The sequence below is a fragment of the Punica granatum genome, chromosome 3 (assembly GCF_007655135.1).
Source record: "Punica granatum isolate Tunisia-2019 chromosome 3, ASM765513v2, whole genome shotgun sequence".
NCBI lineage: Eukaryota > Viridiplantae > Streptophyta > Magnoliopsida > Myrtales > Lythraceae > Punica > Punica granatum.
In genome coordinates, this window is record NC_045129.1 from 29,979,113 (window position 1) to 30,050,875 (window position 71,763).

At 36.4% G+C, this 71,763-nt stretch overlaps 6 protein-coding genes across 13 annotated transcripts in view; 3 read left to right on the top strand and 3 right to left on the bottom strand.

Moving 5' to 3' along the window:
- Window positions 1-24,829: 24,829 nt before the first annotated feature.
- On the top strand, window positions 24,830-28,096 carry LOC116201530 (protein NRT1/ PTR FAMILY 2.3-like). The gene is made up of 4 exons (XM_031532793.1): window positions 24,830-24,961; window positions 25,367-25,584; window positions 25,936-26,474; window positions 27,093-28,096. The coding sequence occupies exons 1-4, from the start codon at window positions 24,910-24,912 to the stop codon at window positions 27,916-27,918; spliced, it is 1,635 nt and encodes a 544-aa protein (XP_031388653.1). The 5' UTR covers window positions 24,830-24,909; the 3' UTR covers window positions 27,919-28,096.
- A 60-nt stretch (window positions 28,097-28,156) lies between these two features.
- On the bottom strand, window positions 28,157-34,550 carry LOC116201529. 2 transcript variants are annotated; one of them, XM_031532792.1, is made up of 12 exons: window positions 34,232-34,550; window positions 33,420-33,623; window positions 33,070-33,338; window positions 32,845-32,930; window positions 32,544-32,707; window positions 32,207-32,340; window positions 31,823-32,068; window positions 29,441-31,698; window positions 29,177-29,285; window positions 28,856-28,936; window positions 28,371-28,472; window positions 28,200-28,233 (listed from the first exon to the last, which is right to left on the bottom strand). In XM_031532792.1, the coding sequence occupies exons 1-11, from the start codon at window positions 34,374-34,376 to the stop codon at window positions 28,380-28,382; spliced, it is 3,789 nt and encodes a 1,262-aa protein (XP_031388652.1). In that variant the 5' UTR covers window positions 34,377-34,550; the 3' UTR covers window positions 28,200-28,233; window positions 28,371-28,379. The 2 variants fall into 2 exon arrangements, with proteins under 2 accessions (XP_031388651.1, XP_031388652.1); XM_031532791.1 differs by having other exon boundaries at window positions 28,157-28,472.
- A 3,686-nt stretch (window positions 34,551-38,236) lies between these two features.
- On the top strand, window positions 38,237-38,709 carry LOC116200516 (protein ETHYLENE INSENSITIVE 3-like). Its single transcript, XM_031531363.1, has 2 exons — window positions 38,237-38,367; window positions 38,487-38,709. Exons 1-2 carry the CDS (start codon window positions 38,237-38,239, stop codon window positions 38,707-38,709), a joined length of 354 nt encoding a protein of 117 aa, XP_031387223.1.
- A 4,280-nt stretch (window positions 38,710-42,989) lies between these two features.
- On the bottom strand, window positions 42,990-46,847 carry LOC116201876 (DDB1- and CUL4-associated factor 8). Of its 3 annotated transcripts, XM_031533318.1 has the most exons (6): window positions 46,587-46,847; window positions 45,111-45,396; window positions 44,650-44,793; window positions 44,364-44,564; window positions 43,878-44,228; window positions 42,990-43,424 (listed from the first exon to the last, which is right to left on the bottom strand). In XM_031533318.1, exons 1-6 carry the CDS (start codon window positions 46,787-46,789, stop codon window positions 43,173-43,175), a joined length of 1,437 nt encoding a protein of 478 aa, XP_031389178.1. In that variant the 5' UTR covers window positions 46,790-46,847; the 3' UTR covers window positions 42,990-43,172. The 3 variants fall into 3 exon arrangements, with proteins under 3 accessions (XP_031389178.1, XP_031389176.1, XP_031389177.1); XM_031533316.1 differs by having other exon boundaries at window positions 43,878-44,564; XM_031533317.1 differs by having other exon boundaries at window positions 43,878-44,564; window positions 45,111-45,362; window positions 46,587-46,840.
- A 16,544-nt stretch (window positions 46,848-63,391) lies between these two features.
- Window positions 63,392-65,355, top strand: LOC116201903 (dof zinc finger protein DOF1.7-like). Its single transcript, XM_031533357.1, has 2 exons — window positions 63,392-63,650; window positions 64,216-65,355. Exons 1-2 carry the CDS (start codon window positions 63,624-63,626, stop codon window positions 65,026-65,028), a joined length of 840 nt encoding a protein of 279 aa, XP_031389217.1. The 5' UTR covers window positions 63,392-63,623; the 3' UTR covers window positions 65,029-65,355.
- Window positions 65,356-66,714: 1,359 nt separating this feature from the next.
- Window positions 66,715-71,763, bottom strand: part of LOC116201148 (interactor of constitutive active ROPs 3) — a 6,199-nt gene continuing 1,150 nt past the window's right edge. Inside the window, exons 1-6 of one of the 5 annotated variants that reach the window (XM_031532275.1) lie at window positions 71,351-71,399; window positions 71,077-71,271; window positions 70,542-70,643; window positions 69,517-69,685; window positions 67,455-69,043; window positions 66,715-67,009 (exon numbers count right to left, since the gene is read on the bottom strand). In XM_031532275.1, the coding sequence (XP_031388135.1) occupies window positions 67,469-69,043; window positions 69,517-69,685; window positions 70,542-70,561 (1,764 nt within the window). In that variant the 5' untranslated portion in view covers window positions 70,562-70,643; window positions 71,077-71,271; window positions 71,351-71,399 and the 3' untranslated portion in view covers window positions 66,715-67,009; window positions 67,455-67,468. Of the gene's footprint in view, window positions 67,010-67,454; window positions 69,044-69,516; window positions 69,686-70,453; window positions 70,498-70,541; window positions 70,644-71,076; window positions 71,272-71,350; window positions 71,400-71,763 lie in introns of those variants that run through there. The other 4 variants (XM_031532276.1, XM_031532274.1, XM_031532273.1 and 1 more) reach the window with 4 other exon arrangements.

Below are 71,763 nucleotides of genomic sequence, written 5' to 3' on the forward strand. Positions count from 1 at the left end.
CCGCCGGCCCGGAACTGCCCCAAATCACGGTTTTCCGCGATTTTCTCCAAATCGGCTGAAATCTCAACGGAAACGGGGAAAAAATTGCAATTAAATAAACAGAAATGAAATTGGGATAGGGAGGAACAAGACCCATTGAACGAAATCAAAAATTTGGCTCTCGTTTTGGGGAATTTGGAGATCGAAGAATTCGGGGAACCGTCGCCGGAATACCGCAAAAACTCCCCGATTCCGACCACTTAAACTCCGGTGAGGCCCAGGTCGACCACGGCGGAGTATCGGCGGCGCTCAGAGCTACCTCCCGCGTCCATTTCGGCCGTCGTCGCGGCGTCCAAGGGCGAGAACCGCCGCCCCCAGCTTCGTCGCCGCCGCTGCCCCCAATCCCGGCCGCCCTTTGGCTAACGGGCCTCGGCCCAATTCGTTTTTTTTCGCAGGCCCAACCCAAGCCCAGCCAGGCCCAACGCCCAGTCCAGCCCAGCTTCTCTTCCGGGCGGTTTCTCCTTCGGGCGGGCGATTCGATCCGACCCGATTGTCCGGTGATTTTTTTTATTTACAGAGAAGCCCCTCAACTTTCCGGATTAGGTAAATTCTCGACTTAGTGGCATGATTAGGGCTCATTTCCTGAATATTATTGCTTGCTTGATGGATATAATGTGAATTGAGTGTTCTTGGGTCGCGTGGGTGATCGGATTTGCCCCGAACCCTAAAATTTATTTTCAACCATGTCCCGGTCATTTTACTATTTTCCAATCAGTCCTTGGATTTTTCAGAATTTCTCAAGTGTCCCAAAAGAACTTTTCAAATCGTTTCAGTTTAGTCCCGGGACCATTTTTCACACTTTTCAGATCTTCCCCGAATTTCAAAAATTCTTTTCAATCAAGTCCCAGTCATTTTACTATTTTCCAATCAGTCCTGAAATTCCCAGAATTTTTCAAGCATCCCAAGGAACTTTCCGAGTTGTTTCAGTTTAGTCCTTGGGCTAGTTTTTTTATTTTTCAGATCAGTCCCGATTTTCAAATTCATTTCAAATAAGCCCTAGGACACTTTCAGTAATTTTTTACACAGTCCCCATTTTTTATAATTTTCATATCAGTCCCTAATTTATTTAGAATTTTCAGATCAGTCCCCAATTTTTTTAGAATTTTCAAATCAGACCCTGCTCTTTTAACATCGTTCAATTCAGTCCCCTGGACATTTTCTAAAATATCCGGCCCTTTTCTACTTAGATTACCCACCGACAATGTATGTGCCCCATTTAAATATTTCATTTTTATAATTATGTGACCATGTCGGAAATTAGAGTTTATCGGATGGTCAACTAATGGCTATCTCGACGACTCGAAATTCGTAGACCAAAACATTCGGCAAATTTCTAATTAACCTAAAATTCTACATACGGGGTAATCGGGACGTTAAATTTGGCTAAATTAAATCACTTGACTCTTTTAAATAAATTGCACGAACTGATTAATAATCTGTAATCGTACCGACAGTTCAAGAACTGTTAGTCATGCCCTTTTCAAAACTCACAATTTCAAAAGCACCGAGATACGTACAATGTAATCTTGATTTTCATGCACACACATATTTACCGATTCAAGGGCATGATTACCGGTTCTTGTTCTGCCGTCACTTTAGTGCAGGTTTGTGTTTAGAACGGGTTAAAACATGGAAAAACAGATTAATTTCAAACTCGGCATAATCAACATGGGCAAATAGTCAAGTAGAGGATTAGGTTTTTGGTTTTAGGTGAAAACACTCTTAATCTAAATATTGACATGATACAAAATAATCTAAAAATAACCCACACATTCGAGACTTGACTATGGACATAATGTTTGTCAAGTCCGTTAAATGATGCCGAATGCTACATACCCTATCTATCATCCTGTTTGTTTGTTTTAAGATAGGATTTGTATGCCAACATATCCCAGTTAATAATCAGTTAATTCACGTAAATTCGGCGATAACAAAAAACCCCATTGTTTGTTTATTTGAGCTTGCTTGTTACATTTTTGCACTTGTTTGTTATGCGGATCGAGTCCGATCATTTAGGACTCGATTCACACTGGGTCCAACGCCCATAACCTTCAATCACAGGGCCCAATGCCCCCATACACTAAGTGTGCATTTAATTTAATTTTCGGTCTTTTCCAAACCATACGGTGAGCACGAGTGGAATAATGGCCGAACGCGAACCGACTGGGATTCAATTGCTGTAATTTGTATTTTATTTATTTGAGAGGACAATGTAAGGATTTATGTTGTACGTTTATTCTTATGAGAATCCCGGTCGGAGAGCGGACGGTCGGAGTGTTTATTCGAATTTACGGTGTCAAAACGCGTAAGATGAGCGAAACTTAATCATGCGGTAAATAAATAAAATGGCAAGCCTAGCAAGTTAAAGTACCGAAAGGGCGTGTGGGATATAGGCCCACACGTATAGAACCCCCGAATTCGGAATTTTCGGTTCCGTACAGACCATTGCCTTAACATACTAGGTGTATCCCATACCCCTAGACCCGAGTAACTTGCCGGCCCTCGACCTTCGGGTCGTAAAATGGCAAGTGGCGACTCCTTCTCACGTGCGTCCGTCGCGCGTCCCCGGGAAAGTGGACACTCCCAAGTCGCGTTGCATAGGCGCGCGCATGCTTGCCCCGACGAGACGAAATTCGGGTGCGCACAGTGACGACACTGGTTGGGGGAGGAGATAGGAAGGATGACGCCGGGGGGCCACGTCGGGTTTGATGGGGGGGGAGGAGATAGGAAGGATGTCGGGTTCGATGGAGGTTCATCGGGTTGACCTAATTTTAGTTGCAGATGGCAGGAGGGAGGGGTTAGGTAGCAACGACGCTGTTCGGTTGGGGGAGGGGAGAGGCAGCAAGACGGCGTCGTTTCGCCAAGGGTTTCTTTCTTCTTGTTTTTTTTTTAAACTTGAGGCAGCAAGACAACGTCGTACGTGCTAATGTGCACTGTCAATCGGCGCCGTTTGGCTGCTAGATGCCACATAAGCATTCATGTCATTTTCCCGTAACGACACTAACATAATTTTGACGGAAGTACTAAAATGTTATGGATTATGGTCTTTCAATGATCATTTTATTTCAAAATATCTTTAAAGTAGTAATTTGTTAGTTTTGAAATCTTTCAATAACCATTTTGATAGTTCTCTCAAAACTTTTTGTACAATTATCTACAAAAAGTTTTTGTACAAAATCCAAAACTCTTGTACAAGAAGAGTTTTTATTTTGTATTTGGGCAGTTGACTGAATATTTAGTGATTGGTCTCAAGAATTTTCCTTCTTCGTAATAAATTTTCTTTACCAAGTCCATGCAACACGTGGGCTCAACAACATACTATATATCTATGCAATTCTTTACTATTATATAAAGTAAAAGTCTCTTTTTCCATCTCACTTTCAAGTACTCAAAATACCCTTTTTCACATAAATTTTAATTTTTGTGAGCCACTAAATTAAGGTTATTATGATAATTAGACAACAAATATCTACCCAACCCTCCCTCCCTCCCTACCTACTATCCTCATCCCCCTTTTGTCTCTTCTTACGGTCAGCCATAAAAGAACCACCTTTTTTTATCATAATTTTTTTTATTGAAACTTTGAGATTTTTAAAAATATCATTACTAATAGTTATATTGTTATCTTAAAAATGTGAAATATCGAAGAATTTGAAAAGTACATTTAGCGCCGCACACAGCGTAGGCACGAATTTTAGTATAATTATAATTGCTGGGAAGATTATAATTGCATGCTATTTGTCCAAAATTTTGAAATGGGAGCTTTTCATTCATCGAATTTTTGTGTGCCAAATGTTTCGTAATTTTCACTAAAAATATTGTTATTATTATTATTACTCCTAGATTTTTAGGCTAGTGTAATGCTTGGATTCATAAACAAAATCTATGAAAAAGAATTGAATTTATAAATATTAAATAAGAAATCAAAATCAATAATAATTATGAATTATAATTCTTTTTTATGACTAAGTTATCATATCAATATTTTCAGTGAATTCAGGAAAACTATAAATTCTAAAAAGATTTTAAAAAAATACATAATCAAACCGTATCATACTTTCTCTAAAGCATAAATTATATAAATAAAAGTAGCTTAATTTGGAGAGAAATAACACGATTTACTTTGTTACTTGAAATCTTGATTCATCATGAACTTGATAATATATTCCATTTTGTAGGCTCTAACGGATATATGTCAATTGAACCATACTTAGAAAAGAGAAGTTAAATTAGAATTATAAATTAATTACAAGAAATTACTTATCTTGAATATTCTCTTCATTTTCACAAATGCTATTACTATTTCTTTTGCAGAAATATATACTATTGCTAATTATTTAATTTTTATTTACATAATTATAATTTTTAGCAGTTGCTGCTACTACTACTATTACTATTTTGTAAAACAAATATTTTTGTAATTTCCTCCAAAATGATCATCATTATTATCATCATCATTATCATCATCAATATCATCAACAACGGCTTCCTTTACTTCTATCTATCCGTCTCCCTATCACTCTCTTTGCTTTCTCCTATCAAAACTTGCATCAAGGAAGTTACCCATCTCTTAGGCTAGAGTAAAGCTCCATTCTTTGCATTAAGGTTTGTCCTTCGCCACCCATCTCATCCCATCCCATTATGGAATATCTATATATGTTATATTTAAAAACATGATTCTGAAAATGTAATGTTAGAAATTAAAAGTTGAAAATTTTTGAAATTTTTAAATCAAAACTTCATTACATTTAGTCATTTTAAGTTAGGAAAAACTTAAAAAGATTTTTCGAAAATGATCTAAGTTTAACTTTTTAATTTAGGTTAAATAATTTTAATTTTAAGTTACTGTTAAATTAATACATATGAATGACTAAGGACATATCTCACGCAAGGCACATGCTTATAGGCTAGTATGTATATGTATGTATAAATAGTAAATTGACTCCTATAGTAATAAATGAATTATCGCTAATGAAACCAATATATTTAAATATAATTTGTTAAAAAACTAATGGCCCGTTTGCTTCATGGGAATTGGAGAGAATCACAATTCCCATTCCGGGCCGATTCCCATTCTCGCGTTCCTCTGTGCAAATGAGGTCGGAATGGAGATTCCGAAAGAATAGCAATTTTGTACAAGCAAAGGATTGGGACTCCTCCCAATTTAGGAAGATTTGCAATTCTTTGCCTTGAAGAATTGGATCTTTGTTTTATTTGTCGCCACTCGGTCGCCACCGTCTATCGCCGTTGCCGCATGATCTCCATCCCCGACCATCAGACTTACCTCTTCCGGCTAGTCTTGACACGGCGAGGTTCGATCTGGCCTCTTAGTGGCCAAATCTCATTGGAAAAGGTGAGTTTCGATCGATGGGAGGTCGATCGAAACCCTAACCTCGCGACCCTCACCAGGGTGAGGCTCAACTAGAGCCTTGGGGGCTCGCCCTGTGATCTCGATAGTAGCGCGACCACGGGACGAGGTCCCCATGCCTATGAGCAAGGCTCTTTGAGATCTCTAAAGCTTGTCGTGAACCCACCCGTGGTGCTCCTCCCTCCGCTATGCCTCCTGCCTCCGTTGAGGCCTCCACCCGTGGTTCGGACCCTTGGTCTGGGTTCGCGAGGACTCGATGAACCTACCAGTGGTGCTCATGAGCCTCGTGGATCCCGAACCTATGGGATCTACACAGCTTGCAGACATAGTGCAAACTTGCAGACGCAGTAGTGAACTAATTAAAAAAATCTTTTTATTTAATATTTTTATTTTTTATAAATAGAGGGCATTTTAGTATTTTCATAATTTAACTGGTTCATTGCGTGCTAATTTCAAGGCTCAACCAAACAAGTTTTTGAATCAAATTTCAACTCTCTTCATTCAAATTTCCTCCTTTTTTCAATTCTAATCACCTCAATTCCATTCTAGCGAACCAAACGCCACGTAAGAGAGTTGGTTTAATCAATTGAAACGCGTTTATGAAAACCCAATTATCTTTCTTGGCATCCTAGAAAAAACACAACTTCAAAAATAAATAAAGAAGCATATTCATAAATAAGTACTTAATTCAGTATTAAACTAATCATCCAATTGATTATTGTGTGAAACTTGAAATTAATCATTGATAATATTTTATTGTGTTAAGAAGCATATATGTTTTCTGGAAATCAAGATAATTATAAAAAGAAATGATATATAAATGTCTTAAAACAGACATACACAACACAAATGATATGACACTATACAAAAATAATTGAGTATGTCAGCACCCTATTTTGGTCTACCGGCTACAACAAAGTCTTGAACCAACTGGGTCATAATATGAGTTTCAACCGAAGATAATCAAACAAAATCAATTTAGTATTCATGGCAAGATTGACAGGGCCAACCAGGTGACTCAAGAAGCATGATGACAATGGAAGGTCTCAGGGCCTCCTAGAAAGTTTACGGAAGGAAAACAAATCATGCCCAAACAAACAGTACAGCGCACACACATGCCAACCGGTGATTGAATCAATTAATGTTGCTCCGGTCGCTCGAATCGGGCAAAATCGGTTCCCAAGCTCCCAGTGCATCAAGTCATGATAAACCAATATCAGACTTGTCGGGATCACCCTTCTGCACATATCAACAGTACCTTGTCATTTGTGTTACGAAATTTGAATGTGCAATTGATTGGGATCCAAACTCTTCCAACATCCCTTGAATCCATGCGGGACCTACAGCCACTTCTCCATTTTTTATTTATTTGCAAACTAGCTCCATTCTCTTTCTTTATTTGCAATCTAGCCCTTTTTCTTTTATTATTTGCAAACTAGCACATTATTTTTATTATTTACCAACCAGCCCTATTCTTTACAAATTTGCCTCATTCTCTTATTTTTCACGAATTAGCCCCATTCTTTCCTAATCTACCACATTTCCATCCATATTTCCCATTAACTTACTTCCAAGTCCCCTTTTTCCTATTTTATTTTACATTTGGCTACTTTTTCTCCTTTTATTCTACTTTAACTTATTTTCCATTCTTGATCTCATTCTTCCATTCTTGAACTCTACTTCCAACTCAACTGTTTCCTTTTCAAGTTTGCCATTTAAACCCATTTTCTTTCCTTCATGACCCATCTTTCTCCTTTTACATATTTATTCCATTTTTTCTTCTTCCTTGAATGCTTGCCATCCAAAGCCTTCTTCCCCTCTTTCCCCACACTATATGATCGAATTCTTCTTCCATTTTCAGTAAAAATAGTCAAGTTTCCCCTCTTGATTTCTCCTCTTCATGGCCGAATCTTTCCCTTTTCAACCGGTTTTCAATGGTCTTCAATTTACATTCATTACTTTCCAATCAAAATAACCTTCCTAGCTTGCTTCTTTCCCATTCATTTCAGCAGAAAAAAAATCAATCAGAAAGAAGGAAAATTCGTCTACATACATTCAACAGAAAAAAAAGGAGGAAGTTCATTAATGATTTTCTCGTTTTGGCGCAATTTTCCGATTTTGGATCATCCTTCCTTTCTTGCCAATCTCCCTCATTCATTTCCCATTCATTTAAGCAGAAAAAATAAATCAAAATGAAGGAAAATTCGTCCACATGCATTCAGCAGGAGAAAGGAGGAAGTTCATTAACGGTTTTCCCATTTTGGCACAATTTTCTGATCTTGAATCATCCTTCCTTTCTTACCACTCTCCCTCATTCATTACACATTCATTATTCAGCAGAAAATATTCAAGAGAGGGCCAAGAATTCGGCCAAATGCAGCGAGAAGAAGGAAGTTCATTAACGGTTTTCCCGTTTCGGTGCAATTTTCCGATCTTGAACCATCCTTCCCTTCTTGCCTCTCTCCCTCATTCATTACTAATTTATTTCAGAAGTTTTCAGCAGGAATAGGAGGCAGAAACTCGGCCAGGTTCAGCAGAAAAAGAAAAAAGGACGTTCGTGGGAATTTGCCTAGTTTTTGGCATCGTTTTCCAATCTAAACCACTCTTTCTCTTCTTGATTTTCACCCTCAATTGATCCTCATTTAAAAAAAAAACGACAGTAATCTTTCGGAAGGGGGAGTGAGCAGAGAACATAGAGAATTCGGAGGAAAAGAAGGCTACGGAGGAGAGAACAAAAAAAAATTATTGTAAAAAAACGTCGTTTTTCGGGCAAAACATCCATCTACCCGCACCCAAACTTCGAAACAATACATACCCCACCTATTTTCGACCTCCTAAATTCATTTCCGAGCTTAGTTTTAGCATTCGAGACCTCCAACCCCGCGTTTCAGCAGATAACAGAAACAACACAGAATCGGGTTTCCATAGCCCTTCTCGGGTCCTAGACGTGCCGTTTCCTCTCATGATCATGGCGAGTCGTGCCTACACCTCCTAAGGGTTCCTCACGACCCTCACTCTCCCTCGTGACAAGGTGGTCGCGTGCCGAGAGCCGATCAACAGCGCACAACCTCCATTTTCCTCTTTCCTTCTCCCCGGGTTATCACAGTTTTTACCGGTTTTCTTTTGTCATTTTCGGGTTTTTTCAGGCCCTTGCACGCCCAAAGCTTGTCACGACCACCTTAAGCAGTCCCTTGGGAGTCGAGAGGGCCTGTGCCTACATCGTGCAACCACCTCGAACCATCCAAGTCATCACCTTTCTTCCCAGGAGTCGCTGCTGTTTTTTCTGGACAGTTTCTGTGCAACCGAGTCTTCCGACTCTCTTGCCACTTCTCCGACTCTTTCCTCGCATTCCGAGGCTAGGTATAACTTCTCTACAACTTTGAGAAGTAGGTCTCTTAGTTATCGAGGCTTGTGGGGTCATAAGGCGGACCCGATTCGACTTAATTTCCATGTTCTAACTTGCATGTAAATATCGACTTATTGTATGTGTGTTTACTGCTGGAGTGTTGGACGGGTGTCAAGAACTCATTTCACATGTTTTTCCTTAGATCCCGGGTTTGGCCCTTGAACAATTTCGTGAACCATCCGACTTCAAAATGAGCTGAAATTTTTACCATAGGTTCTTGATATTATTTTAAGTCCCTACACAAAATTTCATATTTTTCTGGGCACTGGATCTCCAGATAAAAAATGTTTACCCGTCATTTCGGTGTTTTCGGTCTAATTTTGATAGGTCTCGTGAACCATCCGACTTCAAAATGAGCTAAAATTTTTACCACAAGTTCTTGATGTTATTTTAAGGCCCTACACAAAATTTCATATTTCTCTGGGCGCTGCAACTCCGAATAAAAATTATTTACCGAACTTTTTATCAATTCGATAAATCAGATCGCAATGATTTTTGGGTCTAATGCAACCCTCTCAAAACTGAATCTAGATCCAAAACAGACCCCTTGACCTCGATTCAACTCTGTTTGTCATGTTTATTGCGTTTACGATTTACCTCGTTCTCCGTGCCGATGTCGTTTTATCGATTCCTTTAAATATCGTGTTTGCGTTTGTATTGTGTGTTTGTGTGCGTCTCCAAGAACATGGCGGCATCGGCTTTGTAAAATGTGTGTTATTATTGTGTTTGATGTCGTATGCATGCAAGAAACGGTCAAAACCGATATGGGAGACCATCCGTGACCTAAGTCGGGTCAAGGAGGTTTTCGACTTCCTCCTTGGAAGGTGGCCGAATGCCCCTTGACCTCCCTTGGGTCGAGGATGGCCTCCTCGATCGCTTTAAAACCGATTCTTGGAATTTATTGCAATTACATTTTTCGTTTAATCATTAGTTTCGCGTTAGTTTGTATGTTAGGCGCGTTAATTTCGAACAACCATCTCATTAATCCATAACAATTGAGGTTCAAGATCTCAATCACTAAACCACTCCACAAACGGGAAATGGGACGTATCATTTGGTTAATTAAATCATTCGGCTTAAATAAAATTGTATGAATCGGCTATCAATTTATAAACGCGTCGACGAATCATGAACCGACGGAATTGCCCTTTTAACATTCACAATTTCAAAACGCCAAGACGCGTAACATGAATAGAGTCGATGTCTAGGGTGGATTTGTGCACTTTAACTCGAGTTTGGGCCCGATTTGAGGCGGCTCAAGTCGAACCACACAAGTCTCCCTTAGACCCCTTCGTGTCACGCGATCTCAACTTTTCACTAACTCTTACACATTTCGCAAACCAAAGGGCATAACTGTTGTTTCGTGATTCGCCGACATTCTAGGCGTTAAGGAGGTCAAAACACCTTGATCTATGGGTAGGAAAGGGCAGCGCACCCCGTTCGGGTGCGAGTCTTATTCGCATGGCCCGTTTCATCCACTTTCGGTGTTTCTGTCATCTTACCGTAGATTCGGTAGTGAGCGTTGTTATTTCTGTCACAAAATGTGTAAAACCGAACTAAACATTCACTCGACTTATATGAACATTAGATAATGGCTAGGCGGAACTCTAGGTTCCAAATCTAGAGTCAAAACATAAGTTTGGCGTATTCAATGAAATCTCAGTGTCATTTGAAATCTCAATCACACACATAGTTGACTGAAGAATTGCATTCTAGCACATTCATCTGCATGCCTAGGGTAGTGAGATTGTTTTCCAAGTAACCCCAGTTAATAATTGACTAAGTCACGTAAATTCGGTCTAATACACAACTTGTCTGCACTTGTCTGTTTATCCGTTATTTGTCTGTTTTTATCTGTTTATATCAGTTTATATCAATTTTTTTATGTTTTCCACTTTTATTTGTTGATTTGTTGCGGTTCGGGTCCGAACTATTAGGATACGATTTACACGGGTCCAACACCCCTAACCGTCGATCACGGGATCCAATGCCCCCATACACCAAGTGCACATCTTAATTTAATTTTCAATTTTTTCCAAACTACACGGTGAGCACGAGTGGAATAATGACCGAACGCGAACCGATCGGGATTCAAACGTTGTAATTTTATTTTTATTTATTTGAGAGCGTGCGCACGCGTGCCCCGACGAGGTGAAATTCGGATGCGCACAGAGTATATATAGAATTTCAAAAATGTTATGGTCTTGTGAAAGAATTATGATAAAGCGCCATGAAATGAAGCTCATAAATAAATTGGAAAAAAAACCAGAAAATAAGAATTTTATAAACAAAGTTTTAGAAAAAGTGCAAAACTAATTTTAGTCTAATTACTAAACTTTTAATATATGTGACAATTTAAATATACGATACATATTAGTTGAGACAATTATTGTAAATTATTATTATCATCATCATTATTATTATACTCTGATATTCGACAAAAAGTATAAGATTGTTATTTTTGAAAATTAAATTTAACAATTGAAATGTATTATTATTAATAAAAAATTTGGAATTTTAAAATGTAAATAATCATTAAATGTAGAAATATACGGAGATATATAAAAATGAATCTACATAATGCACGGAATAAAATAATTAGTAATTTTATATAACAGGTCTAGAAAATGTGAAGACAGTCATGGGAGTACTAAAAATGCATGTACGCCACCCACGGTTTCCCAAAAGCTTTCTCTTAACCAACATTTTAGCCCACGCGTTGCGCGGCTTTTGGTTATTTTATTTTATGAATATTTTGTAGCAAAACTCATGAAATTTTATCCAAGGAATAGAAACTTTCTTTTCTTTCATGCATGCAGATTTATCAATTTGTTTACATATTTCCTGACAGGATTTTCTTTAATATTCTTTAATAACAAAACTGTCCATAGTAAAGTTTGGCAAATATTTCAAAGGCGGCGAAAAGGTTGTATTTTTTGGATATTAATCTTTAGCTAGTCGATAAATAATTCATATAAGGGCGAGAATCCTATTTAATCTATGCATTTGAAAAGATTATTAATCGGCAAGGATATACGCCATAAAACGCAGACATGCATATACGTGTCACGTGTGTATAAATAAATATGCCGTCAAGTCATCTTAAACGTGATCTAGTGCATGTGAAAATTACCTATAGTTACACCACAAGTGATGCCTTGCAATCTTTTACACATGTAGCTTGCTGCCTGGGAATAGGTGAAACAAAATAAAAAATATATAAGAGCTCTAATCTTAAAAAAAAAAAAAGATTAAAAGTTTACTGCCCCTTAGAATGATGAGCAGGCGGGTCAACACTTCTTTGTTTTTGGCCGAAGGATCAAATCGTCTCGAGTGAGCGAACTGAAATTAACAAAGTAGCTAATTAATAAAGAGCATCCAAAACTGACATTCATAATAAGGCTTAATATATATATATATTATATATTATGTATTATGTGAGTGAGTCCAATTTATACTTTCTCGGCAGATAACGGGGTAAGAACCCAAATAAATTAAAAGTTAAAATAGCGGGGCATATGGAGTCCCCAGTGAGATCGTCTAGCAATAAAGTATCTAGACAATTAGGAATCGATCTCAAAAAGTGAAAACCAAATGGCAAAGAGACAACTTCTCGCGCTAACCAATTGGCACTATAGTTGCCTTCCGTATAAGTGTGAACCATTAAGACTTCTCAATCCCTTGTCATCAAATAGCGAGACTCAGAAAGAAGAGGCTGAAACAGAGGTGCTCTGACGACCTATCAGGAGTTCCTTGATGACTGCAAAGTCGACTTCTAAAATAAGTTTCCGACACCCCATAGACCATGCAATCTGCAAACAAGAACATACTCCCCATAGCTCAACCATCGAAGACGAAGCAATCCCGATATTATGCATAAAACCCGCTATCCACGTACCATTAAAATCCTTGATAAGACCACCACCTCCTGCCGAACCCAAATTACCACGAGTTGCTCCTTCCGTATTTAGTTTGAACCAGCCCTCAGCTGGTCTATTCCATCAAATAAATTTCCAGGATTTCACCATAGAAGGAGAAACCTTGTGCTCCAAATCCCTAGATCTGCTAAAGCCATAAGCAGTGCGAAGTAGGGGTGATCGGTTCCGGGTACCCTGTATTTTTCACGATACCCGGACCCTACCCTGTAAGGGACATGTTCCAAAATTTTGGAACCGAACCCTACCATGTTGAATCATGGAACTGGAACCTACCTGGAACCTGTACTATACCACAGGTTCCGGGTACCCTATTGGAACCTGTAATTTTTTTTTCGCTAAATAAAATCGAAAATGTCACATATATAATCAGTAATCACGCCAAATAGAATATCAACATTGATTTAGATTAATCCACAACAAAAAATATATATGTCTCATTAATTCATCAATAAAATTAAACATCCATAATACGATCCCACACAACAAAATGCCTCTGTTCTGATTCATTAGAGGAGACAGTAAATTTACTCTTTCATCTTTTTTATTTTAATAAATAACCGGTTCCGGGTACCCTATAGGTAGGAATCGGAACCGGAATCGATTTTCACCGGTTCCTAATTTTAATATCCGGAACCTACCCTATTTTCAATACGAGCTACTCGGACCCTATCCTAACGGGTAGGTTCCGACCAGTTCCGGGTATATCCGGTACCCGTGCACACCCCTAGTGCGAAGGATGCAGTCATCTTCATGGAATGCTCTTCTAAAATTATTTTGGAACAACGCCTTATTCCTCCAATTCCAAACAACCAATAGCAAATATACCAGCCCATCTCGGCGAATCCCTAACCCGAAGGTTAGAGGAAAGCCGCTCTCGAAGGGGTTGAGTGAAAAAATTCAGCATATGCATAGATGACACTAAATGGTCCATATAGCTTTCATGAAAGAGCAATCTCTGAGTACATGGAGGACCAATTCCGAAGCAAGGTTCCATCTGTGACGCAGAGAGGACGCGACAATGTTGCGCCAAATGCGTTGCTCATTAGTACAAGAGGACGTAGAGAGGACGCGACAATGTTGCGCCGAATGCGTTGCTCATTAGTGAGCAACTAATCATGAGCCACCAACCAAAGAAAAACCTGAATCCTCTCAGGTCCATCCCAAGACCAGATAGATTTCCAAAGACGCTCTTATGCACTCCGTCTGGTCTTTGAGAAGTGCGAAAGCAGAAGCAACCGAGTACTCACCCGAGGTAGAGAGTCTCCAATATATGGTATCATGACCCATGTCGGGATAAGAGGACGAATAACAGCAATATGAAGAAGGGTCAAATTATTAATAAGAGGTGTAAAAGTGTCACAATGCCAGCTCCTCTTTTCAGTAACAAAGTCATATACGGGTCTCTCATGCAGAGCTTCAGGTACATCGCTAACTGCGCCTTTGGTAGAGGACCACATCCTGAAACCCAGCGATCTTCCTAGAATATTGCCAAGTTCCCCTCTCCAACTAGTCAACTGATGCCACTAGATAATTTATTCCAAGCTCATACTGCTTCCTTCCAAAGACAAGAATCTGTTGGTCGAACTTAGAATGCAAAATTAGGGCCTTCCTTCCTAGGATACTTATGTCGAAGAAACCAAACCCATAGATCATTAGGTCTCGTAAACAATCTCCATCCAATCGGACCATGGCCCCTTTGTGTTTGGGGGAGTCCCGAAACAAAGTCCATGGTGATCATTTCCCACTTCCATTCAGGAACCGAAAGAGGCTGCAATAGTCTGGACGAGTGTTGATGCTCTGCCTTAACCTACTATACCAGACACTTAGTAACAAATTCAGCCACATCATTTTTCATATTATTCCACCAATAACTTCTCCTCAAATTGTAATACATAATAGTGCTTCCCGAATGCATCACATAGGGTGAGCTAGAGGCTTGTGCAAGAATCTCCCTCTTTAATTCAATGTATACGCGGTAATTTTTTTATATGTAATTACAGATAATTAACGCATATAATGTATAAATAAATATAGATAAGAAATACAATCAAAAAAGTAAAATTATGATGACAATAAACAAATATATATTCTAAACATATAAAGTAAATAATATACTTATAAAGAGATTGTAATCATAAAATATATATGAGTACTTATAAAAAGAAGAGATATCGTGTAGATGTAGAAAAAAGCATAGTGAATATAAGTATGATGGATAAAATTAACTTTATCGAGCATTTATAGAGAATTCAGTACATTGAATTTGAAGAATATTACGTAATTTGAGTAGTCATTTTTTATTATCGAGAAAACTATTAATTTTTTCAAAATTTCTTTAATTATATGTTAGATGCAAATATTCTAGGCATATTTCTAGTATTCGTTGAATATAATCTAAACTATTATAAAAGGAGAAGGAATCATTTATCTAACTTTCAGTTTCCATTTTTACCATTGAAACTTTATGCTATAATTTTTAACTACCATATGGAGGACATGATTGTAATTTCATCACAATAACCACACAATTTCTCTCTTTTCTCTCTCTCTTTCTCTCTCTTCCCTATATCAATCAACGGTGGCTTTTTTATTTTATAAAAGATTTTAATCATTTTATTATTATTTTTTAAGATGAAGGGTCCTACGAATATAATTCAAATTAAGAGAATACGAAATAAACATGTCTAACAATTTGTATTTATGAGATCGATACTGAAAACTGGCAAACAAAAGATAGTTTCTTAGAAATTTGTTTTCAAATTATACGAGCGATACACGCGGGCCATCCTCTAGTACTAATATATGCCAAATGCATGAACTTCAATCAAGATAAATTGAATTTTCGTCAAATAGAGCAACTCAAGAGACGTCTTAATTCAAGCCACTAACGACCTTTAACCAAGAGTTAAGAGTTCTCAAATCGAATGCTCACATTCCGCACTTTAGCTTTTATATATTATAAATAGATAATTAGTTCTTCCTCTATTCTAATTTATTAAAACAATATGCATGAATGTTAATATTGATATGAACACATAAAATCACTATAAAAATAGAAATTCCACAGCAAAATGAGATTATATGTATTTTGCGAGAGTTCATATTCTTTTAGATATGTATTTTGCTATCTTTTAACTCATATGACTACTTAGAATCTTTATGAAAATCAGAAATATAACATATATCTCAAAGACAAGCACCTTAATTATTATAATTCAGTAGACTTGTTTACACCCATTTTCTGCTTTTCACGGGAGTATGAGATTGAAACGTGTTTTTGGATCGACATCACCCGGAGCATCAATATTGGGTCATGCATTTTTGTGAAGCCTGTGGAGTGACAAGTCCACATGCAGAGAACGTCCACGATTTGGTCGAGATAGAAAAGATATATGCCGGTCCATATCTTGAAGAATGGTTAGAATATGATGCGGCCATTACGTGAATCCATAATTTGGATATCGTGATCTGATTGATAGCGAGGCTCCGACAAGTTCGAACTCCAACTTCCCATACTCAATGAATCCGACCAAGATTCAGTATGGGAGGCGCATCAAAATGAAGGCTTTGATTTGATTCTGTTAGTTGGTTTCTTATTTCGATTTCATTATGTTAGGTAGGATTTAGTATCAATAGGAATAATTGGAGATATATTCTTCAAGAGCCCGTAGGATTTATTTATTAGTTTATTTTCAAGTAGATTTTATTTTGCATATATCCGATGATATCGTGTATCTTCTGTGTGCCTATAAATATCGAACTCGGTATTCATTGTAAACCTCCTCCTTCAATCAATAGCACTACTTTTTCTATCTTTTCTTTTCTCGTGATTTTCCTTTCTTGCACGTAGGAGTAGTCAGTTGGTCGGTCTTTAGAAAGCCATAGCTCGATCGGTTTTAGTAAACCGTCTTTAATCGATTTACTCGACTGTTACTGTCTCGGTCATCTAGGCCATAATCCACCACTGCGTTTCTCGACCGGCCTCCAAGCCATCTCATCACCTTCGATCTCCAAGCCATCTCATCACCAATCGATCTCAAACCCAACCACCGTTCAGTCCCATGGACCTTTTGGGCCATGATGGTAAGCACTAATTCAATAAGACAGGCTGGTGTTATGTCGGTGATATTTCCTCGGAACCGCACCTTGGCACGCTTGGAGCTTGGATATAAAATTGGTTCAATAACCCCCCTGGCCTCACTTTTGGGCCAGAAGATCCATTTGCTTATATCTCAATATGGGGCTGGGCTGTGGGTTCTTGGAATGCACGAGAATGAGTTTGTGGCATTTGTATTAGGGGTGAGTTGTTCCACATATATTGTTATTTATACGAGGTCCAGACTCTACCCTATAAAATACAGGTTCCTAAAATTTGGATGCAGTTATGTTAGGGAACTGGAACCTACTAGGAGAGTACCCCCCAACCCCCCCCCCCCCCCCTTACCGAAGTTTAAACATCTTACTTTATAAAAGAAGAAGAGAAAAAATATAGGTGAGGCAAGATTTTAAAATAATTTTCAACAATTGCCACATAATAATAAATTTTTGAAATACGAATAAATAAAATCGTATGGAATGAATTAATAGAATGGAGTTGAAAATTGAGTAAATAAAAGTGTATGAGTGGAATGAATTCGAAATTAAGAGACCGAAAATTAATAGAATGGAGATGAAAGTGTTAAGAAATTAAGTTTTATTTGGTCTTAATTAAAAATAATAATTTGAATAAACAAATACATGCTTAAAAAATGATAACATAGTATATGCACTTTTATATGTTCGGTTTCGATTCCGAGTGCTTGTGAATTAAAACCGGAATTTATTCTTACCGAATCCTAATTTTCATATCCGGAATCTATTTATTTTTTATTGATAGCTACCTGGCCAACTGGTTCCGGGTATACTCTATACCAGTGCAGAACCGTAATTTGCATGTGCTCTTCGAGTAACTGTCACTTGCTTTCGTGCATAATCAAGAAGTCATTGTTTTGATTCTCTTTACCAAACTTAACATATTTTCATATTTCTTTCCCCCATACCCTTTTGGATCCTTGAACCTCATCTCTTTTTTTTTTTTCCTTTTTATTACCCTTGAACCTCTTATACATACCTATATATATAATCTTTAGGGTTTTGGTTGCTAGTTAAGTGGACTACAGTGCTCATAAAATATTTATTTATATGTAATTCTTAGGCCTAGTGTTAGTGTATCACCACCAGTCCGGACAACACTTGACTAGGCAATAAAAAATGAATGATAAAATAAAAAAACAGGACCATGTGATGTAAAAAATAATGAATTACGTGTTTCTTTTATGCATATTTATTAATGGAAGGTTGACGGAAGGACCTATGTGATATATATTTAGGCGATCAAAAACGGCAATTATGTAAGAAAGAAAAAAAAAAGGTGGAGGACTCAATTGAGGTGCCTCCGAGATGAAATTATTGATCTACTCTAGAAAATTATTGATTTACTCTTGAAATTATTGAAATTATTGTGTGGGCCACAAAATAGTTTATCAATCACTATCTAGGAACCACCTCAAATATAAATGATATTTGACCCCTTACACTAATAAATATACTAGCTGGGGACTAGCAAATCAATATTATAATATATAAAAGTCGGGAAGTGATATAAAAAGGCATCATGACTCACTTTTTAAAATCCTCACGTCATGATTCATCCTTTTTTTTAAGTGCTAGGAGAATTTTTTTTTTAAATTACAGACTGCTTGAAGAATTTAATTCTTGATGGAATGTCCGCGTGTCACCATCACTTTACATTTTTCTACTTTCTATATATGTAGGATATCTAGAAAATATTTTCTACATTTTATGTATGTAGAATATTGTCTTGAAGAAATTATACATTTTATCCATCACAAATAAAATATTAAAAATAATTTATAAATGTTCTCAATAAACTAAATTATTTTTTATAAAAATAAAATAAATTCTATTATTTTTCATACGCCTGCACAACGCGGGCCTGCCTGCATCTACTTTTATATGTTGAAGAAAGAAAGAGATGAAGTACCATACGAAGTAGCCCTAAGGACAAAACCATGGACTGCTATTTGTAAGCTAAGTGGTGTAAGAAATAATGAATCACATAATCTATTAAATATTACTTGTTAATATAATTTGAGTATGAAATCAAATTTAAACCCCTAAAATTTAAACTATCGTAACTAGTTATAATCAAATATAATCTTCCCCAATTAGAAAATATTCTCTCTAACACTCCGATCAAGATGAGAACGAAGACTCCACGAAATGCTCATCTTGGATATCTTGATCTTCATAGTGCGATTTGCTTTTGATCCAGATGATGACTTCGCAGATATCCAATCTCCCATTTTATATCATTGCTAGGTCAAAGTGACCACAAATCCATTTCAGCCACGTATCCGCCATTATTGTCCATGTCAACGTTTTTAATGGAGGAATTGACGTTTTGATAGATGTGGTAACGGAGTGAAATTTTGTGAATTTACATGTCAAAAAATAAAAAATTTGTAGATTTGAAAATCTTAGGAAAGTTTATGATCTTTTTAGGCTAATAACTCAATTATGTCTATAGCATTGGCCGCTGAATCTGTCCACGGGTTCAGGTTTTTTTTTTTTTTTTTCATTTTCTATAGAAATAATTCGCTCAGGGCATTATCTTTTCATTTGATATTTTGTTTGTAAGTTTATTATTTGCTGAAAGCTACTAAAAGGAAAAATATATTTGTTGATATATTTTCATTCAGTTATTTATTGTTCACGTTGTTGCATGAGAATTTCTCTTCATTTATTTATTATATTTTATCTACTGCATAGCAAATTTTGTGATTACTATAAAGGATTTCCCATGTAATCGCTAGCGCAAATGCGCACGCATTCACCTAGATATATATATAGAGAGAGAAATGAGTATGACATAATTAGCTCAATTTTGAAAAGAAAAAAAAAATTGAGAAGATGGTTTAGTATAATGACATGCGCCATCATCTAAAACTAAGAAGTTTTCGAATTGGTCCTCATCAATGAGACTTCTGGTATCTCTGTATTTGACTTTCTCTCCCTTTATTAAATCCATGGATGTTCTGTGATTGGGGAAAACAAAGAAAATTTTCATGATAATTAATTAACTAGTCATCCGGTCCGCTCGTTGCACGAACATGTACTTTTAGTTAATTTTTTAAATAAAAATATTGTGAATAGTTTTGATACTTAACTATGTACAAAATGGAATTATAAAATTAAAAATTCATTTATATATAGAGGAGGTTCCACATTTCCAATGTCTAATGAGTAGTAGAGACCTGTTTTCTCTAAACTTGTGCAGGATGATGATCATTGATATATAATGTTCATATGTATTGAAATAAAACTAATTCTAGCAAAAAACAATAAAAAAAAAATAAAACTAACTTAAAGGTTTGGCGATCAAATGGGTGGCATGAGTAATTTTTAGCATCCAATGTTCTTTGTTATAATAATATTTATATAGATAAAATATTAGCAAATAGTAAAGATCTAACACGGAACTGAATGATCATAATAAACCAACAAATGGAACCTTAGAATTGAAAGTGCTATCAAACATCTCATTGCTTCATCCACTTCACTCGATAACTAGAACCATGGACTATTTCTTATGATAAAAAATATCATAGTACATATTAGAATTTAAGAACTTAAAACTACATATTGTTGTTATTTTATTTTATTTTATTTGATAACAATGACCCCCTAGATTTTTTGGTAAGAATGCTCCATTTTTTAAGTGTCCATCACATGATATTGAAAGTTTAATGAGTCTCCGCTAATCTATATTCCAGTCGAATCGGCTCAGTTCAGGGATTGATTTCTTAGTCAGCAATAAATTTAGGATTTTTAGGAATTTGAAGGTAAATATTAATTAGGAGTTTTGGAATTTGAAATAATTATATGGATATGAAGGAAAATGATATATGACTGCGAATCGATTCACCATTCCAGCGAGAAATTCTTAATTAATTTTTTTCATTGGGATGACAAAGTTCTTAATTAATTAATTATTTTTCTTTGGGTGAAATAAAAAAACGGGGAGTTTCAAACTTGTCATGCAATAGAGAGCTAGGGGCTTGATATATAGCACCATCTTATTCATCCTCGAATGACACATGACACAGTCTCGTTGAACATGTTTTTTCGTTTCGCTATTATATACTATATATATAGATTAGTATTGGTACAAGAAAAGGATAATTCTATCTAGGATAAATTTCACCTTACAGTATGATATTTTGAAAATTTTCACAACATAACACATATAGTATTAATTTCATCAAATCACACGATATTTTGAAATTTTTTCATGACATAGCAAGGCATCTATTTTTCATCAATTCCTTAACAGAGAGTTGACGTGGCCGATATTGTGGGCCCACCTTGCACAATTGGACTTTATATGAGCCCTGAAACTTTTCGTAGTAGTACGAAACTTTAAAAATTTTCACAATGTAGTACATACAATATTAATTTTTCACAGTATAGTATGAACCTTTAAAAATTTTCACAATGCAGCACATATAGTATTAAGGGAGGGCCCACAACGTTGGCCACGTCAACTCTCCATTAAGGAATTGACGAAAAATTGATGTCGTGTTATACCATGAAAAAATTTCAAAATATCGTGCAATTTGGTGAAATTAATACAATATGTAGTGAAAATTTTCAAAATATCGTATTGTACGATGAAATTAACCCTTCTATCTATGATCTACCGAAAAAATAATGTGCATGTCCACCGAAAAACAAAAAAGTACATTGTGCATTTATTATGGTATTTAATAGTTTTAATAAAAATATATACGATAAAAATATAAAATATGTTTATCTTGGGGAAGTTCACCTATTTTATATCTATTTTCTTTAAAAAAAATCTCATATATAAATGGTACTGAAACTTGACCCTGCCAAGTCAATCAACTTATTCAAGAAAATCTATGAAAAAAATAACTTTTTGTAAGTGAACTTCTACTTATCTCATAATCATAACAAATTCTTATTTATTTATCTATATATTTATTAAAGGTAGATATGTCTAATAAAGAAATTGACATGCACTAGTCTTTTATTCCGTGCGTTGCACGGGATTTGTATCATATAGAATAAATTTTGAAATGATAAACTTACTTCTTATGAAAAATAAAAATTTTGAACTATAAACTTCAAATTTTAAATAATAATCTCCAATAAATTAGATTTAAGTAAAATAATTTAGTGATAATTTTGTAAAATAATATTTTGTGATATTGTTACTATCAAATTTAAATTTTATTTTATTTGTGAGCATAATTGCGTAAAATTAATATCTCTAAATAATTTCATTTTAAAATTTCAAAAAATAATTTCAAAAAAATTATATTATCTAGTGAAAATTTTGCTAATAATTATGTTTAATATGTATTAAATATTTATTTTTCGCCAATGTAATGCGATATATATTACATATACGCTGCTTTATTTTTAGAATGCTAATTTTGTTTTGTGCGGTTGTTATAGTATTTTTCGAAATTAATGATTTCATGCACTAAATTTTTATTTCTTAATTACTTTAAACTGGAAATATTTAATTTGTATTACATATTTTCTTATCCCAATCTAATGCACATATATATTACATATATTCCATTTTAACTTTAGATATAGTAATTTTGTTTTGTACAATTTTTATGGTATTTTTAAAATTTATGATTTCATACGTTAATTTGTTATTTCTTATATTTGATTAATCAATTACTTTAAGCTAGAAATTATTTTATATCATTTTTAAATTTATTTATTTTCTGAATATATTATCTGTAAAAATTAATTTTAAAACAATTTTTATATTTAGATTAATGAAAGTATTTATTGACCACTCGAATTAGTTCTCAAGTAAATTTTACTTATATATATATATATCCCAAATTCTATCGTGCATAATTTTGATTTTTTCAACACCACACAAAACCAGTATGAGCCTTTAGATACATTCTCATTTAATATGTACCGTCCATTTTATATAATTTTCATCTCACAAACCTTCAATAATGTTACATGCTCGTGGTATTCTCGGGCAAGGTCTTGGCTTTCTCTGCGTACTCCTCAAACTCCTCCTATTAAAACCAACACGACGGAGATTACGATCACGAGGTAACATCTCAACTTCCTATCAAGTGCCCCAGCGATAAATCTAACAAACAAACTTTAACAGGATCTAACCACACACCTCCATATCTTTTATGCTATTCTCTTGGACCTTAGTCTTCCACCGATCCTATCATACACATCTAAGGAAACTTCTCGCTACTCACAATTCCGTCCGGAATCGGGACACGATCGACGGTAATATAATCGGCTCCAATCTTCAAATGAGGTATCTGATTTAAATGAACACGATTAACACATGAACACGATTATTTATTTTAATAATTTCTTTCGAATTATTCATTAAAATTGATAGTTAATATAATATGGTTCTAGAGATAGATTGATGAACATAAATTGTAGGTTGATAAAAAACTTCTCTCTGAATTTTTTTAAAATTCTCTTCCATTTGCATATAATACAATGTAACTTTAAATGGTTTGAAAATTATTTATCATATTGAAATAATTTATTGATCACATTGAAAATTATTATCTATGTAATATACTTATACTAATTAATTGGGTAGATACATACACTTCCAGTTATCCTGTAAAATTTTTAGAATTTATAATTAATTGTGTATATATTGAAATATATATAATTATGTTTATATGAATTTAGTAGTATTTTTTGTTTAAAGAATTTTTTTATCATATTGAATATTATCTATGTAAAATATGCTTATATAAATTAATTGAGTAGATACATACAATTCTACTTATTGTTTAAAATTACATATATTGAAATAGATGTAATTATTTTTATATAAATTAATTGTGAAAATATTTACATTAATTTAGCACATTTCATAACTTGACAATAATTATTACTTAATTTACGATTTTACCCCAATTTTTTATTAGGTTGTAGTCAAACTTTATATATATATATATATATAGAGAGAGAGAGAGAGAGAGATTATAATCAAGTTTACTCAACTTTATAATCAACTATAGATTATATTCATAGCTTGCAGTCTACTCCTGTTTATTATCTTATAGTCAACTTTTTATATGTATATATACATTCATAGAATTTGCCTAATTGTATAGGAAAGAAAAAAGTGAATTGGTTGAGAGTTCGTTGACATATTATCTTACGATGACTAAAGAAATTTATACAATGTCTAGGACATTTAATATTTATAGAAAATAACTTAGAACATTTTACTGTTCCAAATCTTAACCTATATATTAGCATAAGACGGAACTAAAAAAAAAAAAAAGCTCAAGTGAATGGACCAACGTGAACTGATTTACTGCTCTGGTCATTCAATGCCCATTCGACGTAGTCAAGGTCTTGGTTTTGAATCTTGTGAATAGAAAATTTTCATGATTGGGAGAGTTTTTCTCCATAGTATGGGTCTATCTAGTTCAAATTTGGATTAGTCGGGATCCATTAGATTTTTTAATATTAGGCGGTGCACATGGAAAATGGAGCATATATACTGTAATTGGTTTCAATTATACAGAGTTTGGAAAGTATAGAATTTGAAAGTACAAAAGATTCTATAGACAGATAACTTGTCCATGCATATCCCGTGGACAAAAAAGTAATCAGTCTCAACCAATAATACTCATGATCTCACCGAAAGAAACTTATTGATATCCTATGTTAATTAAGTCTATGATACATATGACCGAAAATGCATGCATGATACATGATTTTTTCAAGTAAAACTTACTTGAGTTATATAAGTAATTTACTTGAACTTTTTCAAAAAATAAAATAAAAATGTACGTATGTACCGTACATGTATTTTAGCTGTATGTATTATAGAATTTCACATGTTATGAGATGTTTCGCAATAAAGAATGCTGCAAAAAACTTTGAAAGACACTCACTGATCTTTCTTGACACCCTCCTTCGACTCTCGCTTCTCTCTCTATATAAAGAAACCGAAGGACTACAAACACAGACAGACATCATCTCCTCTTTATTATCTCATCTCTTGCTTGAGCGTTCGGGGCAATATAATCCACAAAATGTCAGCTCGTAGAGTCAATGGTGGTTGGATCACTTTTCCCTTCATCACAGGTCCCTCTCTATCTCTCTCACTCTTTTCGCGCACTCTATTTTTGGAAGAAATCGGGACAACTCTCGGTTTCTGAGATGACTCGGCTATTTTAGGTTGGAACTAAATCAGGTCCATAAGGATTACTTGCAATAACCCATAGAATCGGTTAAGTCTAGTTTGTTCAAGAAACACCCGAGTGTATGGCCAGATATCTTCAGATGAAAGCCTTCAGGCGTATCTCGCCGTGCCCTTTGTCTGCAGATAATGAAGAACTTGTTGAACTCTGATCACGAGTGGTGCAGTCTTATGTACTCAGAACAAGATCATTTTCCAGAAAACTGGGAAGTTTCGGTAGCTGCTCGGTGTCATCTCACGCTCAGCAGCATTAGCTTATGAACTTATAAGAGGAAATGCATTCATTGCAGGGACAGTGGCTTTGGTGGCTCTAGCTGGGAACGGGTGGACAGCGAACTTGATGGTGTATCTGATAGAGGAGTTCAATATGAAGAGCATAGCGGCCGCTCAGATATGGACCGCCTTCAGTGGCTCCAGCTCGCTCTTGCCCATCCTCGGTGCAATCGTAGCAGATTCTTATGCAGGCTGCTTCACAGTCATTGCAGCCTCTACTCTCATATCTCTTCTGGCACGACAATCTCTTCACCGCCATCTCAAGCTTCTCACATCATAACTCCTCTGATTCATATCTGTTTTTGTTCATTTCTTAACCGAACAAACTTGATTCACATTATAAGTCGAGATGATCCATTGGATAATAATTGAACCTGGAACCTCAGGCTATATAAATCGAGAATAACTGTTATTGCACTGAACATCTTCCTCAAATGACTATATGAACTTAGCTCTTGAAGATTTATTATTCCGATTCTTGCACAATGATACAGTTATGAAACGTCTTATGTTTAATCATACCATATATGATACTAGTCTCGATCGGTGTTTCCAATTGACTACTTTTTATTTGCTGTATTCACAGGGTTTAATTCTCATAACCGTCACGGCAATTCTAAACAAATTGAGACCTCAACAATGCAATTCAAATTTTTGCCCGAATTCATCAGGATCCCAATTAGCTGTCCTCTACACGGGTTTAGCAATGGCTGCTCTTGGGTCTGCAGGCACCCGGTTCACCTCCCTAACAATAGGAGCCAACCAATTTGATAAGCCTGAGGACCGGTCAAGGTTCTTCAACTGGTGCTTCGTGGCCCAGTACGTGGCATCAGTGATCGGTGCCACGGTCATGGTTTACATTCAAGACAACGTGAGCTGGGGACTAGGCTTCGGGCTCTGTGCCGGGGCGAATGCCATTGGGCTCTTGATCTTCCTATTAGGGAAGAGACTTTACAGGCCTGAAGATGGCCCGAGAGGGAGCCCGTACGGGGATTTAGCTCGGGTGGTTGTTGCTGCTGTGAAGAAGAGGAACATCCGACTTACACTCAACAACGAGGATTATTACTATGGACACCATGGCCAAGTTACAGAGACGGCGGGTCCGACGAGTAAAAAGAAGTTCCGGTACATAATTTGATTTACGGCACCAATGATTCCTTCTCTTCCCGTTCCATTAACAGACTAACAGTTGCAGATGGATCTTTGACTTATATGAATTTTGAAGCTCTTTCTTAGCTCTTGGATTGGGAATAGGCTTCCTATTCATCATTCAGAAGCCATTCAATGCAACAGCTAAATAAAACAGACACACATATATACATATATAATATGTGTGTGTGTGCGTATATAAAACAAAGAAGATAATGTTGAAAGCGAAATAAGCCCCTACTTTATCATATGATCGAGGCATGGGACTCTCTGGACCTTGAAGAAGACAATGCAGACAGCATTTTATTTGACTCTGCTGCTGTGTGCGTGGCCCGACTCAATATAAATGACTCAACATGACATGACACGATCCAAAAATTAGAATTTTGTGGTGAAAGCGAAGGACCCGGTTGCTAGGATCTACCCGATTTGCTGAGCAGAGAAGTCCAAGTGGATTTCAGTAACCAATGGTCTTCCATATAATAATTGATAGGTCATCTGGATTTAACACGGACCAGCAATCACTACAATTGTATCATCCATTCATGTTTCGGTGTACGTATTTCAGTGTAAGCTATGACTCTCTTAATGCAGGTTCTTGAACCGGGCGGCCCTCAAAACTGAAGGAGACATTAGACAGGACGGTTCGGTAGCAAAACCATGGAGGTTATGCACCATGCAACAGGTTGAAGATTTCAAGACCCTACTCAGAATTTTTCCTCTATGGTCAAGTGGAATATTACTAAGCACCACGATCGTAACCCAGGGCAGCCTAGTCATTCTCCAAGCCCTAGCCATGGACCGCCACCTCGGGCCACACTTCAAGATCCCAGCAGGCTCAATGTGGGTCTTATCTATGATCTCCCTATCCATCTCTCTCACCTTAAGTGATCGAGTGTTCAGCCCGATTTGGCGGAAGGCGGTTAACCGGTCCTTCACGGTGCTCCAATGGATCGGAGTGGGTCACATCTTGAACACACTGAGCCTAGTAGTTGCATCAGTAGTTGAAGCAAAAAGGCTTGGTGCAACTCACCATCACCAAAAGTTATCCTCGCTTTTGTTATTTCCACAGCTAATATTGGTCGGGGTTGGTCTCTCACTCCATCACCCTGGGCAAGCAGCATTTTTCTATCAGGAATTCCCGTTGTCTCTAAGAAGCACTGCAACTGCAATGGCCTCTGTGACAATTGGGATCGGGTATTATCTGAGCACATTGTTTTTGGATCTGTTCAGAAGGGTGACGGAGTGGTTACCGAACAACATAAATGACGGGAGGGCAGACAATGTGTATTGGACCTTAGTCGCGGTCGGGATGCTAAATTTTGTATACTATCTCATCTGTGCAGGATGTTACAAGTACCAGATCAGAAATTCCGAAGGCATAGGTGGAGCAAATGGCAATTCAGCTTCTAATAAATGAGTCTGCCTCGCAAGAGAGGAAAAACACTCGGAATGTACCGACGTACATGTTTCTCTTATGAAATCGCAATTATGCATCAAAGCCGATGTATTTCCATATCAAATCGCTGAAAATTTAACATGATATGAAGTCATTTGGTTTTCTAAACAGATTAACAAGCTTTCTTAAGACCTTTGTCAGTTAAGGCTTTCCAGAAAAGTTCGAAGCATGTTTAGCATGAAACTATTGAAGATAGAGATTTCCAAAAGAAAACGTGAATTATCAATTCAATTCTGCAAAGATTGAGATGAAGTGTCTCGTTGCTGAATGGATACTCTGCAACAAAATGTTACAGAGGAATTCATACACAAAAGAAAGAACGAAAGGAAACATGGGTCTTATGCGCTTTGATTGTACAGGGCTTTCATGGAAGTCAAAATGGTTAGTGAGAAAAGAATGATTAGAGATGATACCGGGCTTTGTTACTGAGAGCCAGGATCTGGAATGTTTGCAGTGGTATTAGTGAACTTGGTGCAGTCAAATGGCCCAATCCCTTGATTGTGCTTTTTCTTCACCTGAAAGCATCAAAGCTATGATAAGAATTGGAAACTACAAATTAATTAAACTATATCAAAATTGAACTGTTGATTGTTACTCAAGGGACTAGATCAAATGCTTTAGCTTAACCTGATAAAATCCAATCGAAGCACAATTGCTCATCCCCACTTCTAGGGTGATCCTGATTTTAGCCCTAACTCAGATTAACTGTATGTGATGTGCATCAAAATCTAAATGAGAATAAATGCATCTTGGATTTGACAGTGTTTTATTTGTTTCTCTAGGGTTTTTGAAGGATTCACTGGACTCTTGTCTTCTTATCAGCATTAACTCCATTCCTATGAACCATTTCACATTTAATAAAAAGTAGAAAAACTGCAGAGAGAAGAGAAGTATATACCGGTGACCAGGGACCCAGTTCAGGCACGGTTTTGTCGGGGGGCGAGTTCTGGACTGCCCCGCTCTTCATGGTAAGTATTTCCTGCAGAAACAGGGAATGAGATGAAGAGACGAGTTAGATGATTATTGTGTTAGAAAAGAACTGATTAAGCTGGGTGATGGAAATTTTGCACATTGTTGAGAGCATATGATATATCAGCTATAGAGCACAATTTATTGAAACCCCAATTGAAGAATCCGAATCACTGTCACAGAATGGTAATTCTCGAAAATGAAGGATTTAAACCTGTACAATACTGTACAGCTTATTAGATTGGGTTACCTCGCCAGCAGCTTCAAGTGCTGCTAGCCACTCATCAGAGAATGGAGGAACATTTGGTGGAGGTTTTATCAGCAGACCGTTCTGCTTCTGATTATTCTCACATCTTTCCCTGTAATAAGTGATTTGTCAAACGAAGTATTTTATCCATGAATTAAGGGAAAAGAAAAGGCATTCAAAATGTGTTTGAAATATTAGAAAACTGTAAACTGAAAGCGAGAACAGTAACTGAACAAAGATTTGTGAATCAATTAATCATATTCTTACTGTGGTAGTGTTCCATCACTGTGCTCGGTGGAGTGGATAGTACTTTCAGAATGATGCTGCAGCCGAGAGTTAGGATTAGAATGGTCCAGCAGAAGATCAACCTCCACATGTGATTTGCTACTCTTCAAATCATCGGGTCTGGTCAAAGGACACGTTTCCTTGCCATTAGCGATAGCCTGTGACCATAGAATTCCTTCTTCAATCACTCCTAGAGAGGCATCAACTTCCGGTGTAGTACTCAAATGACTTGGATTATTTTCATGAACCACAAAATCTGATAATAAATCCTCCAGGTTATCATTTTCAGCCTTCTCATCCACAACATCAAGAGCACTATAGTGATCAGGTTCTGCTCCAACGAACGAAATGCACTTCGTGTCTTTACTCTCACAACTACCATTATCCAAACTTTTCTCATAGGGTTTGTGGGAAGAATTATGATCCGCGGACACTCCTTTATCAAGAGGGAGGTCATCCTCAACTAAGCAGTGCTGAGGATGAGGATGCTCACCAGACTGCTCAACCAGATCGCTGGCAGCCACAGACTCGTTCTTTGCTGCAGAATCACTTAAGGAACTGTTATCTGAAGGATTCGGTTGCTCAACCTCCATTTGCAGGCTCATGACATTAGCGCCATTAACTCCTCTTTCCACTAGACCAGCATATTGACCCTCCAATGGAGTTCGAAAATTATCCGTTTCCATCAACCCAGAGTCAACAGTTTCTGGCCTAACAATGGTCATGTTCCTCTTATCAGAATCTCGCTCTTCCTTAGAATATCCAATCAAGGTCTCATCAAAGCATAGTTCATTAGTGCCAGAAGTTGGTGATGAAATATCTTGGTAAATGTTTTGATTGCCTTCCACATGTTCATGCTCAGTCAAATCTCCTATCTGAAGACCATCCTCATTTTTCACGGAGGAGGGAAGCAGGGAGATAGAATATTCGGCTGCCATTTTGGTCTTGCTGAATGTATCCAAGAGACAAGCATGTGAGCTATCAGAATCAGTTGCCATAGTTGCTCCAATTGATTGGCCTTCACTCACCCTCAGCAACAATTCTTCATCCAAATCATTAGCTCCCTCACAGAGCTGAATATCATTTCTCACATGTACATCATCAGTATATGAGTCCTGACTTCCAATTAGAGGTTGCATGGAGGCTGACAGGGAATGATGCACGTTTTGGCATCCCAATGTTTCTGGCTCTTTGGTAACATTCCCAGCTACATCCTTAGAGCTTGTTACAAACTTATTGCCCTCACTTGGACAACTGATGGTGAGGTTTTCATCTTGAAGAGGGTTTTCTGCATCATCAGCATGTGATATCCTGCTTCCATCTTGTGATCCAGCAGAATCATTATCTGCATTTTCTTTGCTTTTACCCACAGATGTACCACAAGATATTTCTGCTTCACATGCAGTATCCTCTTTACAATTTGCAGCAGAATCTGCATTTTCTGCACCACCACATGTCTGCAATTGATCGAATGATTCATTCTGGTTCACCCCAGTTGTGGTGTTCTGGTCGTCACTGAAAATGGCTTTTGCAGACTGATACCGTGAAAAGAAGCGACCATGAGTCTCATTTGACGAGATAGAATGCTCTTCCATATTAGCCATGGAGACATCTTCAGTTTGCAACACAATGCCATCGTGACAATACTTTTGAAAATCCACCCTTCTGCCCACATCTTCATCTTTTTCTTCAGAAGAAATATTACTGAGTTTGTTATCCTCTTCTATACTCAGTTGTCCACTAGGTTCTGTGCTCAGTGGCGATTTTTTCTCACTCAACTTCACTTCCCCATCGTCCGCCCTCCTGTCCACATCTTTATCTCTTGCTTCAAACGAAACATCACTGAGTTTGTTGTCCAAAGGAAGCTGCTTCTGCGGTTCACATGATTCTACCAATTTTGCAACTTTTTCACCAACATCTCGGTGAATATCATGCATATCTTGCTGGTTACTTGAGATCTCATCAGTCAGACCATTCTGTGGCTTGGGGTCTTTGCTCTTCATACTATATGATCCAACATTTAACTCTTGTTTTTCATGTGAAGTGCCGAGGCTGTTTGCAGCATGGAAGCCCTTACGTGGATTGCCACTGAGATGATCATTGACCAGTTGTTGTACTTGGTTATTGCCCTGTGGAGGCCAAATATCATGAGCATTCTTCAAGCTAGCACTTGTAGGACGAGGAATATTGCTAGGCTGAATGTACTTGTTGACCAAGTTCCGTGAAGCCGAAGCTTTTGGCTGCATCAAATTGTAAAGGGCGGACATGCAAAGCAAAGGAAAAGGCACAAATCAGATTGTCCTCAAACGTTTCCTGTTATTTTGCATCTACTTAGAATCACCGGACTTAGTTAAAGGAATATACCTGACCAAAAAATCCCATAGAAGGTGAAGGCATTCTTAGTCCCGATGGTTTAGCAGTTTGTATTGGCATATTAGGCATGTATCCATCGAGTTTTCGACAGTTTTCGGAAAGAGGAACTCCCATCTTACTGGATTCCACACTCTGGCCATTTGGGACATGACGAAATGGTGGATTTCCTTGAGCTTCTGACCCTACTGAAGTAGTTTTCACATGAGTGGATGAGCTGAATTTTACTGCAACTTTACCCTGTCCACATAAAAGAAAACATTCAAGCACGGGCAGGAAGTGACCCCTTGTTAGTAAAGGTCATGTAAATGGCAAATTCCAAGCAATGATGCAAATTCTGCAAATCAAATTTTATTTGATTAGAAATGGTGTACTCACCACATTTCTTTTGGCCTGTGGAAGAGTGGATTTAGAAGCTGAAGATTTCCTGCCAGGGCCAGAAATTGCACTACTTGCAACAGTTTTTGTACTGCTTGAAGGGCCTTGTACTTTAGCATTCATTTTGGCAACAGCTGCCATTTAAAAAAAACACAAGGTATATCAATATCCTCCTATTGCAAATGGTAGAAGATTTAAGGAGCACTCACACGGTAGTCAAAATCATGATAAAACCATCATCCATAGTAAGCCTCCAGTCAAAAGAACATAATACATAATCAAATGCCTTAAGCAAATAATAGATCTTCATGGTGGATAGAATAAATTATTATAATACCTGATCGTGTAGGCTGAGTATGCTTGAGGTGGCCACTGGTCATAGAACTCTTGGAAGTTGAATGCTTAGGACGAGACTCCTCCTTGGCAACTAGTGTTCCGGCGACTTTCAATTCTTTAGCTGCCCCTCTTGTTGTTGTGTTAATAGTTGCAGGTCTTTTTATTGTTCCAAAAAGTTAAGGAAAATCCTCCAGTTGATACAAACATGTATATAGCAAGAAGCTGAGTGCAGTAGACAGAACTCAGTGTATGAAATATTTTTTTTAATGAACTTATACATTAAGTCCTTAAATAAAGGATATGAAGATAAAGGCACAGCTCGTGGGCAACCACTGCGCTTGGATCCACTCCTATTAATATCTTGAGCTGACAGAACTGTCTGCTTGGCCTGAGTAGAGAATTTTTAAAAAATAAAATAACAACAACAACAATTAGGGACTTAATATGGACTGTACTTCAGAATTTTTGAACTGTAGACGTCTTATATACATTCAGGGCTCACTAAAAAAAAGGGGCTGGCAACTAACCGGAGTAGTTATTGGTCCATTAATTTTGGGCAAACCATTATGTCTTCGGGGTGAAGGACCAACCACTTTTTTACTTTCACTTGTCGCCTTCACGGGCAAGTCCTTGAATAATTTCTCTTCAAGGGCAAGTAAACCCTTCGAGTCAGTTTGTTGCTCTGAAATTCCTGGCAATGATTCCCTCCCTTCTTCATGGATGACTGGTAACTTCTCCCCACCGAGGATGTTCAAATGTCCACTAAGCATAGATAACTCCGCTGGGTCCAAAACTCCTGCAAATGAAAAACATAAATAATTTCGTCCCAGGAAACATTGTATGCTGCATAATAATCATGAGTTCTTGGAAATCAAACCTTCTTCAGTAAAAAAAGCTCTGTCCCAGGCTAAGCTCTTCCGCAAATTATAACCTCCACCTTTCTTTTTCCTCTTCATTTGCTGTGGCTCAATACTGAGTTTCGGCATCTCAGGTTTATTCAAATTAATGTTTTCTTTGTCAACACTCTCTCTACAAGATGAAGAACCTGATCTTTCACAATCCTCAACTCCCATCGAACCCGCTGCAAAATATAAAAAAGCCTGTCAATTAGATATAATACGTAAAAAGCAGGAAAATCATCTGTGGGTTTTTTTTCCTACCCAAGCTCAAAGTTCACTCCCGTCCCAACAGGAAAAGGGACCCCATCCAAACTGCACACCACTCACGAATTGAAACTACGGTAATATTAAAAGGACAAACTAGATTTTACATTTTAATTTTTGTTGAAATACAGGGAAAAACTCATGTATAAGATCAAGCACCTTTTGTGTAATTGGAAATGGAACTTAACGAAGGAATGTTAATGTCAGTGGCAAAAAGAAATGATCACTCAGCTGAACGGAATTCACAGATATGAATCGCATCTACATGATTGGAGATTAAATTGATTCAGCTATTCACTGGACAACCCAGTGCGAACCGCATATTCACCAAATCCCCAGAAATCGCCAATTCAACTCAATGTAATGCTGTCCAACAAAATCGGTACAAAGTTCAAAAATTTCGTTCATAAAGGAGCAACAGAACACGGGCGTAACGAGCAAATTGAAACCCTAGCCGAAGAGCAAAGCCAGCCCCAATTAGAGCAATGCAAGCAAAACAGAAGAGTAGAGGCCTGCGAGACCGTACAAGGAGAAGGCTTGGGTGGTCTGATGGGGCAGAGGGGGGAGAAGGAGGAGGAGGAGTAGACGCTGCAGGCGTCGTCGTTCGGGATCTGCTGTAGCAGCGAGTCGTCCTCCGCCGAGAACTCAATCAGAGAGAGTTCGGCGTCCATTTCTCCGCTTAACTTCACGGCGCAGTGTCCGGGCTCTGGAGGAAGAAGATCATGCGGCGGGTGGCGGCGGGTGGCCGTTGATTAACTTCGGATCTCGCCGTCGTAGCTGTTACCGGTGGAGTTCTATTGTGCGTGTGTGTGTGTGTGGGGATTTCCTGTTTGAAAAGCATACGAGCGGGAAGAGAATCGGATATCGGTGGATTGGGTTTGGCGGTCACGTGACTGAGGAGATCTTCAAAAGACGATTATACCCCGACTGACGACGTAATTTTCCTGACTACTAAAGTAAATGATTGAATTTAGAGGGGATGGCACCGAGGGTATTATTGTAAAATCATTCTCCTAAAGCATAAGGCCTCACAGTTTCCCATCAACCGTTGTTCATCTTTATCGTGTTGGATAAATCTCCTTATATGGTTCTTCATCGTAATCAAACAAAGGCAAAAGGTAAAAGATTTGGTTCTGTGGCTGCGAATAATGAAGACAAAAGGACTAGAAGAACATAAAAAATTTGAATCTTAAAGCCATGTTTGGTTTTTAAATAAAATATTTTACTCCATCCAATTTAACTATATTGTTCCACAAATTCAACACTGCAATCATTACTATTTTGTCTTTTTATTCAATTTATAATAATTTTTCACTCATATTTTTTAATTATTTTTATAATTAATTTTTTAATAATAAATTCTCAATTCACATTTATATATACATACATATATATAATTTCACTCATCCATATATTTGTTAACACTTGCAATCATTACTCAAAATCAAGTTAAGTTGGATCATGATCAACTTAAAAACCAAACGCAAGCTTAAACTTTGCTTGGATTCAGGTTCTTGGAGGTCTTCGGAGAGGAATTAGGAGCCATTTGGTTTTCGAGTATTTTTAGATTATCGAAAATGTTTAAACTGTAAGGAAAATTCATGAAATTATTTTTCTAGGAATAATATATAAAAGAATATGAAATTATTTTGTTTGGTAAGTATGGTGGATTACTGAAACATAAATAATTTGTCTATCTATATATAAATATATATCAAGTCGTATCTCACATAATTAATAGGGTTAGAAAAGTAATTTTCTAAATAATATAAGATAAAGGTAAATCTATATCTATATATAGTTAAATGTATATATATATATATAAGCGCATTAAATAGTGGCTTAATTATAAATATATATATATATATAATTAATTTGCACTAATAAAATATAAAAATATACATATTTGTATTTTAAGTGCATTACATAGCGGGGTAATTATAAATATATACAATTAAATCACATTAACAAAATATAAAATGAATATATATGGTATCTAAGTATATATACAGATATATGTCCTGGAATCTATATATACATAAATACATATATATATACACAAAAAACTATTTTGATAATTATTTTTAATAAACACTAACAAGATAAAAGATAAATAAATATATATATATATATATATTAAGCGCATTACATAGTAGGATAATTATAAATATATATACAATTAATTCACATTAAAAATATAAAATGAATAAATAAATAATAAAATGAATATATATGTTATGGAAGTATATATACATATATATATGTTCTAGAATTATATATCCATAAATTCATATATATACATGAAAATCTACTTTGTTAATTATTTTCAATACTGATTTGTATATAAATGATCGTATATTTATTTACATATATACAAAAATTTCTATATTTATTAGTTTAATTAAAATTTCTATATTACCAAAATATAATACAATTTTTTCACTTTATATAATTCTACAAATATTATAATTATAATTAGAAATAAGTAAATCTGAAAAAAGAAAAAAGAAAAAAAGAGAGAGTTCATTTTAGAGTTAGCTATTTTTTTCTTCTTAAAATACAATTCATATAATTATCACATGATTTAAAATTACATACGGTTAAAAAATAAATGTATAAATAAATATAATGAAATGTATCCATTTACTAATTTTTCAAAATACTCAAAGAACTTTTTGGATAAAATGCTACGGTTTAATTTATGGAAATTATGAAAATGAAAAAGGAAGCTTTTTATGCTCATCTCATACATCCTTCTTTAATGTCTACAAGACATGCACCTATACCTCTTATAAAAATAGATTATTGATAATAAAAAAAGTAGAATTGCTTGGGCCCGTTTTCCACAAAATAAAATAGAAATCAATAAAAATTCATATAAAAACGTTCTTGTGCAACGCACGAGCAATAAAGCTAGTAAAATAATTAACGTGTAATCCACAATGGTTGAGAGAATATCATTTGTCACAATAAAAAAGTCTTCCATTTATGACTCGAAAGTTTTAACTGCGAATCACTTTTCCGCGTTAAGATTTCCCCCTAAACACATTTAAAATGACAGAAACCATGGATTTTTCTTGAAAAGTTAGAATTTTTTCGATTATATGGAAAGCAATTAGGTGTTTATTCTGCTTAAGTAAGGTCTCGACTTTGAGTCCTTATGAATATAGAAAATCCACACTGTGAGAGCTTTATTTCTTAGTGGGCCAACCAGACTGGGCTGGATTAGTTGAGGACCAATTGAGCTTCCGAATACCAGCGTTTACGCTGAAATTTTTTTACTATAATCCAAATGCTTGGGGTTTATAGAAGTGTTGTAAATCCCCCTTTTTCATAACTATAAAAAAAGGGGTATTAATCTAAAATGGCTCATGGTTTGCCCGTTTTGTCAAATCTATCATATGTTTTTTTTGGTCAAATCTATCACATGGTTTACTTTTTGCATCAAATCTATCCCGACGTTATCTTTTCCGTCGACATCTAACGGCCGTGCTGATGTGGCGCCTACGTGGCAAGTGTGGCCCACTATCTCTCCACGTGCCACGTCAACACGGCCGTTAGATGTTGACGGAAAAGATAATGCCGAGATAGATTTGATGCAAAAAATAAATCATGGGATAGATTTGACAAAAAAAAAGCACATGATAGATTTGACAAAACGAACAAACCATTGGCCATTTTAGGTAAAAACTCCAAAAAAAAAATTCCCCTCATTTAGATAACATTTTGAATAAAATGGAGAGAAAAAGACAATTTTTGCTCTGAAATCGAGTTAATTTGGTTTTGGCAGTGGTTTAGGTGCAATATCTTCATCCGCGCGCCACCATTTTACCCTCCCTGCTAGTCTCAATGAAGTCTCATGTTAGAGACCACCTCGATTCTGTTCTCTAAACATCGTACGCTGCAAAGATCAGGCTGACCTTGTCGAGAGAAGGGTTGAGGGTCAGGGTCGGGGTGAGGAAGCTGAGGAAGGTGAGAGCGAGGTAACTGAGGAAGTCGGGGATACGGAGTTATTGTTAAAGTCTTAAAATCAGCACTACTTTTGTCTGCTAGCCTAGTTTGTCAATATTTATGCGAATTAATCTGCATGTCATATAAAGTTTCATCTAGCTACTTTGTCATTTTTGTGTACAATACGTATGTCATACTTTTGAGGAATCATTTGCTAGAATTATCTTTGTCGAGATAGAGGGAGATAGAAAAGGAAATTGTGAGGTGTTTTGCCTTTTTTGGCATTGCGATTTATGTTATGTGCTCGTGGTTTCAGAGGAAGGCAATCTCATTCCATGAATAATGGTAAAAAATCCAAACTACCCAAATATAACCAGGAAAATTTGTTGCACCGCACCATCACATGAATGACTGACTAAAAAATTATATGAGTAAAATTTGTATTTTACTAAAAAACCTAAGTAAAGTCCTTTGTATTTATATGTGACGACTTCTTCTCGGGACCCATTATGGAAGGACATGTGGCAGCAGTGGCTGCTCCCCCTGCGCACCACTGAGCCAGAGCCCACAGTGGACGATCATGACTCCCAATGAGGAGGAGATCGACGTGGATGAGCTTCAGAGGAGGATGCGGAGGGATAAGATGTGCCTCAAGCGGATCAAGCAACACAACAAGGGCAAGGAAGGCATTGAGTCGGCGAAGCAGAGACAGTCCTAGGAACAGGCCAGGAGGAAGATGATGTATAGGGCGCAAGATGGGATCTTGAAACACATGCTCAAGATGGTGGAGGTCTGTAAAGCTCAAGGGTTCGTCTATGGTATCATCTCAGAGTGCGGTTCGACCGCAATGGACTTGCTGCCATTGCAAAGTATCAAGCTGATCACTGCATTCCTGGGAAGCACGAGGGCAGTAATTCAATCGGTCCAGCCCTGCACACCCTGCAGGAGCTCCAGGACACGACTCCGGGCTCTTTGTTATCGGCGCTTATGCAGCAGTGTGACCCAACCCAGAGGAGGTTCCCACGGGAGAAAGGGGTTCCTCCCCTATGGTGACTGGGGACGGATTTATGAATTTATTCTAAGGAGGGCGAAGTTCAAGGAAAATATTATAAGATATATATACATATTTGCGGGGTCCTTTTTTATTTTTATTATTCTTAAAATATAAAATTTTAATAAATATATTATAAATTAATTTCTATAATATAGTTGAGGATATTGTATTTTTTCTTTGCATAGATTATGAAAAATATGTATTAAACTATTAACCTAAATTTCTAACAATCATTATTTAGATTACTGATATATAAGTTTTTATATTTGAAAAACAACTATTTATCTTTTTAACCATTAATGATATGATGAGCGCTCATACTCTACTAGTTAACATCTATATTCTATTTTGTTTCCTCAAATTAAATATATTGTAATATGTACTAACATATAAAGCAAAAAATTCTCATTTGGGCTCACTTTCACTTAACCAAAATACCATTATTATATAAATTACTATGAATAATTAGATTGAAGTTATTTGATAATTAAATAGTAAGTAACCATTGAGGCGCTAACCCCACTACTCCATTTGAGGGAAAAAAACCACTTACCTTCAACTATATTTTCCAATCAAAGTCGCGTAAATGTTTCCATGGACCAAGTCAAATATATTTTAGTCATCCTTATACAGAAAAGGGCAAAAAGAAAAAAATTGCATTTGAGTATAGAAAAGGCCCAGAGTCGCTCCCTGATCCCAGTGGACCAGGTTTAATATTCCCCGAGCCCGATGGACCAGGTTTAATGTTTTACTTAATAACAACTAAAACTTTTGTATGTGATTAATGCTCTCTTACGGATGAAAAATTGGTTTGAAGAAACAAACTTCTACAATGAAAAGAAAACACTCAATAATTGGATTGAGGATGCTCATGAAATTCTTCATATAGCTCGTTGAAAACCCATTCAACCTTTAATCTAATCTATCTTTTAAATATTAATTTCAAATTGTATTGGAATACACCTTTTATAATAGGTTTCCTCTCCTCTCATGTAAAATGTATAAAATATGTATGCCTAACATTTCTTCATTTTTCTAATTTAGATCTCGGTCCAAACAAATTATAGAAATATAGTTATAAATGTTTTAGTGAAAAAAAAAAGTATCAAAATTTCTATATATCGAATGCATTATTAATTTTTAATTGGCTTGGAAAATATACTTGATCCAAAAAAGAAATGATATATACGTTGGAGCATTAGTTGAGATGGGATTTGTACCTTTGACCTTACATTTGCTTTTTCGAAAAATGCATGCTCTACTTGTGCCAACTCAACCAAATATGAAATTTGACACTTCTCAATATAAAATGATAAAATAAGTAAGTAAAGACAATAAAAAATAGGAAAATATTTGACATTGCAACACATGTCCATATATGCAAGAGTTTTAGTTTTGTTATAGATAGATATATAATATTTACCTACTCATTAATCTTAAAATGTCATGTCAATTACTTTTACAGACAAAATTTGTAAAGTAATTAGTTAATTTAAATGGTAAATACACAAAAAAGAAAACATAAATTTTCACTTTTATCTTAGTTTTGGAGTGAATTTTCATTTTTTACATAAAAAACTCCAACGTTTATGTTTTATCTCAAATATGGCACGCCGTCAATCGGCTTTGATAAATTCCGTTCAATTGCTGATTTGGAGCATAACGACATCAAATGGACCCTCATCCACCAATGAAAATCGGAACATGTGCAATTATCTTTCTAAAATAAAAAAATAAACTCTATATTTTTTGTTTTCTCAAATATGTCACATTTTTGTTCTCCCTCCTCAACCTAACATCTCTCTCTCTTTTGCAACTATCTCACTCTCTCTCCTGCCTCTTCCTTCTTCTCCGTCAACCTCCCTCCATCACCACAAGTCCTATGAACATTCTAGATACCGAACTGCCATACATATGAATTTACAGTGTCAGAATTGGTTTATACTCTCGAGTTAAGTTCTCTTCCTTGTGGTCTAGTTCTGATTTGAAGGATGATCTGATTCGTCATCAAATGAAATAGTTGACGGGGAAGGAGTAAGAGGGAGGATAGAGAGACAAATAGTTGCAGAGGAGAGAGGGGAGAGGTGGGGCGTATTTGTGAAAACAAAAAATATAGGATTTATTATTTTTTTTAGAAAGATAATTGCACGTCTCCAATTTTCACTGGTGGATGGGGGTCCATTTGACTCCTTCATACTCCACATCAACAATTAAATGGAATTTCTCAAAGTCGATGGACGACATGCCAGATTTAAGACAAAATAAAACGTTGGGATTTTTTATGTCAAAAATGAAAACTTGTGCCAAAACGGAGATAAAAGTGAAATTTTGTGTTCTTTTAATGTAATTTACCCTATTTTAAATAGGATTTACTCATATTATAATATATTCAAGATCGCTAACATGTATCTACATATCTAACTCAAAATGCAGACATCTAAAATCACATAGATAAATGGATTGCAAAAACTTTCTATCCTTAATTACATTGATTCCGCCAATACTGGTAAAATAATTAGCTATTTTAAATATGATTTACTCTTATTATAACATATTTAAAATCGTTAATATTCTATTTAGATATATATATATATATATTTATTTATTTATTTATTTATTTACATAAACGAAGAGAGGAATTTATAATATAAGCAATGAGTCAAAATTCAAAGAAATAATAGAAATGGTAAAATTGTGAAGTCAAGAGAAACAAATAAGATATTATAAAGAAAAAAAAGGATCAATTCGAACACAACATCTAAATGTTTAATAATATTTCCCAAATTCAAGGGGACTACCGTGTGGCTTGCAATCATAAACCAGAAGGAGGCCCTGTCTCGTGAGCTTTATCTTGACTCGTGGCTCCCCTCCATTTGGTAATGGAGTCGGAATTCTACTCCATTCCTTTCTCGCCTAATGAACACAAAAGTAGATATTATATGTATATAATATATGGGAAATTTGTTATTTAAAAAATTGATTGTAATCATTATTAGAAAAAAGTAGATGTGATTATTTATATTATTAAATGAGAGAAAAAATATAAATATAAAAGTATATTGGAAATTTATTATTAAAAAATTAATTGTAATAATTATGAAAAAAATATCGTGTGAGAATTTATTATAAATTGAAAGAAAAATATAAGAAAGTAATAAATATATTGATGAATTGAGAGAAAAATAGGGTGGGGTGGGGTGGAGTAGAATTTATATTTCAAAACCAAAGGGTAAACTTCTCACCTTTCCTACTTTAAGCAGTCGGCCATGATGGTTCCGTGTCTCATTTTTGACATCAAATCCCAAACAATATGAAAACTTTTTGTACTGAAAGAACAATGCCTCGTACACAATATTTTCACATGTATGAAATGTTGTTCATTTTGTACAAAAGGTTCTCACACAAGAAGAACGATTTATTATATTAGCTTTTTACACATGTACAAAACGTTATTTTTTAAGTGTGAATACTTTTGGCACGTGTACGAAATTTATGGGAAAACTTTCTGCACATGTATAAAACGTTCTTCTCAAAGTGCTAAAAATTTTTGCACTCAACCCACGGAAATTTCTTTAACTGCATGCTAAAATTTCCGTAGTAATAGATAATCAATTTCCCAATCCAGTATTTGATCTACATTAAGAATTTGGATAAAAATTTAAAGCGAAATCATCAAGTTAAACTTTTAAAGAAATATATAAATTTCAAAAATTAAATTATAAGTACCGAGAGGTGTGGTGTTGGCCCATCGAGATGCCGGCGGCTCCAGAGACTGCCTCAGGTCACCCACGACCATAATAGGGCTGGTGATGGCCAAAAATGTCCCCCCATCCCTACCTCCCTCCACTCTCTCCCTTCGGGAAGAGGAAGAGGGAAACAAATTCAATGCGGTGAGAGCACAATGCCGGACATCATCGCCGCAAGTGGCGACCTATAACCACCTCGTTGGGGTAGTCGTGGCTGGAATTCTGCCCGCCCCTCTCAGTTCTCCGTCAACTGCAGTTTTTTGCAAAATTGGAGACAAGCACAAGGGCATTTTTGTCACTGTCTCTTACCTAACTTCAATTGATTGTTTGCTTAATGATTAATCTAAACTCGATCCTTTTTTTTTTCAGTAGCCCAAAATAAAAAGATTTAAGTGCAAGATAAGGATTTCAAAATCCCAATCTAAATCCCTGTTCGACCTACTAATTGCAACCCATATAGAACTAGTATAAAGATAGATGTAGACACCAACCATCAAATATTATCCCTCACTTTGCAACTAAAAATTAGAAAAAGACAAAATCGGTTCAAAGCAAATTCCATAAAAGCCACAAACTTTGTAAGTCAACTATATACATATACATATATATATATATATATATATCCATCATATTGAAATGTAACAGCAGATCATCAACATCTGCAAATGTACAAGCAAAAGTATCAAAAAATTGCAGAATTCGAATTTACAGTGCGCCTAGCAAATGCAACAATTGTTCTGCCCTCCTGTTGCTGTACTTCCCCCATCCCCAGTCGGGTCATCATTTAAAAGCCCCAAGGCATAAGCCTCCACGTCTTCCTCTTCAAAGTCCACATCAGCTCTCTCCACTCGCCTCTCCGTGAATGCCCTGCTTTGCCGCTCCTGTAATCGCAGTATGTGCATAGCCACGTCGGGGCTCAGAGTCATCCGGAAGTGGTCCTCTCTTCCGTACTTGTTAGTATCCATTATCTGTTCAAGACAAAACATACTTCAGGTCCTAAAGAAAGATTGAAAGCGAATCTCAGGAGCAGAAGCAAGACAAGATACTCAGGCTCAACACTGTGGCCCTCGAATTTGACTTGCATATTTTGAGCTAAAGCAAAGTTTTTCAGTCTAGCATGTTGGGATATAAGTGGGACCCTAACTGATTTCTCCTACGTCAATTGTTCTGATTATTTGAGTTCAACATCACATATATGACCCATTCTGAAGTCATGTTTCGTCTCAAGCTACGCTTTACTGAAGTAAGAGCTCAAGACCAGCTTGAACCTAAGCAAAGATACTTGTTGAGCTCAAGCTAACCAACTCCCTACTTTGACTTTGTTACAGCCTCATCACATGATGAATCAAAACATGTTAGCATATATCAACATGCCACTCATTCAGAAGTAAATATAGAGAACCGAGTTACAGTAATGATACCTCATTCAGATTTTTGGGCAGTGGGCAGTCATCAATTTCACTAGGAACCCACACCTTCACTGTATCGTCTATTCCACAAGTTGCAAGGAAGGGCATATGAGGGTGAGGCTCAACTTGGTTTACAACATGCCGATCACCGACCATCAGACGAACAAGTTTCCCTCCTCTCTTCTTCCAAATAAACACATGGCCAGAGTCTGATCCACTCGCAACATATTCATCATGAGGGCCAAAGAAGCTGACTCCTTTAATAGTGCGGGAATTTCTGTGGCCTCTGTAAACTTGCGGCTCTTCTTGTTGCTCAATCTCTGGTGGGACTGATGGGGGTGAAGGACCAAGTCCCATGTTCTTCTGAAACAGATAGATTAGCTCGTCATTGTAGGAAACAAGTAATTCACTTGATTTGGAGAAAGCCAATCCTGTTATTTGTATGTTATCAATATCAACTAGGTGAGGGGGACAGAACAAATCCACCGGCTTATCTACATTAGTTGATGCGCTTCTTTTGCACCTTCTGATGTCATACAGACGAGCAAATTCATCCGACCCACCAAGGGCAAAGTAATATGGATTTCTAGTATCGATAACAATGGCATTCAACATGACAACATCTTCGCGATGCCTGGCATTCTCATACAAGGAGGAGCAACTGAAAAGCGTCGTAGCAGAATTACTTCGAAGATCAAACTGCAAACAAGAAGTGCACTCTAACTGAGTAAAACCCCAAATGGTGAAGAAAATTGCTGGTGGTAAAAATGTGCATTTCACATACACGTCGGACAAAACCATCTTCACCACAGCTGTAAAATATATAAGGGCTTCCTGGCTCTACATCGAGCTTGTGTACTGCACCAACATGATTTCCCAAACACCTGGTATCAACATGGCCACCCTCCAGAACCTGACCGAGTCTCACCTGCATGAGGAGAAGTAGGGCATGATGGGCATGATATCTGTTGCTTTGCTATTAGAGTGGAGATTCAAATTGCCAAATGGGGGAAGTTGAACAAGTATTTTGCTGCCTGAAGCAACTAAGGTCAAATTTTTTTTCCTAAGAGAGGAGATTTGAAGCAAGCCACTTTTTACATTCATGAACAATTAATGCAAAGTGCACAAAGAAAAGAAGCTTGGCCGTTATTTACCTGATTTTGAGGAAAATGAAAGCTAGCGAATTTCTCAAAGTTACGAGAGAAAGATCCAAAAACAAAATGTTTCCAGATATGAAAAACTTACCTCCCCATCTGCACTAGATGTTACTATCGCTCGGTCATTGGAAAAAGGCATGATTTTAGCCTGGAATACGTTTTCCAGGTGCCCAGAATTATATGAGAACTTTTTCATCTTGGCCAACCAATTCCAGAAGACAATCTTTCCATCATCAGACCCTGAGACCAGAATGTCTCCTGCAGAATTAAATTCTATTGTGTTCACACATTCTTCATGTCCGTTCAATCTCGCATGAAGAGCTAACCGCTCTACAAGAACCTGACCATAAGAAAGGTACATGAGGAAAACGCTCCTGCCAAAAATTAATCTAACATAAGCTAAATAGCAAACATGTCTTGCCAGAAATTAATTCTAAGTAATAAATAATGGTCCTTCCCTTGACAACTTTAAAGTAAAACATGGATTTTGATCTCCAATAAAAACCAAAGAACTGACTTAAGTTAAGCCCTCACGCAAACAGAGCAGCAACTGAAGTGACAGAGCAGATAGAATCTTTTATCAGTTGATTTTCTTGTGTTTCAACCATAAAACTTGGTAAGTCAAGCCCTAAGCTTCACTTTAGGAGTCAGTAATTGCTTTCTATAAGTTCTAGCTTGGGCCTGTATGGTAAGTAGACTTTATGGCTAAACAGATAGCAAAGAACACGGCTAGGATTCTCGTGATGTAACTACGTAGATATGGTCGTCAGGACGACCTCTGGGTAGGAAGGGGAGTGGAGGGAAAATGAGAAAGGGTTTGAATTGCCTTCATGATCTCAGCCAATTCTCATCAATTTATACCTCTAATTGATGACGTGTAAATTATGCCGACGTGGTATATCATGCTATTTAGAAGCAAATATCTACAGCATATATCTATCATGTTAATGGTTAACCAATTATGACAGGTTCGATCTGATTTCCTCAACAGTCGTACTTATTCCACACATTGCCTGCCGGAGTCGGGTCTCTAGGAGCGACACGTGTCTACATCAGATTCCAAACCAACTTCCTCAATCCTATGCCAGTCCATAACGGTTTAGGATATGAAGTCCGCCTTATCGGGAAGCTGATCGTGGGATTGACCCTGAAAAATAGTAATATATATTGCCCAGTCGTTTCCCTTTGTCAAGGTGCTGAACCACCGAAAGCATGCTACCTTTCGACGCTAGATACTAGAACAGTGTGGGAATCATTCTTCAATGGATTTCCGAGGACTAAAGCCGATTAGCCAAGGAGCCCTTAACTGAACAGTTCTTCTCATGTTCATCCACCAAAATTGCAAATTTTACGCCTGTCGACCTCAATCAACAAACTTCTTCGTCGATAAATCCAAACACTACTTAGATGATCACACCTATGTAATGCTCGACTGATTCCAGACTTAGGTGAAGCAAGACAATCTTAAACACGCTATATCGCATGATCAGACAACAAATTACACTACACAGCACCAATTCAACGGAAGCAAGCAAAAGCACAAAGAGGAGCGACAGTAAAGGACCTCAGCAGCAGAGAGACGGTGAGCGAAGCGTCCCGGGTGGGATGGACCGGTTTCTCTCCTGTAAATCTCCGTAAACGCGTCGGTGCTTCCCCTGCGGCGGAGGTTCCCCATCGATAATCAGCTCCACACAGCATAAGACAGAGATTCTCCCTCTCACCGCAGTTGAAGCTCGGGGAGCGTGAAAATGGAGGCTGAGCGGTCATATAGGAAGAGGAAGAAGAAGAAGAGGAAGACGAAAGCGGAAGAGCAGATGTCAATTAGAATTCGAAATTCCGGAGTTTATATATATGTAATAAAAGGGATATCTACAGATTGAGTCCTTTGCTTTTGGATTTTTTTTTTCCAATTGTTTGTTCAATTTCGTCCTTTATGTTACGATAGGTTCTCAATTTAGTCCGTCATTTTGGCATGAGGATGATCATAAGTTCATGTAAATGGGTTTTTGACCTGTCTTAAACCCTAATGGACCGCCAAAGAATTTTGACCCTTGGTCACGGGACGGTTTTACTAACTTTTTTTTATCAAAATCCTGTGAAGTTTAGAAAGAATATGGTATTTTGTATCTAAACCACCCTCCAAACCTGTAATAATAAATAATCATGGACATTTATTAGATTTACGAGATCACCTTCGACGGTTCACTTTTTATTAGTGGTGCTTTTCCTATGACTCATGCGATGAAATACCAACTTTTCTGTTACTGTTTTTTTTTTTTTTTTTAATGATTAAGAGCTCATTGACGAATAAAAGACGAGTCTCACCAGAATCGATTTGGGAAGGATTTGGAGTCGTTAGTTTGTTACTGCATTTGCAATTTTTTTTAATACTTTAAGAGTTCAATAACCGATAAAAGATGAGTCTCACCGAAATCCATTGGTGGAAAGGAGAAGTTTTTGAGTGATCATATCTCGTCACGTGACGTGAGAAAGCACCAATCAAATTGCATGAAATTAGAGTTTTGGTGCTAGTTACTCGAATAATTGCCATAATTATTCTTCATTAAAGAATTCTTATTGGTATTTTTTCACCACGTTATTTGAGGCAGAAGAAATGGTTTTTGAGAATTTTTCTCCAAATATGTTCAAAGAGTTTGGGAAGGATTTAGAGTAGACCCTTTCTAGAGGATTTTGAGCATGGAAATAATCCAACCGTTCCCGTTCCATGATCATCCCTCGCCTAGCATGGGTGTCATGACTTTCGCAAACTCCATTAATAAAAATCCGAAGACATAACAACATGTTCAATATTTATTTTTTTCCCCTCAAAACATTCATGAGTCAACACTCATTCGGCAGAATCAGTTGGAAAGGCTTTACTAAAAATATTAGAGCAATGTGGTATATCTTCTATTTTTTTATCACATTCGTAACAGTGCGATATATCTATATATATATATATATATAAATTAGAAAGTTATTTTTCAATAAGTCATTGTGGTGTGTATAAATCAGATAGTAACTATCCTAACTGCATCAAATCTTTCGAGCTTATTTGATTCCATTATATTCTTATAATCTTTTGCACCACCAGATGTTTATGTTTGAGATTCATATTATTATTGCTACGGAGAAGCAGACCAACTCGGCTGATGAAACCATTTCCCCTTGGGCCCAAGCTTGGCCGAAAACTATACACATAGATGATATTAGTTTTGTCATAATAGAGTTGCTTTTTATTTGCTTAATTTCTTTCCCCTTCTATTTTCTTGCTAAGCAAGTCAAATAGAAATCTCCTGATATCTCTTTTGGCAAAAAGAAGAAGAGACAGCTTTATTTGCTGATTGCCCAAAAATGGAAAAATAATTACCAGGAAAAAAAAAAAAAGGTGAAGAAGAAGGGTTCGTGCACGATTTCTGGTTTGTATAACAATGTTTAGCCCAGAACACTATTCGGCCCAATGCTCAAAACCCTTTTCCTTTTGCGGGCTGAATAAAGGGCAAAGAGCGAGAGGAAAATAGGGAGAAAATAAGATAATGGGCTATTCTGGCTCTGGTTACTTTAATTTGGAATATTCAAAGTCCATTGCAATTTTTTTCAAAGTTCAAGCACGACAAAAACCGGAACCTACACCTTTTCTATATTACAAGGGAGACACGTAGATCTAGTATGGGATAGGAAATGGCGAAACAAAGAGGCACGATAAAGTCTAATGACAAATTTAATTCATGATATCGCGATGATTTCAAATGAAGAGCAATTTGCAACTACATTGAAATGCTTTTTTCTAGTAACCCAAATATTGCTCTCAGCCAGCTTTCACATTCATATGAGGCAACTTGACATGATTGGAGATAGGAAATCTTAGTTCCGTTGAACACCTATCCTCAATAACTGATCACAAGTCCGACTCTTTTTTCAGTGCTCGGCCTTAACTATACCATAAGGTGAGCATCTGCTTCCACACTCGGGCTAGAGGGACTAATACGAAGCACTCTCTTGCCAACTCTCGGCTTTAGCCCTGGCAAGATGTGATCCACATGAGTGCCGCGTATGTAAACCTGCTCTACTATTATTAAAAATTTCCTTTTGACCCATACGAATTTTAATCCATCTCTAATTCAAAAGTTTAAATTGCGTCAGTGGACCTCAAATAACATTTAAACCCAACTAATATGTAGATTTATCAGTTTCTAAGCGCGGCTGATGGGGCAAGATAGAGGTGCTACAAGGATTTTGATAAAAACTTATAAGGTTCATGAGCACTCTTCTTTTCTAAGAGGCGCATTATATATATAATAATAATAATAATAATAATAAAAGAACATATTTAGACTATGTTTGAAACAGATAATTCTCTTGGACAGATTTTTCCGTAACATTATGATTACACCTCATCATATGGTAAAGAAATTGTTAATTAAGATATGTATGATCTGAGATCAGAGCTGGAGTTTTCGTCGTTGAGATTATGAAATCAAAAGCTCCATCCTTGATCCTACAATTTCCCATTTAGTTTTGCACCCAATGGAAAGCAATAGCTTAACGGACTTGGACCGTAATAATTACAAGGGAGGACCATCACAAATTGCTAGCTAAGATCAATTACTTGGCGGTGAAGAATTGCCCCAAATAATATAATAGACCAAACGTCCTAGTCTTTTGACATGTGGCGGAATGTAATCATATGCATGCTTGACCTTAATCGACGACAGCGACGCCTCGGCCGTTCGGCAAACATGTAGGGGCTCAGATGGGGCCCCGCCCCGCCCGCCCCCCACCCCCGGGGCCCCCGGTGGAATCTTATTACCATTATAAACAATTGTCGACATACCCGACATTTCAAATGTTGGCTGCACATGACTTGGATTCATTGCAAAGCAAATAGGGACCCGTGTTTAAATGGAAACACAAATCTGTCACCTTCGGGGTTCTTGACTCCCGACTCCGAGCATCTGATTGGATTGTCAGTATCCACTATATACTCTCTTTAATTCACGTTGAGAGAGTTTTACCTCTTAGTGAGTTGATCCCACTCGATTGAATTAGTAGAGGACCCATTCGACTTCTCGATACCAAAAATAATTAATTTTTAAAAAAAATCAAAATTTACTATTAATTTGAACAGTTACTTTCCAAATTGCATTGTTTATGGTCAGTTGTATTTTTCCGTTGAATTTTCAGTTTCAGTGACCTCGAATTTTTGCCATGTCCTGGAACCCAACCAGGAAGTATTTCTAGGGGATTTCACAAAACCTATAATTTGTAGTACCGCACTTCATGATTATGTTCCGACAATATTTGCATAGAGGCTTAAAAGGTTGTGTATGATTTAATTTCTTAAAAATATAATTCATTTAATCATCAATTATCTCTACCTATATCACCAACGAGACAATGAAATTAGTTTGGTTAACACAATGATATACGATACTTTTTTCATACAATATCTTTACTGTAACCTTTCAAAATCTATAATATTGATAACATCACGTAAATTGCATTACATAATAGATAGTTATATTTAAAATATAAAGCATAAAACTAATAATAATAATAATAATAATAATAATAATGTGTTATCGCAGACATGGGTATAATTTTAAATTAAAATCACGTATGATTCTACGCATAGTGCATGTCACGTTCTTGTATGTATACTATGTATAATTCAAAAAAGTAAATTAAAAAAATAATGAGAGATATAACCCAAATTTTTTTAAAAAAATGCGCGGCATAAGAAAGTTGGATGATTCTTTGCTTCAGGAGGGAGGACAAGTTCAAGAGCGGTCCCACGCCCACCCCAGCCCCTCTCCCTCTCCTCTTGCTACTGCTAGGATTTCATATAGCGCGGCGGGGCGATCGTTAGGGCGTAGATAGCTCTCCTTCACCCTCCATTTTTTTTTTCAGGTGTATCTTATATTCCGAAATTCAAGGGTTTCAAATTAATTTAATCTGAGTCGAGAATGCCTCTTCTAATCAAATATTTTTTTTTCTATTCACAATATTCAAACTTTAAATCTAATTTAAATAAAATAGACGCTAAATCGCTTAAATTAATATCTATTGATTTCCCTATTAAAAGGGACCAGTCCACCATCCCCAAATGGTCACGCCAATGCTCCGATTTATATTTGCCTACTATTGATCTCATTCTCTCCATCCTCATTCCACGCTCCCATCAGCAGGCTCTTGAAAACTTTCGTAATCCACATTATTCAGATCCAATACTAACTAGTTATCTATGATGCAATAACACCCAACCGTTAGTTGAATGATAAAGCACTATCAACTCCTATAAGAAGAAAAATACAAATTGGTGGATGATAAGTACTATCAACTCCTATAAGAAGAAAAATACAAATTGGAATACGGGGAATCGAACTCATTGGGGGACCATATTTTGAAATGATCAATCTCTTGTACGAGCCTTTCATTAGCCGGTATCGAGGAATTTTCCCTAGAAAAAAGTTGGAAATGAATGGTAGCAAATTAGATTGAAGTTCAAAATTACAAGAGTCATGTCTTTCATAATTTTGATTCACAAAAAAAATGCAGTCTTTAAATAGAAAAAAGAACTACTTTTTGGGTGAATGAGGGGCCGAAGCCTAGTTGCATTAAAAAACGAACGGTCTGACTAGCACAAAGACATGGTATGGAGGCCCCAACGACAGCTTCAAACAAGAGCAAATCAAGCCCACGTGGACAGCTATTCAGTCTATGAACTCCCTTAACACATGTTCAGGCATAATCACTAATTCTGATTAATCAAATCCCGTATCTCTCAAACCAAAACTTCATATGACCTTGCAATTGGTCCCGATTAGAATGTAAAAACTGACGCACCACCTCCAAGTCCACCTCAAGTATCAACTTCCAACCCCTAGCGAGCATGCCAACTCGAGACCTGTCCTTACTGCTCACAGTTCAGCAGCTATGGATGTGGTAATGCCAATGTTATGAGCGAAACCGCCAAGTAATCGTCCACACTCGTCCTGGATAAGGCCTTCGCTGGGTTACCATTTGAGGCACCATCAGTATTCAATTTGCCTCATTTGTGAAATGGTTTCCTCTACCCTACATTCATCCATTCTCGCACGCCCTTACTTGTTAACCAAAATGTTTCAAGTTCGATACTCAAGTGAGACTATCCAAGCCATTTTTATTGGATATTAGGACTTTTATTTCATTGTAGTAGGCCCATGAATATTCCTTGTAACCGAAAAAAATTAAATAGTCACTGCTCATAATTATGGTGAAAACATTACTAAAATTGTGTTTCATATAAATTTGTGTCTTGTTATTTATGTGCTAATAAGTTCATTCAATACCTATCAACATAACTAAGAGTTCATTCATATGCTTATTGTAATCATATCAATGTTTCCTCTTGCAACACATTGGAGGGATTCTATGTTGCAGTCAGTAAAAATGATTGTGTCATACAATTAAATAAGTAATTTAAGTAAAATGCTGAGGATTGGTTCACATATCGTCATATGAATAAAAAGAAATTTATGAATTTATAAGAGATTGAATACTATATCATATCAAGTTAAGTTTTTTGGCTAGAGATGGGCCAAATCATTTTATAAGCACAGTGGATATTTTATAGAGTATCGGAGCGAATTATATTTTCGCGTACATGTATGAGTTCACACTACTCCAACCCATGTTGAGGGTTGATTTTTAGGGGGGTTACATGTCCAATTGAGATGTAGAAGACCCTAGAATGTAAAAAGTACACATGTCCAATTGACACAGGATAGAATTGTGAAAGAATGATTTCAGTTCACATTGTCTCATGGACACGTGAGTGAGTGTTGAGAGTGGTTTAGGTCCATGTGGCCGACTAATACATGAGGTCGTGAGTGTTGAGGGTGGTTTACGTTCACATGTGTGACTAACATGTGACTGAGGGAATTGAGCATTGGTTGTCCCACATTGGATGAATAAAAAAAATCAATGTGCTTATAAGAGATTGAGTATCATATCCTATCAGTTCAACGTTTTTTTGTTGGAGATGAACTCGATCTCTCATAAGCACAGTGTAAAACATTATTATATAAAAACTCAATTTAAATAGTGTTTTTATATGAAAAAAATTTTAATGGTCGTTATTCATAACAATATGGTGAGAGAAAATAAAGTAACCATTCCGCTCATATATATATATATATATATATATGTATACATGTGCTGATAACAGTAGTATCATAATGAAGTGAAATATAATTAAAATGATAAGTTTTGCATAGAATGCTAGTGATTGAAAGCATTAGAATGTCTTACTATCAAAGTGTGTCCCCTCATTGTTAATTTAATCGGTCCATCGTAATATTCCACATGACCCCTCTGAAATAGTAAAAGTTGCAACCATCACTAATCCGACTAATGTTATGCTTGAACGTATCATTTTCTTCATATCTACTCTCATTCAATTCTAAAGTAGGAAACAAGAAGAAGATGAAAATGAATGCAATGCACATTTAATACATTTTCAAAATGTATTTAAATATTTCGTTCCACCAAAAAAAAAAGATTTTCCACCAAAAAAATGTATCTTCATATTTCATACTTGACACAAATAAAATAAAAAAATAAATTAAAAAGGTTTATAAAAAGTAATAGTTGGTCTTTCGACTTTTAAGATGAAATAGGTCAAAAAATGTAGACTCTTAAACTTCTATGATAATCAAGAATATACCATCATTTTTTGCATTTTTCATTTGTTGTCAATTGAAAAGTCACGCAATCGGAGATTGGCTTCGTCTTACATGATACCTTTCTATGTGTTGCAATATCATCTTTATATATTGTACATAGATTATATTTAATATAAATTTATGGCTCATTATTTATGTGCCAATAAGTTCATTCACTTGCTAATTGTAATTATATTAATGTTTTCTCATCCCATCTACCAGGAAGAGGGAGATTCCATAGTGCTATCAAAAAATTGTTGACCACACAATCATGTAGTTTAAGTAAAGATCAAAAAGTTTACTGGAAAACTAAGTAAAATTCGTTGAAATCGTGTTATTTAGTTCAACATCTACGTAAGACCAAAGCCTACTCCTTTTAGTCTTATTCTCTTTCTGAACAAATCTATATGATTTATTTTTAAAATTATAAGAATCACTAAATTAAAATCTATCTATTTGTTTTGAGGAAAGTGTTTTACTGGAATGTGAATTGACCATTTTTCTATATTTGGTAACACAAAAGTCATTAGGCAACTGAAAACACTTTTCTTTAAATCAGAAATACAATATGAAATTTTGGAAGGCGAATTCCTTTAAATAAGGGAATTCATTTTTTCCACCCATACTCTCTTTCTCTCTCTTGACAGCTTTTTGTTCCTTTTCTAGCTTTAATTGTCAATACAATATCAAATATAGGAAAATAGATTATTTTTCAAGAATTCATTTTCCGTGATATTTATTTTCCTCAAGAGCATATTTTCCTCGAAACAAGCAGAGTTATTCAATATAAAAGATGAGATAATTCTTCAGAAGATGCCATGTAGAACTCCTATGACTTTCCAATTGCCACACCAATAAAATTGAGACAAATGGAGGACAAAATCATGATGCCAGATCATAGAAGGCCAAAAGTCCATAATCAATTATGTAACCAATTCACACACAAAAAAAAAAGTTCGCCAAAGATCTATATCTGAAAAATAATTTCAAGACTTTTGAAATACTTGTAATAATAATTGTTCAGTTATAATCGGTATTTAATTGTTTTTGAAAATTACAAAATATTTCATATATATTTACCATTATTTTCTTCATCCTTTATTCCCTTTCTTTAAAACCGAATTTAGCGAAAAAAGATATAGAAGATAAAACGAGCTTGTTGATTGATGGTTGTGATCTTATCGGTGGTGGCAGCTAGCGACATTAATGAGTCGATAACGATAATATTATCTTCAAACTTTTTATTTTGTCTCTCATATTATTTTTTTAGAATAAGATTGTTGATAGTTTGTGCAAATGTGCGAGCCAATCGACCAGTTAATACAGTAAATCAAAATCAACTATCACCAGCTCACTCAGCCTTCCGTTCTCCCTGTTGTCTCTTCTCCCTCACCAAGCAACGTGCAAAAAGAAAATTACTCTATCTGTCTCTGTTTTTTCAATAGTATCACTAACATCCATTTTATTCAGCCAAGACCTTATTAATACACATTTTACTATTTTACAGATGTTAAGTAACATCCGCATTATATTAATGTTAGTTCTAATCACAATTGAAACGATGTACATTTAATATATTTCCGAATTTAACCTAATGACAGGACAATGCACTTTGATAGAAACACAAGGGTGTACCAAAAAATTTAGGATCATCTTGTCTTTGATTTAAGTAACAAAACGGTATTTAGGGGTGGAAGTTATTTTGCACGCCGTCTGACATTCTACAATCCATATATAGTAAAATTGACACCACTTTGCATTAAATAGGGCTATAGTTAGTATGGTTAAAATGATCAATTTATAATTATATACCAATGAAATATTTAATTGGATATTATTATATAACTTATATTAAAAAAATTAATTGATTATATTGAACTAAACCATAAACTATTGGCATGTGAAAGAAATTAAAATATATGAAATTTAGTATAAACAGGTATGGTCAAATTTGTAAGAGAAATTAGAAAAATGCTGAATAAGTTAATTAGTCCAATTTCATTGAAGATTATTATTCAAAGATTATTATGTCAAATGTTAAATAATTTTCTGATATATGATTCTTAAGAAGCAAATTATTTTTAAAAATTATATAATTATTATATAAAAATTATAGTTAAAAAATATATACAATTATTATATAAATGAAATAAATGTATGAAAAGATAAATCCGCTTGTAATACAAGGATATATTAGTAAAATAATAATTAGATTTTCATATAAAAATTTCCCAAAAAATGATAACAAATCACTAATTCTATGAATTTATGGTCATATAACTAAAATTGAATGATCTCTCATTAGTGAACAAAATTTCAAAAAAATTATTAGAGAGTTGATTTAATCATGTAAATTTCATTTATTTAACTGGATGTTAACCAAATTTTTGTTATTAGATTAAAATTGTATTATTATTTATGAACTTATGATAATCTAAAAAATTAAACAAGAATGTCACAAAATTTTTATATTTAAAAAATGGGTAATGAAGTAAATATATATGAACTTATCATAAGTATGTCATCAACAACGAATCTCTTTAATATTCTTACTATTAAATAAATATACAATATAATGCTTTACTAAATAAGATTGTTTGTTACAAAATATATATTGAACCGTCCAAAATTAGACTAACTATATTATTTAATCATCGTATAAAACTTGAAATTAACTATTAAAAATATTTTATTATGTTAAAAAGCAAAATATATTTCCAATTTTTTAAAAAAGATATATAAATGTTTTAAGTTCATAAATAAAAATATAATCTTAAAAGAAGTTGTGGTCTCATAAATGAAAATATTATGATTAGAGCTATGAGCTTAATATTATAAATAAATAAAAAATAAGATTTTAAAATATGAATCTCATAAATACAGTTTAACAAATGAGTGAAATGAATTTTTATTCTAATTACTAAATTTAATATATGTAAATTTATATTGATAATTAATAAAAATATGATGATGCATATCAACTGAAATAAATAGTTTCAAAATATTATTATACTAATTACCTTACTATGTGACAAAGTAATAATTAACTTACTCTAATTTTTAACAAAAAAAATTTAAGATAATTATTTGAAATTATAATTAATAATTGAAATTTTTTATTATTTTTAATAAAAAAATTGTATCCAAAATGTAAATAATTACAATAAGAAGTGGTATAGAAATATATAAAAACGAACCCGTGTAATGCACGGGATAAAAAACTAGTTATATTCTAAAACACAGGAGGGGATTCGGTTTATAAAAACCATATTCGCAAATATAAGGTTCTTTCAGTGAAAAATAAAAGGTCAAGGGATCATCTTGGACTTAGATTTAATCAATGTGACTCTTCGTTAACTCATACTTCCAATTCATGACACTCTAAAAACGGACGCTTTATCCTTTGATTGCCCGACTTAGCTCGAATTAGATTAATCAGAATTTATTGGATTTTTGGATACCATAGTAGACACAAAAAAAATGGGCGCTTTAAATTTTCTAGAGAAATTCTACTTCTAAGGATTCGTTTCTACATAAATTGATTTGAATTAATAAATTAATGATGTGGTAAAAAAAGAAAAGATTGATAAATTAGTGGATTGCCATTTTATAGTTGTATCTTTTGTAAAGAAAGGAGAATGGGGCCGGGGATCCCCATAATGCTGCCCATCTTCTTAGCCGCACCTCCGCCGCCAAGCCATATAGTCACCGTCGCCCGCCGTCCTCAAAGGCTACAACGGCATCCCATTTACCACCCATACTCTTGTTCCTCTCCTACTCAATTTCCTTTTTTATTAAGAAAATTTCACACATATACCCCCACTTTGGATTCGTTATTAGATAGGGTATGCTTTAGTTCTAAACTAGGACAACGACATCTTTTTGTTTAGAGTCGATATATGTATTTGGATTATTCCTATTTATGATAGTATTTATATTCTATTGTTCATAAGTTGTGTATGTTTAATTATAATAAGTCCAAGAGATTCTTATTAGATGTTTTATTCTCATGGAGTTGTGAATATGAGCGACAGAGTAATCTGGTACAAATTTCTTAAAACAGTTCAGGATCGTAGCAATCTTTATTGGACATTATTATTCCGGACGCTCATCACCTATGTCTATATCCATAAGTGGTATGTGATACAATGAATATGGGATAGTGAGTCTTATGTTATGCGACAATAGATGTCATCAATTTCAGGACTCGAACCCATATTTTGCTTAAGCGGAACAAACGTTGAACTGCTTGAACCAATCAACATTGATCAGGTATACAAATTTTAGATAGGCAATGAAAGGAAAGGGAAAAAACGGTAAGTTCCTTAAACAGTCTCTATAATTTCATTATAGAAGTGTGACATTCACCGCCTTTGAAATAGGACAAATACACTCCTATTCAAGGACACTGACACTCCGTATAATTCTTTTTAATGAGCGCTAATATTTCTTGTAAATTTTTAATGGTCGCAACAACCTTTGTAAAGTTTCAAAAGACATTATACCCGCTGTATAAGGAGAATCAATGTCCATTTTCAGAAACTTATAAGGAAATGTAGAAAATCCATGTTGGAAGAGTTTTACCACTTAATAGACCGACCCGGCTCAACTGAATTAGTCGGGGCCCAATTGACCTTCCAGATAACAGGGTTCACATCAAAATAAAATTTGTATACCTAAGATGACAGCTCTATCTCTTGAAACCCATTGTATTTTAATACTCACTAGTCATCTTCTTTTTGTTTTATTTTGTATTTGTCGTACGTTAATATCAAGGCCAATATGCATGCTCCTCGACTACACTAATCCACCCTCTTGATAAAGTCAATACCGGTATCATATAAGAATGTTTAATTACCAGTTTCATGAGGGTGGATTGTGTTTGCTTTCATGATCTGTTATTAGCTAGACTTGCCTTGAGAGTGTTCTTGTTGGCGGAGAAGTACATAATATAGATTAGCTGAAAGTAATTACTAATTGAAAATTTTTAGAATAAAACAAATTTATTTTGAAAAACTAATTTGACACTACTAAGCTAAAATGGATGATCAATCGATACTTGTACTAATATATAAAATAAAGGAAGTTTTTCTGGTCAGATATTAATATGCTAGAGAAAACTATACTTTTGAATGCTTATAGAATGTCTCTAAGAATATGATAATTTCATAATAGGATCGTAAATCTTCACTGGTAAACAAACAAACAAACAAACGAGACACTATCTTACTTATATATAAAAAAAACGGTATTTTCTGTTAAGTTCAATGTTGTACAAATTTTTTTTGACTTTATGGATTTTTTTTTTGGGTAAGGTGACTTTATGAATTTTATATTTAAGACACTAACATATTATTTAATGTAACATATGCTAAATTTATGTAAATTATCGCCGGATATATTATGATCACTAATTATAACTTAAGTTTGTTAAATTAAATATGTAGATATAAATGAAACAATTAAAATTCTAACTGATTCCATTGTTTTTTAAATTTTAATTGATAAATTAAATGTGGGGTGCTATAGGTGAGAATGGAAAGGAGACATGAGTGAATAGATAGAAGAGAGAGGGGCTTGAGAAACATGTAAGGAGAAAAATGTAGAAAGAAAAAGAAAAATGGAGAAAGAAAGTTATACTTAAATTAATAAAATATCTCAATTTAATTTATTTTCAATTGGTTATTCGTTTTTAAATTAGTAATTCTGAAACTTCTGAAATTTTTTATATTATAATTTCAAGAAACCAAAAGAAAAAAAAAAAGAGAATGTATCTCTCTTTATAATTATGTAAATATATATTATAGATATGGATAGATTATAAACGATCGTTCCACATGCATGGCTATTTGTTTCGCTTATATATGTTCCGAGTGATCGAAGTCTATCAAGGCTGGTGCGATGGATATGAATACATAGAGCGAATCCTTGTCAAATTTCTCAGACTAGTCAACTGTTGATGTCCCCTTACCCACCAGCTTAGTTCAAAATTTGCCAAATTTCCACACAGCGGTAAGTATAACAAATATGACAAATCTAATCTAGCAGGCATGGTCTAGTCATTTTCTGAAAGTAACTGGAAACAACCTTAATTTCATCTTAAAATCATTTCAATGGATTCATTTTTGTCTAACTATATTTTTCCCAAAAAAAGAAGAAGAAAAGGCAGTCAAAACGAACAGTTTTGTTTATTAACAAATTTTACTAGACCTATAATTAATTGATTTTACATTCGGGGATAGACCGAGTGGGGATTGAGGAAGGCAGTCGCCACCCCTAAAATTTTTCGACCTTAAGGAAATTTATATATAATTCTTCGAATCTTGAAGAAATTCTTTATACTCACCCCTCTAACTCAAAGAAATTCTTTTATGGATCTCGTCCCCTTTAAGTCGAATCTTGGGTCCGTCCCCGATTACATTCATTTCGAAAGATTAAAAGTAATGGGATTTGATCTTCTTATAAACTGTTAAAAAGAGTTGAGATTGACATGAGCTCAAACTTGGCCGAATAAACTTTAGCAATGTTCCATCTTCCACTAGAGTAACTAACATTACTTCGTAATCAAAATGAATTCAAACTCTAATGGAGAACTAGTAAATTTCCATAAATGACACAAACAATTCAAACGTATCAGATTCTCTGGAGAACTGAGTAATGCCACAGATCCTTTGCAGGAGATGTTTCATTTCACATCAAGTGATGTGTCAGGGAAGAGGCACGGTTTTCTATTTCTTCTACTTTATTTATTTATTAATTTTGGAGAAAACTCTATTTGCCAACTTTAGCTTTTTATCTCAATCTTCCCTCGCTCTCATCGTCCTTGTTCTTCTTTGACTGATAAGTTTGACCGGTCAACTAACTCGACTGATGATCCCATGATGTGCCAGTGGGCCCCGCCAGCTTCCAATCATAGGCCCACCAAGAAGTTATAATGATGATGATGATCGAAAATTCCCCTAATCCGCACTGTTGGGAGTTTGATTCTAATCAGTGCCCTGTCTGCTTTTTTCTTTAATTCGATTACTACATCCAATATATTATTGGAATTTTTTTTTCTAATTTTATGTTGATTTTTGAATGGGAATTTTAATTTTTTTCCTTAGGATCCAAACAACATCATGTCAGTTTGTCAGAGTGGGATCAATCATTGCTGGGTTATTGGTATTCCACTTGGAGACAGAGATGAGGACAGGTTAGAATTCTGGTGTTTGGTGGCATTGGGCTTCCCGCCCAGATTGCAAAATCCCAATAATTTTGCCTTTCAATTGGCAATTGATAATTGATTTCATCATTATTCACTTTGAAGTCTCGATTGCCAGAAATTGCCCGATCGGTTTTCATCTTATCCAGCAGTTATTATTATACCATATATCACTCAAATCCAAGGAAGAACCTACCCGATTGCTGTAAGTAAGGATCGATCACCAACTGTACGGTTACAAACAATTGAGCTCTAGTGTACGTATGCAGCATTGTGGTAAAACATTGTAGAGCAAATGCATATATACACTTCTACTATGAATAATCTCCCTTAGGATGAGTCCTCAAGCTGCTGCATGCGGTCATAGCATCTTACTAACCGTGGATAAGTAAAATCATATGGCAATCAATGAAATTTTCTAATCACGACATGGTTTAAGCGTGGAATTCTTAATCCGTTTGAAAATACATACATTTTTATGTTTTATAGTCCCTAGCTCTACTCTATTGGGTTCATTTCATGATCATTTCATGGCAATGTTTCCTTGTTGGACCGACACAAGTAACGAATCCCCATGAAATTTTCCCATCATTCAAAGAGACAAAACATTAAGGTGATCATGAAAATCCAGATTACTATGCACAAACTGAATAAGACCAACAATGGAAAATGTTCCTTGACGGGACCACTGCAAGCACCACTCAGACAAGAAGCAAAGCAAGAAAAAATTAGCAAGAAATGAATAATAAAAATGAAAAATTAGAAAATTCAAAAAATAAAAATCCAAAGTGGTGGGGCCTCTTTTGTGGATCATGAATGAAACATCAAAGATCCTCTGTCCCTGTCAATTACTTAATCCCTCCCCTGCACCATCATTAGTCCACATCATCATCAGAACCTTCAAACAGAAAATAATATTAAAATCAATTGAGTATAAATATCATATAAATAAAGAAGAAAACAGTGGAGGAATTGACACTTCGTTTCTTGGACCCCACCGAAAAGATGCCAAAAACTAAGATGTCTGATCTGATCAGATAAGCTTTGTACACACAAAGGACATCAACAATCTTACCTCAGTCCTCTCCTCCACTTCTCCTTAGCTAGGCCAAATCTTTGGAATTAAGCATGTTTCTTGTTTCCATTATTCTATGATGATGGAAGCAATGTCCCCTGGCTTTTTCTTTTCTGTTTTCTACTTTCCTAAATGAGGGTTTTTTAGCATATTCATTCCTCTACCGATTAAAATCCCCTCATAAAGTACCGGTGCAATATAACAAGTCAATCATCGTGTGCTTTGTGTACACTTAGATTCATGAATTCTAACATGGTTGTAATATCGATTGCTTACTCTTCACCGATTTGAGCGCACAAAACTGATTTCACCTCTCACATGGCTCTCATCTGTTTTTAGCACGTCTTTTGTGAGTAAAACATCCAGTCTTACATGTTACCTCAGTTGGTAAAGGAATCAAAGCTTATGCTAGTCCATTCGCAGAACGAAAACCACAGTGTACCATATGATATGTTCATTATTAACTACTTTTATTTATAATGTTTCCTCTTGACGTCGTTCATGCATCTCCAATAGTACACCGCGGTCATAGTGGAAAACTTCTTTTTCCTACTTTAGACGAATTATGTGTTTCTTTTCGATACATTCATTTGGTTCATCATAAACCCTAAACAAATAATGGGATGCATTTTAAATGTGATAGGCTTCGTCATTTTAGTTAAATGGCGACCCTTGAGAGCCTCGAGAAAAATATCTCTCCTCTTTCTTTAGAGAGATCCCAATTAGCATAAATCACATCTACTCATCGTTCCACTTGTCAAGGTTGTGTGAATGACTAAATGGCAAGAGTGTCTTTCTTTTTTTTGGTGAGATATTGGTGTTATTTACAAATCTCTACTAAGACATCAGCTCAACTCTAATCACGAGGTGCTTCTATGCTCTTGCATTGAATGTAAAGTCCATCCATTGAGCATCAGCGCATCGATATTTTTTTATGAGATAATAAGTACGTTCACCCTATGACATGATACTAATCCCATTCGTGCTTCGAATTGGCCTTAGCCACAATATAATTTTTCATGAACTCTAAACTCTTACATTATTAGTATAGTCTGCTGTTCAGTTTGTTATTGAATCACAATCTCGTGATTTGTTTGGAGAGGATACTTGGAAGATATGAAAGGGAGGTGGATGAGGCCCACAGGACAGATAATTGACGCCACGCGAGAAGGGTGGGGGACCCACTGTGGTCTAAGGATTTTTGCTTTTGGCTCACTCTCATCTCGATTCCAGTGCCCCATCCCCATCTCCATCTCCAATATGAATGAAGAATGAATCTGACCTGTACAGTGTTACAGCTGCTGAGCACAGCAGACATATTGGGTGACTGGAATTTTCTAATGCCTTCTCTCTGTCTTCATGTCCTAACAAAAACATATTCAATCCCTCTCTCTCTCTCTCTCTCTCTCTCTCTCTCATTACCGAATGTAATGATTGCTTCCACCTTCACTCTCTCTGTCTCTGTGGGCATTGCTTACTTGTGATATATTTAAGAGCAGATTGGCCTCTTCCCATCCTTACTTAACAATCCATCTCTCTCCCACTTCTCTCTTCATCATCTCCATAGATTGCAGACCCAACAATTCAAGCAGCTTCAGATATCTTCTCATTTGCCCAATGGATTCTTCAACTACACATCACCAGGTACTTCATCCCGTGAAGAATTCACTCATATGTCTCATTCTGCTTCATTCTTTTCATTACATCCCCACGTGGTTCCGTCGGTAATTTGTCGAGAAGATGAGAGAACAAAACCAAGGGTGTTCTGGCTCACATTTGCTTCTCTCTCTCTGTTTTTTTTTTTTTGAATTCGATGCTCATAAATGATCTGTTGATGCCTATGTCGAGTCGAATTAATTAATGAGAGCATGGGGTCGAACTCTCTAGTAGATAAAGCCACGCTCACTGCTTGACCCGACTTTGCGCAATCTTTGGGGATTAAAACACATTTTGTACCCTGCCGTATTTGCTGGTTACACGACCATGTGGTATATCTGGAGGATCGAATATTATCATCAATATGGTTTACTTGGCATTGAGCTAGTGAGGGGAAATGTGTGCCGCGATTGAATTCTTGATTACTCTTTTGGTTGAAACATGTGCTACAAGTACTAATGCGGGCTTTCGTGATTCTTTTCTCGCATAGAGACTCTTACTCCGAGCTTTTAATTTCCCTCTTTCTGAACCTAATTAATTGTGGGGCGTGCAGGAAATGATGGGATCCGACCAATCGCTGGAGAGCATATTGGCTGGACCGACAAAGTCTCAGCAAGAAGCAGCTATGAAGAAGCCGAGGCCGCAGCACGAGCAAGCCTTGAAGTGCCCTAGGTGTGAGTCCACAAATACCAAGTTCTGCTACTACAATAACTACAGCCTCTCGCAGCCCCGCTACTTCTGCAAGTCCTGCAGGCGGTACTGGACCAAGGGCGGGACGCTGAGGAATGTTCCTGTCGGTGGAGGCTGCAGGAAGAGCAAGAGACCATCCAAACGAATCACGATCAACAGCTCCCATCAGGACCATCAGGATCACCAGCATTCTCATCAGCTACAAGACCTGATCGCTCTCAATTCGTGCAACAGTCCGCTCGCTGCTCTCCACAACTTAGCATATGAAGCCTCGAACCCGAATGAGAACTTCCACTTTCCACTGGCATTTGCCCATCAGCTTCACAAGCTCTCGAACGGGCAATTCGATGGACACGATCTCGGGATGGGCCACCATCAGGGGTTCCTTGAGGCTCCAGGCATGAACAATCTCCAGGGCTTGTATTACGGGCTCGGGGATGGGGCCATTGGAGAGGTCCATAGTGACGGAGGAGTCAGTGGAGAGTCGATCCTTCCATTTGAGGAAACTAAGCAAGACTACTGCTCGGGCGAGAACAAGGTCTTGTTGGGCTGCCCATGGCCGACAAACGGAGACGGGGTCAGCAATCTGGGTGACCTAAGTTCGATGAGGGGGAGCTTGAACAGTCTCGGGTTTGGTTCTTCTTGGCACAGCCTTCTCAACAGTCCTCTAATGTAGAATCTTTAATTCCTTCAGTTCGGTCCGTGTTACTTTCAGCCCGTGAGAACAGAAGCGAAGTGGAATGCAACTGCCGGAGAAATCGGGCCACTAATCCCACATGGCTATTCTATTCCATTCCGTTTCTATTCTCGGCGCTTTAATTTAATTTCTTTCTAAATGTACAAGTTTAGAGAAGGCGTCATTGTTAGGTTTTTCTTCTAAATCAGAGTTTGAGAGTACTTAGCCCTAATCTTCAGCTAGTCCTCTAGAGGTTCAGACCATCACATGTGTGGATCCTTAATATACAATATATATGAATTAATTTGTTTTCTTTTTCCCCCTTTATTTCTCTGTCTTTTTAAACATTCCGTGCTTAGTCCTACTCACAACGACCTGTTTTCAGTGGGACTCGAACTCGTACCCTGTAAGTAAAGTATCGACCGGTCATTTACCTTTATTTGATATGAGGAATCTGTGTCGGTTCCTTGTTCGAGAAAGGATGTGGGAGCTTGAAGATGATTTAACATGTTTTCTGCAGTCTGAACTCTCTGACAATTTTTAAAGGGATTCCATTCCAGCACCTTGTAATTGTATTTTTCTTTATGGAATACGAATGCTGCTAATTTCAAGAATGTTTTGAAGCATGCTAACATAACATTTTAAAAGTTCAATTTATCCTAGGAAGCTGTGCGATTCTTTATATTTCGATACGGAATAATGCCTTTTGTTTTCCCGGACTTCAAACTCGCACAAATATTGAATCCACTGATATATAAACAGTATGCAATATATCAGATCGTCAGAATTACTGCGAAGAATTTGAAAGATCGAACCAAGGAAAAAAAAAAAAAAAAACCTGGGAATGGTAAAATCAAACGCGCTCTGCCATAAACTGCTAAGGGTAGGCTCTAGTGCATTCTTGGTCGATCTTTGCCTGGTCTCTTCGAGACAGCGTCTCGGTTGTCGTTGCCCTCTATAGGTGCTACCTCAATGCTTGTCCTTTGCACATAGTTCGATTCTCCTTGTCAACAGACCAGAGAACGATCTCTTCAATTTCTGTGAAGATTAACCGTATGTTTCTACCTTCGATATTGCAATCTTTGTTAATCACGGATTTGGTTTTGGATCGATTAGGATTGCATATTCTGCAATTCGATTTTTACGACTTGGGACTTTGATGATTAAGCAATTGGTTGGACATATTAGAATGAGAGCTGGAAGCCGTGCCCTCCCTGTTTAATAGCGTTGGATTGAAACTGAGAGAGCGTAGAACGACGAAGGGCAGCATTTCAAGGAAGCAAATTTAACACTGAAGAGTAGTGGTGTTCACTGTTCGGGGTAGAACCGAAAAACCGAACCGACCCGAACCCCGTCTGGACAGCCCTACTGAAGCGTGGGTCATAGTACATAGAATCCAACACAACAAAGATTTGTACTTAGAATACTTGTCAGGGATCGATCTGGCCAATAATCTATTGCCTTGTACTTAAATATAATATTGTCATATAATCAGTGATATATTAATTATAATGATCTATGTTGGGCAGCAATCAAATTGCTCGTGCTAGAATAGTTATCTGACACCTTCGTTGCATACGTAATAAGGTGGTAATACCAACGCGAAACATCCGCAATAACTACAATATTAGCCACTCTTCTACTCTTCGGCTGCACCATGTGATATATGCAGCAAAATATAAGATATAAACTTAATGAACTGATAAGAAACTGACCGACCGAGTAATATAAAGGTTCGATGATGTTATACCAGAGATACTTGGTGTGATAGTTACACGAAATAAAAATGGGTTTTTTTGGTTTTCCTAAGAAGACGGATGCGTCATCTTCTTTCTAATATAAAGGCCCTAGAGCTCAAAAGCCCTTAGCATAGAATCTACAAAACAGCCACTGCCAGAATATTAAGATACTCTCTGGAGGACTCCAATAAGTTCCGGGATCTCCTAATCCATTTCAGCTTCGCGAGCTCTGATTCTTTCGGCTTCAGAAACACAGACAAGGCATGCAGTCAGTAACAATGGATCACAGATCAGCTCAGATTTTATTTCAGCATAACCTATGAAAACCGGAGTAGAACAGTATTATCTGCAGATGAACCAACTGAACCATCGAGTTTTTGTCCAGAAATTAGTTCAGGTCGAGCTAGTTTCTCACAATGAATGAATTAGTTCTTGCTTTGAACCTGCCAAATTATTTCTCAATTCATTGACTTAATATTTCAATGGCTTTTATTCTCATAAATCCGGCCAGTCCCACCAAACGAAGTTTTCTTTGAATTATATAACCATTGAATCATAACCCATTAAGCCATAGCTCGGTTGATTCGATTTCCAGTCTATTGTTCAAGGCTATGATCTCAGCTCGCAAAATGGAATTGGCTAATTAGAGAACTATCCACTGCCTTCCAGGAAAGAGAATATACTAACCTCAGCTGAGATCCCTACTTCTGCGGTTTCTTCCAGAGGACTCCAAACTTCTTCAGCATATTCCCATTCTTCTTCTTCATGAAGTCATCATCCCCATCCTCCTCGTACGGGGAGCCCATCTTCCCAGGATTATAGCAGCTATCAAGCGACCCTGTTCGATCCATATACTTTCCATTATTGCCCACCGAGAGCATTGCAGCTGCCGCCTCTGCAGCCTTCCTCCACTGATCAGACTGGACTTTGATTCGCCTCAGCTCTGCCTCCATCTCAGCCCCGGAGGCTTGCGCCGCCTCAAGCTGCTCTGCCACTCGAGCAGCCCTTCCCTTGCTCTTTTCTGTCTCCTCCATCAGAATACCAATCTTCATCAGAGCTTCTCTCTCCACTTCTCGGGCCGCTTCCAACTCACCAGTCGATTTAATAACATTCTCACCTTTCTTCTCAATCTCGAGCTTCAGAGATTCATTTTCCTCTAACACACTCTGCAACTCTGTCTCCTTGTCCATCAAACTTGCCTTCAGGTCTGAAAACTCCTCCCTCAGCTCCTTCAGCTCTGCTTCAAGCTTGGACTCTCTCTCGAGGGAGAGGTTCTTCTCGAGCTTCGAGCTCAGTCCCTCATTCTCCTCCACAATCCCTTGCAGCTCCGTCTCCTTGTCCATCAGGTTCGCCTTCAGCTCCTCAATCGTAGCCCTAGCTCTTTCTAGCTCCGTCGCAAGTTCAGCTTCCCTCAGACCAGAGTTGAATATCATCTGTTCCATTAGTTCCCGAGCACTTTTCAACTCCTCCAAGATCTTCACTTTCTCTTCACCGTGTCTTCTCCCAGCATTTTCGAGCTCGACCCTCAATCTTTCCACCTCGGCCCTCAAAGAATTCAGCTCTTCCTCCATCCCGTTTGCTTCTCCATTATTAGGAAACTCCTTGATCTGCTCTCGAGGTTTTTGAGAAATGCCAGCCTCCAATTTGCTGACAAGTTCCTCCAATAGTTTTATTCTCGCCTTCGACTGGTCTAGCTCTGAAATAACTGAGTAGTAGGCTTCATTTGCCTTCATTCCCTCTGACCTAAGGGCTTCAACAGTAGCCTTTGCAGTCCCGAGTTGCTGCAGGGTCTCGTTGACAACTCCCTTTGCCTGAGCCTCCGATTCCTTGCAATCGTTCAGTTCCATTTTCATATTCTCCACAAGCAAGAGAGTTTCAGCTAAGTTTCCTTTCAGGTTCTGAAGCTCAATATTCGTTGATTCAGCAGATTTCTTCTGTTCAGCATCCGATTTCGCAACCATTTCAAGCTCAAGCTTGAGCCTCTCAATCTCCTCCCTTGCAGAGGCCAGATCAGACTCCCAGGTCAGATTCTGGTCCTGCAAGATCTCAGTGGGTTCACAGCTTTGCTCAGAAGAAGAGAGAGCAATGATCTGCTGCTGAGACTCTTCAAGCTTCGAGGACAAGGCAGCAATCTGATTCTCGGCCTCCTCAGCTTCTTGCTGAGCTTGCTTCTTCCATGACTCAGAAGAGGTTAGCTTGTCCTTAGTCTTCTTCAGGTCCTCCTGAAGCTGTGAAACCTGAGATTCCAATTCTGATATTCGGCTCGGACGCTTTTTCTGTATCGAGAGAGAAGATCAAGATTCAGAAATCAGCAATAAATTCAACATATATCTAAACAAGTAAATTGTGCACATTCTAAATGGAAAATGGGAAAGTTGGCGATCGAAGATCAGAGAAAAGGAATGAAAAGTTCAAGATAAATGGACATCACGAAAATTCAATCACAAATTGGTTCTGGAAAGCCGGGAAACATATTTCAGATTTACAATTTCCCTTCTTGAAAGCAAAAGGATAAAAGGCACGGCCTGGCAATTCAGAACATGTGATGGCTCTTACAATTTCTTGTAACACGTAATACTACATGTTCTGTATCTTTTTGTTTTAAAGAGAAAATTTGAAGCCGGAGATATATTAGAAGAATAAGAGGAATCGATAACAAAATTCCACTCTAACTGGTCGAAAAAAAGAAAAACAAAGTTCCACTCTAGCCTTCAACACGATTAATGGCCCCAAAAGTTGATGGAATCACCTCAGATGCTGGGCTCCTTGGTGACCTGCGCTCAACCACCTTTGGGCTTTTCTCTTTCTGAGTCTTATTCGCCTGACTCGAAGGGGAGGCAGAGTCCGATTCTGCAGCAACTGTCTTAAGCTGGCGCACAGCTCGAGGAGAGACTTTCTGCGGGACTTCCAAATTACTCCTGTGGAAAAAATACAGAGAAATAAGGAAAAGGCATACAGAAACAAAAATTGAGTATAATAAGCAGAGGGGGTAGTTATATGTTTCAGTTACAGATTTGACTCTGACCAATGAAAAGTTTTACTCGAAAAGGTAACAAGCCATGAAATGCAAATTAGTTTCATGAACTATTAAAGAGTTTTTAACTATGAAAAATGAAATGGGCGCAGAACAGATCACAGTAAAGAATCAAACTTCATTTATAGCTGAGTAAATGTTCAGAAAGACCAATTCTTAGGGAAAGATAACTTCAAGTCTGTCTAAGGCTAGAATCCATCTTGAATTCTATCAACAAAATGATGGACTTGAAGAAGGATCAAGAGGAATACAACAGCGACAATGAAACCCACTTTCCGCAAACAGAATAATTAGCCATTGCAAAATTATGAAAGTTCCATCAACCACAACCCAACAAAGTGCAAAATGATAGAAAAACTCGAGATCTCTGGCCTTGATTTTATCGAGAAGAGAGGCATAGCCCAAGAATGAAGCCTCTCTGAATCACTTGATCAGAAACCCAACTAGAAATAGAGGGAGGAAGAGATAACGCCAGAACATAGATTGCAAACCTAAAAAATTAGATTCTTCAACAGCAACTAAGAATGCAGAAACACAAATCTGGTTTACAAGGAAAAAATTTTGTCGTTCTTTCTACAAAATTGAGAACACTCCCTTTTAGTATGTCCCAGGACTACAGAATGCAGAAATGGCAACACAATTCAGCACTTACAGCTTAACTACCAAAAAGGGCAGAAGCATATTTTGGAAAAAACTTGAAAGCGGGAAGGAAGCAGAATAGGAAGGAGACTGGATCTTACCTTGCTTTTGGGGTCTGCATGATGTGACCAGTGGCTACCCTTTGAGGCACAAAGTATAAAAAAAAATTAGGAGTGAATATAGCCTTCACTGCTTCAATGCCCCTGACCCACAAAGCCATCAAACAGTTAGACCAAAAAAAAAATCGACAATAAAAATAAATCACAAGTTGAGACATGCGGCATCCAATGTCATTTTGTGAACGTACACAGTGAAAGGAAATTAATGGGACTCATCAAGGACATGTGCTTTCTATCCGATATCCATCCGCTATTAAAGCTATAAAGGCAAATTTCATCCAAGAAAAGCTATAAAGGCAAAAGACATGCATAATAAGAAATTATTAGATTTTACAGAAGTAAAAAGCTTCAAAATGTTATTTCAATTTCTACGATTGTAATGTGAGTCCCACCACAAACAGTTCATCGTACCACTAAAGGGAACCCGAGAAGTTCCGGTATAAGAACATCCAACGGGCATCAAATTTTCAAACAGCCGAGTATTACAATTACTATGGACATCAAATGTAGGGAGTACCTAGTAATTTTCTGAACCAAGACCTAGCAAGTTCGGTCGAACCAAGAGTAATAAATATCCGAAGAAGACAGTCCAAGAAAGAACTACCCTCACGTAGACCAATCAGTGCACGGTAAATCCGACCCTCACCCCCTTCAAGAATCAATGCTACCCACTACCAAGACCCATTATTGTTGGTAACTTATCAGTAGGGACCTACAAGGCAGAGAAAGGAAGATGTGAAATTACACGAGCACCCCTGCAGGTCTAGCTTCATGGGATGCAAAACAGAAACCTGTGAGATGTTCTTTGGAGTCGGGGCAGGTTTGGAATTGTGCAAGCGGGGTGGCAGTTTCCACCTCCATTTCTGCCGTAATAGGAGGGGTCGTGCAAATGAGGGGTGGGGTTCCCATATCATGATGCCAATAAACAAATAACCCAAGAAAAATTTAAAAACTTTCTTGGTCTGCTGACTCTGCCATAGCCCACCAACCAGTTTGCATTAAAACATCATAAAACCGAGTTTCAGCCAAACAGTAAACAGATTCTGCTGCATGAACGTCATGGGTGCCCTGTCGAGCTTAGTTCATGTGGGTTTGAGTCACCAATCACGTGCTGACAAGGGTCCAACAGTCGAGCAAAACTGCGCTCAGGTGAAATTGAGGAAATACAGCTACAGCAGAAAAGGAGATCCAGATAATCCAACCC

Coding starts and splice junctions, on each gene's coding strand:
- LOC116201530 (XM_031532793.1), top strand. CDS start 24,910: ATGTCAGCTCGTAGAGTCAATGGTGGTTGGATCACTTTTCCCTTCATC. Junction 24,962..25,366: donor CACTTTTCCCTTCATCACAG/GTCCCTCTCTAT, acceptor CATTCATTGCAG/GGACAGTGGCTTTGGTGGCT. Junction 26,475..27,092: donor ACGAGTAAAAAGAAGTTCCG/GTACATAATTTG, acceptor CTCTTAATGCAG/GTTCTTGAACCGGGCGGCCC.
- LOC116201529 (XM_031532791.1), bottom strand. CDS start 34,376: ATGGACGCCGAACTCTCTCTGATTGAGTTCTCGGCGGAGGACGACTCG. Junction 32,708..32,844: donor CGAGCTGTGCCTTTATCTTC/ATATCCTTTATT, acceptor ACTTTTTGGAAC/AATAAAAAGACCTGCAACTA. Junction 32,341..32,543: donor TACTCAGCCTACACGATCAG/GTATTATAATAA, acceptor TTTAAATGGCAG/CTGTTGCCAAAATGAATGCT.
- LOC116200516 (XM_031531363.1), top strand. CDS start 38,237: ATGACTCCCAATGAGGAGGAGATCGACGTGGATGAGCTTCAGAGGAGG. Junction 38,368..38,486: donor GAGTCGGCGAAGCAGAGACA/GTCCTAGGAACA, acceptor GTATCATCTCAG/AGTGCGGTTCGACCGCAATG.
- LOC116201876 (XM_031533316.1), bottom strand. CDS start 46,789: ATGACCGCTCAGCCTCCATTTTCACGCTCCCCGAGCTTCAACTGCGGT. Junction 45,397..46,586: donor ACCGTCTCTCTGCTGCTGAG/GTCCTTTACTGT, acceptor AATTTTTGGCAG/GAGCGTTTTCCTCATGTACC. Junction 43,425..43,877: donor TGCCCAAAAATCTGAATGAG/GTATCATTACTG, acceptor TGTCTTGAACAG/ATAATGGATACTAACAAGTA.
- LOC116201903 (XM_031533357.1), top strand. CDS start 63,624: ATGGATTCTTCAACTACACATCACCAG. Junction 63,651..64,215: donor CTTCAACTACACATCACCAG/GTACTTCATCCC, acceptor TGGGGCGTGCAG/GAAATGATGGGATCCGACCA.